Below are 72,089 nucleotides of genomic sequence, written 5' to 3' on the forward strand. Positions count from 1 at the left end.
CATCTGATCTTTCACAAACCTGACAAAAACAAGCAATGGGGAAAGGATTCCCTATTTAATAAATGGTGCTGGGAAAACTGGCTAACCATAAGTAGAAAGCTGAATCTGGATCCCTTCCTTATACCTTATACGAAAATTAATTCAAGATGGATTAGAGACTTAAATGTCAGACCTAAAACCATAAACACCCTAGAAGAAAACATAGGCAATACCATTCAGGACATAGGCATGGGCAAGGACTTCATGTCTAAAACACCAAAAAAAAGGTCAACAAAAGCCAAAATTGACAAATGGGATCTAATTAAACTAAAGAGCTTCTGCACAGCAAAAGAAACTACCATCAGAGTGAACAGGCAACCTACAGAATGGGAGAACATTTTTGCAATCTACTCATCTGACGAAGGGCTCATATCCAGAACCTACAAAGAACTCAAACAAATTTACAAGAAAAAAAAACAAATAACCCCATCAAAAAGTTGGCAAAGGATATGAACAGACACTTCTCAAAAGAAGACATTTATGCAGCCAACAGACACATGAAAAAAATGCTCATCATCACTAGCCATCAGAGAAATGCAAATCAAAACCACAATGAGATTCCATCTCACACTAGTTAGAATGGCAATCATTAAAAAGTCAGGAAACAACAGGTGCTGGAGAGGATGTGGAGAAATAGGAACACTTTTACACTGTTGGTGGGACTATAAACTAGTTCAACCATTGTGAAAAACAGTGTAGGGATTCCTCAAGGATCTAGAGCTAGAAATACTATTTGTCCCAGCCATCCCATTACTGGGTATATACCTAAAGGATTATAAATCATGCTGCTATAATGACACATGCACATGTATGTTTACTGCAGCACTATTCACAATAGCAAAGACTTGGAACCAACCCAAATGTCCATCAATGACAGACTGGATTAAGAAAATGTGGCACATATACACCATGGAATACTATGCAGCCATAAAAAAGAATGAGTTCATGTCCTTTGTACGGACATGGATGCAACTGGAAACCATCATTCTCAGCAAACTATCACAAGAACAGAAAACCAAGCACCACATGTTCTCACTCATAGGTGGGAACTGAACAATGAGATCACTTGGACACAAGAAGGGGATCACCACACACCGGGGCCTATTGTGGGGACGGGGAGGGGGAGGCATAGCATTAGGAGATATACCTAATGTAAATGATGAGTTAATGGGTGCAGCGCACCAACATGGCACATGTATACATATATAACAAACCTGCACATTGTGCACATGTACCCTAGAGCTTAAAGTATAATTTTAAAAAAATTTGCTAAACTCCCATCCTAAGATAATTATTCAGCAAGTTTGAGTCAGTGATTAGGATTACATTTAAACTAGCATGGTATGTGATTCTATGCATGTGTTTCTGGATATATCACTGCTCTAGATTTATTCATACATACTCTGAGCAAATAAAGAAATCTCATATTGAATACAAAAAAGAAAAGAAAAAAGCCTATCTTAAAAAGAATTGCATGTATGCTTATTGGCACATGGTGATGATAGACATAAAATGAATAAAGAGCTAATTTTTCAAAAAAATTGCAGGATAAAAGCAGAATTGTATAATTCATCAACCAAACCGAAGCATTTTTAGAGATAAAGGGGCATTATTCATTATACTGAGACAGTAGCCATAAACTAGAGCTTCTGGGCAAATTAGAATATATGATTATTCTAACAAGAAGAGAGTAAGTTGCCTTGAGATGTAAAATTGCCTTTTGGCACCTAGTTTTTGATAGGCAGTAGGAAGCCTGCCCCACCTTCAAGGAGTCATATATTCTCCAAAGTCATATTCAGATGTGGCCAAGAAAATTATGAAAATGGAAGTACTGCCCAGACAATGGAGACAAAGACAAGAAAATACATTTTACTGGGGAGCTAGTTCTGGGAAATAAACTAGTTTCTATTCAAGAGACATCTCCTCCCAGGATAGGAAGGTGCTCTTAATATCTGCCCAATGGGAATGCTTATACTCTTAAGAGGAATGTAAATTAGTGCAACCTCTCTGGAAAACCATATGGAGATTTCTCAAAGAACTAGAAATAAACTTCCCTTTGGTCTAGCAATCCCCCGACTGTGCATCTACCCAAACGAAATCATTTTATCAAAAAGGGATCTGCACTCATGTTTGTTGCAGCACTATTCATAATAGCAAAGTCATAGAATCAACCTAAGTGTCCATCAAGGAATGACTGGAGTAAAAATGTGGTTCATATATGTACACCATAGACTACCACTTGGCCATAAAAAATAAAAGAATGGAGTCATGTCTTTATCAGCAACATGGATAGAACCGGAGGTCATTATCCTAAGTGAAATGATTTAGAAACAAAAAGTAAAAAGCTACATGTTCTCACTTATAAGTGAGAGCTAAGCAGTGGGTACACCTGGACATAAAGATGGGATCATAGACACTGGAGACTCCAAAAGGTGGGAAGGTGGGGTGGGTGAAGAATGAGATATGACCTATTGGGTACAATGTATACTATTTGGGTGATGGGACACACTGGAAGTCCAGAACACTGCTACTATGTAATATATCCATGTAACATGCTTGTATCCCTAAATCCATAAAAAAAAAATCTGCCCAATGAGATTTTATGACTCCCCCAACCCACTTGCCATTCTTTCCTCTTCAGGATAGCCATACGGTGACCATCCTTTTTCTACCCCACTCGTTTCATGGGTACATAGGGAACAGAAGGAACAATAATTTGCTTTTTAGTTCAGAGAACCCCAGATCAAGAAAAGCTTTATCTGGACCTGATAAGATGACTGTCATGAGATGGGCTTTGGGCTCAATTCAATACCTGAATAAAACTCTTACAACATCTTCTTTGGAGGGGAGGTGAGTATATTTTGCTTAATGAAGGCAGAAAGCAAGAGGCTGGAGGTTGTGGACTGTGTTCTTGTTCCTGTTCATAGGCAGCTTTCCCTGTGAGAGGGAGATGCATCTGTTCTTACCCAGGGGCACATGAATTGTGGGCCCTCCTGGGGAGAATAGTAGTCCCGTCCCCATGGGTTTCAGGCTTGGCCACATTCAAGCAGAGCATTCAGAATCTTCATGTGGTTCTGACTTAGCTGTTCTCTCTCTGCCACAAGAACAGCATGTTCTAAATTGAGACTTCTCCTTTGGCCTAGATTTCAGAATAAAAAAAGGCACGTGGAGCACAGCCAAGCAGAGCCCAGCAAAAGCACAGCAGTTCCACAGCCAACATGTAACAGGAACAAAATACAAGACTTGACTTTGTGAGCCAGTAAGAGTATAGAGTTGTTTGTTACCACAGCACAACCCGGGAAAAGCTGACTGGTACTGAAAGTCTGGTCAATTGATTGGCCAAAGTATAGCCTAAACTCCATCATTTTAGCCCTTACTTTGGGTCTGTCAACTATGTAGGTGTGTGAGGGGGAGACAATACCATAAATGGGATAATTATTGAGGAGATCAATGACTTTTGATAGAATTGGAAACCATCCTTTTCATGAGGAATCTTTCAGGGTCTGTATCATAATTTCATTCTGTCTACTGCTTGAGGGTGATAAATGACTGAACGGTTTATTTTTTTTTCATAGTATGTATATATTTATTTTGAGACAGGGTCTTGCTCTGTCACCCAGCCTGGAATGCAGTGGTATGATCACAGCTCACTGCAGCCACAACCTCCTGGACTCAAGAGATCCTTCTACCTCAGCCTCTCAAGTAGCTGGGACTACAGGCACCCTCCACCATGCCTGGCTAATAGTTGTATTTTATGTAGAGATTAGGTTTTGCCATGTTGCTCAGGCTGGTCTGAAATTCCGGGGCTCAGAACAATCCATCTGTCTCAGCCTCCTAAAGTGCTGAGATTATAGGCATGAGCCACCACGTCCAGCCCATTTTATTTTGTTATATAGGTAAATTAAGTGTCATGGAGGTTTGGTGTATAGATTACTTTGCCACCCAGGTAATAAGCATAGTACTCTATAGGCAGTATTTCAATCCTTACCCCCCCTCCCTCCACGCTTAAATAGCCTGGTGTCCCTTGTTCCCTTCTTCGTGTCCATGTGTTCTCAATATTTAGCTCCCACTTATAAGTGAGAACATACAGTATTTGATTTTCTGTTCCTGTGGTTAGTTCACTTGGGATAATGGCCTCCACCTCCATCCACGTTGCTGCAAAGGACATGATCTCATTTTGTTTTATGGTTGCATAATATGATCCATCTTAAATTTAAATTTTGCACCTACTCTTGGAATGTACCAGCCGTTTCAGGCTCTGAGGATCAGTGATACCATAGATCTTTCTGCGTAAACCTAATTGTGGGTTGTGGGTACAGAAAACATTCTAATGTTATAAGGGCACTTTAGAAAGAGCAGAATTACAAACTGAAGAAATCTGCCGCTCATGATGAAATTTACATTACTACGAAACCCAGATTGTTGCACTTTGAGGGACAGAATTAAATTTTCTGACTCCCTTTAACCAATGTACGCTAGTGGCCACCCTCTCTTGAAACAGTGCAGAAGATGGTACACTGGAAAGTGACAGTAAGTAATTCTGGAGCCTAGCTTTCTGTGCTTCTCTATGCTTTATCCCCTAGGTCAAAGATGCTTACTGCATTTTTAAAGTGTTTTTAGGATATTAAATAGAAGTACATTATTCAGTGTCTAGTACCATTTATTCAGTGTCTAGTACCGTTTAGCAACTCACATTTTTTTTAAGTTCTCCTTTAAGCTTCATCTGACAGATGTTTTTATTTCATCTTATTTTTAGCATTATATTATCTGCATTTTTCTCATGTGGGAGCGCTAACAGTCTGAGTTCAGAAACAGCCCCAGATCTGGAAATGGATTAGGACTTGACAATGACCAGCAGTCAAAACAGCTGGGAAACACTAAAAACACAGAAGGCTCAGTGAGAAAGAAAAGGCCCGAGGTGACCAGATGTTGTTGATAAAGTCTAGTTCCAGTAGCAACAAACTGAGAAGTATCATTTAAAAAGCAATGAAAGGAAAAATAAGAGGCAGTGAGGAAGAAAAAACAGTTAATAGGAACAACTGGAACTATGGCTTGCACAAATCATAGCTGTGATTAGTAGAAATAGGGTCAGCAAAGTACATTCCACTCACTGTAGCACCAAGTGACCTCAATACATGGGGTACTCTGGGGTCCTAAAGTATAGAGACAAAAAGGAAATCAGAAACCTCAACAAATTCATGAAAGTCATGATGCACTGGCACAATAAGTGCACATATAATTAGATACCCAGCACACTTTGCTGTGCTTTAAGACGTACACCCGTTGTCTCCCTGGTGAAGAAAATGGGATTCTAACCACCAAATTTACATTATGATCACTATAAAAAGTGTCATGCTCACTAAAAGAAAACGTATTCACTTCCCTTGAGGAGTTTGCAACCCAGCAAGCATGAAACAAATCCAGCAGAGATGTAGTTCATAAAAAGACAGATGCAAGGTGCTTTAGTATTTTCCTACGTCAAATCCCACAGCCAGTGGTTCTAAGGCAGGAAAATAGGGTCTGGAGGCAGGGAACCCAAGGCTAATTCACACTTCAGCTATGACAGGAAATGTCCTGTCCATGACTTTGTAACTTTACTTCATCCTCCTCATTTACATAGGGCGTACCCCAAGTAACCAATGGGATCCTCTAGAGGGTCTTTAAACTCCCCAAAATTTTGGAATGGGGCCTTTCCGCCCCTATGCTCAGCCCACTTCCACACTGTGGAATGTACTTCCATTTTCAATAAATCCCTTCATTCCTTCCTTGCTTGGTGCATTTTCTCCAATTCTTTGTTCAAGATGCCAAGAACCTGGACACCCTCCACTGTTAACAGTTCCAAAGGAATAATTAAAGCAGTTGTCTAGAAAATGTCCTTTATAAGATTTTTAAAAACCAATTCCAATCCCTAATAACTTTACACTTCTCATTTAGAATGTTTCGTTTGTTTAATGGGCTTGAAGGCCAAGTTATAATTAAGAATTACCTTTACAAACTGAAGCAGAGTTACCCTATACTTAGACGCACAGAAAAAAAATCTAGTTTCCAATTATCTGACATCGTCCTGATCTTCTTTCCAGACTTCTACCCCTCTGGGAGAGGGAAAACTTTGATATGCCAGTTACTAGTTTTGGTTTTTGTTTTGAGGCAGGGTCTCCCTCTGTCACCCAGGCAGGAGTACAGTGGTGCAATCACAGCTCATTGCAGCCTCAGCCTCCTGGGTTCAAACAATCTTCCTGCCTCATTTTTAAAAATTTTATGTAGAGATGAGCCCAGGAATTTGAGACCATTCTGGGAAACATGGTGAGGCCTCAAGCAATCATTTTGCCTTGGCCATCCAAAGTGTGAGGATTACAGGGGTGAGCCACTGTATTTGGCCTATTTTTGTTTCTTCTAATTTAAGTAGTTTCCTTTCTGTTTATAAACATTCACTCCTTTCACTCTCTTTGGGATCACCTTTGGTATGATGAGATTTGTGTAAATGTCATATTCTACCCTTTTCATTCCCTCCTACACTTCTGCCTTAGGGTGTAGGAGGAGTTTAGGGCTCTCATTGTGGTGGAAAGAAACAGTCCTTGGGTCTATTTGGTGTACCCTGGGACTTTGGATTCACTGCTCCAAATGATGGGATTGGTTTGCTCACTGGTCTGGTGCCTGCTGCTGAGCAAATCTCCATCTCCTCTCTTGGGATCTGTGTTGCTACCATCCCTGCAGTTTGCACTCCCAGGAACTTGCCCCCTATTTAGAAATTCCTAGCTCTGTAGCCTTTTGGTCCTGACCCCAGAGCTCTGCAGTCCAGGGGTGCTCTTAGCACCTCCACATCTCATAGCCAGGGCATGTCGAGTCATCTGGTTCTCTTGCATACCAAATAGAGGCCATAGGGATCAACCATCTGTGGTTTGCTCCCACCTTCATGCCATCACCCTGGGCTTGTTGGAACTGTCTCTATGTAGAGTTTCTCCCAATGGCTGGCAGCCTCCTCTGCTCCCCGTGCCAGGAGAATTACGCCATGAACCTAAATATGCTTGGTCTCTCTCATGCCTCTCTGGGTTTTCTAAAGCCACTCCTCCACACCAGATGGTCAAGCACAGAAGCTGGAATGGACAGCGGGATGAAAGCCCCTGTATCTGACCTCCTTGTTCTCCATCTTTCCTTTGTCTTTCCCACAATTCCACCAGGCTACAAAGGGCAGTTTTCCCTCTTCTACATGAGAAGAATATCTTCTCCACCTCCAAAAAAAAAACTCTGATCCAAGTCCGCAAGGCCTAAAGCAATTTAGAAACTCCTCTTCCTTTGTATAAAGCCATGCATGCAACTTTTATCTTTTATATAAAAGATATATAGTTTTGTTTTTTTTTTTTTTTTAAGATAGAATCTCATTCTATCACCCAGGCTGGAGTGTAATGGTACAATCGTGGCTCACTACAACGTCTACCTCCCGGGTTCAGGCGAGTCTCATGCCTCAACCTCCCAAGGAGCTGGTGTTACAGGTGCACACGACCACACCTGGCTAATTTTTGTATTTTTAGTAGAGACTAGGTTTTGCCATATTGGCCAGGCTGGTCTCAAACTTCTGGCCTCAAGTAATCTGCCCACTTCAGCCTCCCAAACTGCTGGGATTACAGGTGTGAGCCACTGCTCCTGGCCACAACTTACTTTTTGTTGTTGTTGTTGCACAATCTTATTTGGGATGACAGAAATTCAGCATTAGCTTTTTCTCTTTAGATCCCAGCTGCACAGTCCTTATCCAGACCCCCCATTTTATGCAGATAGCTGTATCAGACTTGCTGGGAGGATGGTAATTTTCATAGTACAAAAAAGAAATAATATTCATTTGGAAAAAACAGAACTCCATGATCTAAATATTAAAAGTATGTTACAGAAATAAAAATTATAAAGAACTCTGAGTTTTTGATTCACTATTTAGAGCTAGGAATTGGCAATGCTTGTTTGTGTATCACTGAAAAGGAAATAATTCTTGAGTCAAAGTGCTTGAGAATCCTCCGGAGACCCCGTCTGCTCCCTTGATTTCCAGCTCTTCCCAGTGCTGTGTTGTCTCAGGGCCTCTGTCCTCTTTCCCTTTCTCTGACACAATCCCCGTAACCTTTATCTGGAGATGACTCTTTCTGACACATTCAGGCCTTTGCTAATTTTTCCCTACACATATTTTTCTGGAGATGACATTGCTGACTCCTCACTGCTGCTCCATTGCCTGGCTTTTCTCTAAATGTTAGTAATTTCTCCTTATATCTTGGCATAAGTGAATTGTGTCCACAGAAGTGAATTCTTGTATGGTTTGCCATATTTCAGTATCTTAGTATGTGCATACACACACACACACAGACATGATTCCCAAGAATGTTTCAATTCCTTGTAGGTCAACCATGATTTGTACATAAAATAATACTTCTTAAAAGAATTTTGCTTTTCTCTTATGAATTAGGTTGGGTATTTAGCCATTTTGTCCCAGTTCCCCTGAGATTACAGCCATTTTTATTAATAAAGTACAAAAAATGCATCATAAACCTTTGGGTCAAGAGTTTTGTTCACAACAGAGATGTCAGTGGTTTAGTCAAGGTCAGATTTAACCCCCCTAGGGATCCTTTTTCCTCCACACCTTCTTTTTGAGACAGGGTATCTCTGTCACCCAGGCTGGAGTGCAGTTGTACAGTCACGGCTCAGTGCAGCCCTGACCTCCCCAGCTCAAGGGATTCTCCCTCCTCGGCCTCCCAAGTAGTTGGGACTACAGGCATGTACCAGCACGTCAGGTTAATTTTTGTATTATGTGTAGAGATGGGGTTTTGCCATGTTGCCCAGACTGGTCTCCAGTTCCTTGGCTCAAGCAATCCACCCCTCTCAGCCTCCCTAAGTTCTGGAGTTACAGGCATAAGCGACTGTGCCTGAACTCCTCCCCATCTGCTTAATAGTTTCTAGAAATCTGCTGAGTACAATGGAGAGCGTACAAGCTTTGATATGAGAGTCTGGACCCAAGATAAAAATCACAGAACTACAAAACTGACATGTTGCATCTCATCTTCATTAACCTCATCATAATAAAACTGACAAACATTTATAGGTACTGACTAGTGTGTCAGGCACTGTACTAAGCACCTCACATGCATTAATCACTTAAATTCTCAATAACCCTTGAGATGGGGAAATGTATCTCTCTATTTCCCAGAGGAGGAACCAGAAACCCACAGATGTTGAGTCAGTTGTCCTCAGCCTTTAGCCAAGTTCCATCTCTGTTCCTCTTCTCACTCTTCCGGAGAGTAGCAATAACACACCCCATCCCAACCTCCAAACCCCCAAACCCACAACTGAATGGTATGAAGACAGTGTCCTGACCTCTCTAAGCATCGGTGCTCCCCTCTGAGATTTGCAGAAATCTCAGTCTGCAAATCCCCCGCCCCATCACAGTTTTCTTAGCTCTCTGAGCTTTCATTTATTTATCTGAAAAAGTGGGTGCTTAAACCCCTATGTTCCTTACCACTTCAGAAAGCAGTTGGGTGGAGTAGACAGAGTAAAGAGCCCCTTCCCCAAAGATGTCCATGTACTCATCCTCCAAGTCTGTGAATAAGTTAGATTCCAGGGCAAAGGAGAATTAGTTTCCAATCAGCTGACTAATATAGTGAGAGAGTAGCCTAGATTATCCAGGTGGAGCCAATATAATCCCAAATACACTTAAAAGTATAGAGGAAGGCTAAAGGGGAGGTTGGAGTGCCTCAAAGTAAGGACTCCACCTGCCGTTGCTGGCTTTGAAGAGGACCAGGAGCTAAGGAATGCAGGGTTCCTCTAGAAGCTGGAGAAGGCAAGAAAACAATTCCATGCTAGAGCCCCAGAGAGGAGCACAGCCCTGCCAACACTTTGGTTCCAGGCTAATGAGACCCATGTTGGACTAGGGAACTGCAGGGTAATACGTTTGTATTGTTTGAAGCCATTCAGTGTGTGATCATCTGTTACAGCAGGCGTAGAAGACAAATATGCTGGGTGACACAGGGAACATTCCTTAATCTCTCTGCAATTCCATTTTCTCATTAGAAAGTAGAGTTTGTTCTGACCCCGGTCCCTGGCCTTAAACTGAATCCTAACCATAACCTTAACTCTATTTAGATTCAAACTCTATAGCTAAGTGAGTAACAAACCAGTTAGTACAAGAAAAAACACACTCAGATTTCTTTGCTCATAAATCTTCCTTACATTATGGAGCCAATGTGAGATCCAATGGGCTAATGGAGATAAGGAGGGTAGCACATGACTCACCCTCGAAAAACTTCAGCTCCCTTCTTCCACTGGACCCTGCCATGCTGATTTCAAATCCCACCTTATTCACCTGATACAAGAACAAAAGGAGTAACAATGTTCACACCTGATGTATATCAAATATTTTTGAAGTAGAAATGCAAGCTAACTTGAAGTCATGAACAGGTAAAAGAAATGAATCTCATTTATCCGGAGTTTATTTGCTATTACAAGCTTCACTTTGCACAGGTCAGTACATGGACTTCCCCACAGGGCCTTTCGCTATTTATTCCAGAAACAAACAAGCAAAAAAGCAAGGAAAAAGCAAAATAGCTACTGGGATAATTTGAAGTTACCGAGAGAGTGGTGACAGATAAAATTAAACTTGAAAGCTGTTAATGTTGTCCAGAGGAGTCATGCTGTTAAAAATAATAAGTGGGTCATAATTAAATGTTTATCCTGTGATTTCTTGGTATATTTCATTTCTCTCCTTTGCTTTTAACCCCAACTCTTAGTTTCCAGTCCCTGCAGGAATTAACCTGTATATGAAAGACAGTTTGGAAAAAAAAAAAAATGCAACTTTCTCCCATCTGAAATAGCAGTTTGACACTTTATATGAATGCCAGCCAAATCATAAGTCAAAAAAATTCTAGATCATCTATATTATGAAGAAGTCATAGGGGTTTCTGATAGAGAGGTTGGAGGGAGGAGTTTGGCCTTAGGATCCAGATAGGACAAATGTAATGCTATAGCGGATCACGCTTTAGGCAAACTTGATACATGAAAGTCTAGATTTCCTTAATACAATTCAGGTATTATTCACTTTGCAGAAGAATTCAGGCAGTGATTCTTGAAAATGGGCCACTCTCCTAATACGTATTTAAAAATATATATATTCTTGAAAAATGCGATTAATAACTTGATTCTCTAAGCCAAGAAATAAAGCTGCACACCTGCAATCATCTGATATTCAACAAAATCAACAAAAGCAAGCAATGTGGAAAAGACTCCACATTCAATTAATGGGACAACTGGCTAACCATATGTGGAAGCTTGAAACTGGACCCCTTCCTCATACCATATACAAAAAGTCAACTTAAGATGGATTAAAGACTTAAATGTAAAACCTAAAACTATGGAAGCATATCTGTTGCATAGGACAATTTGCACTTATTCTTCCCTGGAGAGACCCTTATTTTAATTATTTATCACTAACACCCAGAGTTTTTATATATTTTCTATTACCTTGATCCTTTTCTATGTTCTCTTAATGTGTAACTCGTGAAAGCTAAGTATAAAACTAAATTTTTGCTATGTGGCTCTAAAGATACCCAGCACCTGAAATTCAATGCAATTCCATTTTCTCATTAGAAAATAGAGTTTGTTCTGACCCCGGTCAGAACAATAAATAAATAAAAGCCAATGCTCAAAGGAGCAAGGAAAATGTTCAGACCAAAGGTTTTTGGCCAGATTCTGGCCATGGCTTTGAAACAGCTCTCAACCAGATTCAATGGCTAGTTGATAATGATGAGGCAGACGCTCATAGCTTGTGGTCTAAGGTTTATTATGCTATGGATTCTCGCTTATTTAAAAAGAACAGGTGGGACTCAACTCAGTTCTAATGGTGGCTCCTAAAGCAAACATCTCCTACAGCTAAGGTCTGTTCCTAGGGGAGTAGCACTGTTGTCTGTCAGGCAGGGAAGAGATTCAAGTGAAGATCTTAAAATCTAGGGCTCTATGCCAGGCATGGTGGGCATGCCTGTAATCCCAACACTTTGGGAGGCTGTGGCACACTCCAGGCTGGGTAATAGAAGACCTGTCTTTAAAAAAAAAAAAAAAAAAAAAGGCAGAGGTGCTCTGGAAACAGACAAACCTAAGAAAAAATGGTGTCTCCACCTCTTACTGATTGGATGTATTTGAGCATATTGCTTGATCCCCGAGTTTCACTTGCTTCACAGTAAGCCTTCAATAAATGCTGATAACAATGGTAATTACCATTCTGTAATCTCACACACATGTTCTAAGGGTCTTTTAGCTACACAGCCTCTATTCACCAAAGCAGCAACAGGATGCTCCCAAGAACCATTTCAACTGTATCCCTTCAAACAGCAGTGATGAGTCAACAAGTACTTTATACTTCTGCAGTTCATGCAGCTTTGTAGACAGATCATCTTATTTGCACTTTTTGAACCTGACTCATCACTCTTCCTGGACAAGTAGGGGTGAGGAATAGAGATGGGGAAGGTTGATGCTACTACCAAGACGATAGTCTTACAGGTAGCTATGAAACCTGCTTAAACCAATTCATGGCACCTGGGGGAATTTTAAGGCATAGCGTAACTCTATCAGTGCCAAGGAGCAAAGTCCAAAGACAAATTAAAACGAGGTCCAAACAGAAAACAGAATCAATAGTCGAACCCAGCCTGGACCAAAGGGCAAGGATGATCTACTTATGAAGCAGCATCTACAAGAGCTGGGGTCCTGCCACAGAACAGACACCACACGAGTAATTTTTACTGGGACAATTTAACATCAAAGTTATTAACTACTAACGAGGGATTACCTTCTAAGAGAGGTAAAGACAACTCTTAATATACAGAAATATGCCGGGCACGGTGGCTCACGCCTGTAATCCCAGCGCTTTGGGAGACCGAGGTGGGTGGATCATCTGAGGTCAGGGGTTCGAGACCAGCCTAGCCAACATAGTGAAACCCCCGTCTCTACTAAAAATACAAACATTAGCTGGGCATGGTGGTGCATGCCTGTAATCCCAGCTACTCAGGAGGCTGAAGCGGGAGAATCGTTTGAACTGAGGAGGTGGAGGTTGCAGTGAGCTGAGATCACACCACTGCACTCCAGCCTTGGCGACAGAGTGAATGAAACTCCATCTAAAGACAAAAAAAACAAAAAACAAAAACAGAAATAGCAGCTCTAGAGTACAACCACTCCATTAAGTCACTGAAAGAGTGCCCAAGGAAGTAACAAACTTGGAAAAGGCTCCACTCCATGACTGAGACTTACCTTGTTGGAGACAATGGATCCATGGCCCACCAGATGGAGAAGTTTGCTGAGATGCCACAGGCCAGGATGGGCTGGCAGGAAATTGCCCATGGTGGGTGCTGTTGGGGCTTACCCCCTTGGTTTGCCGTATCCCTAGCCCCACTGGCAGGAAAGCTGCCTGCTTTCTTCCCTAAATAGGGACTTGTATGAATGGCCCCACGAGGGTTCAGCTGTCTCTTATTTCTGATCAGTGAAATTCCTAAACAAGGAAGCCACCTGCTGGCAGCCATGGCTATGCCGAAAGAACAAGAAAAATAAAGTACCAGCAAGGGAAAGACAAGTCCTGTCCTCTTTTAATATCTCTCCCACACTCTTATGTCTGCCAAGGACTAATTGCACTGGCCGAGGAGACATATTCCAGGGTCTATCTCCAGAAGCACAAAGCAGGACAAAGGAGTGGATTTGGAGATGAGGCACTGATAACTGGCATAGATTCGAAGTAGGTAAAATGAAGGTACAGGTTTGGAGAAATGGCCGGCGTCCATCAAGACGATTTTCAACATCATGCTCAGGACCTCCGACAAGGGAATATTAGGACTAACCAGTGGCATATTGTGGGCATAATGGCTCTCACAATTAATCTGCTTCTATGCACAAAACTGCAAATTCTCTATGTTCCCCCTACCCAGTCTATTTTTTTTTTTTTTTTTTTTTTTTTTTTGAGATAGTCTCATGCTATCGCCCAGGCTGGGGTGCAGTAGCATGATCTCCACTCACTACAAGCTCCGCCTCCTGGGTCCAAGTGATTCTCCTGCCTCAGTCTCCGGAGTAGCTGAGATTACAGGTGCTCAACACCATGCCCAGCTAATGTTTGTATTTTTAGTAGAGAAAGGGTTCCACCATGTTGGTCAGGCTGGTCTCCAACTCCTAACCTCAAGTGATCCACCTGCTTCGGCCTCCCAAAGTGTTGGGATTACAGGCATGAGCCACCACACCTGGCTCTAGTTCTTAAAAGAAGTGTAATAACCTGTGTTCCTATTTGGCTCAGCAGGTTCACCTAAGACCTAATGAGATATCTGCAGCATGCTCTGTTACAGCTCTGTGCCTGTTGCTAGAAACTTCCCAGAGCAGAAGCTGGAACTGAACAAAGGGAGACTTAAGTAAACACTGGCCACAGGAGCATATAAACCCAATTTGAATATTTTAAAATTTAATTAACCATTATTATGGATTGCATGACTGAATTCACCAACTGATTCAGTCAAAATCATCAAACTGGTTGCTATTGCAATTTGATTTTACTTCCTAATCATGCAGTCATGTAATGAATTAGTTGAGAGACGCTGGAAAATATTTTCCAGTATAATATTTAAGAATTTTATCAACCAGGGTCTCAAAGGACTTAATTTAGGTATCGTAACTTTTTTTCTCTTTCTACTGCTGAAGTATGGTGAGTCTATGTGTGACTAATTGAAGTTGCACACGGTGATTTATCCACACGACCAGGAGAGGCCTCTGAAGTAGGCTAAGTGCTAGAGGTGTCCCATTTAACTCCAGGAATGGGGCTATTCCTCCTCTCTATCCTGAAAGCTTATTTTCCTGAACTAAACTAGTGAATCTACTATGGACCCAGCTCTATGCACAGTGTGGAGAAAGGATTTTTTTTTTTTTTTTTTTTTTTTTTTTTTTTTTTTTTTTTTTTTTTTTGAGATGGAGTCTCTGTCACCAGGCTGGAGTGCAGTGGTATGATCCTGGCTCACTGCAACTTCCGCCTCCTGGGTTCAAGCTATTCTCCTGCCTCAGGCACCTGAGCAGCTTGGACTACAGGTGCACACCATCATGCCCAGCTAATTTTTGTATCTTTAGTAGAGACAGGGTTTCACCATGTTGGCCAGGATGGTCTCGATCTTTTGACCTCATGACCCGCCCACCTTGGCTTCCCAGAGTGCTGGGATTATAGGTGTCAGCCACAGCACCAACAAGAGAAAGGTTTCTATAAAATAAATAGTCTGGCTAGGACATATGATTATGAGAATGCTACAAAGAGCTAAGGAAGGGGGCCTCAATTATGTGGCACAAGCATTAGCTACAAGAGCTACTCAGAGACAGGGACCATCCATGGGTCTATGTGCACTTGAACACCTGGGCAGGGCTCATGGAGAAGGTAGCACTGACTTCGCCTAATATTTTGTGGGGTTTGTCTGTGTTTGTGTTGAGGGGAATGGTGCATTGTGTACTTGTGGCAGGCCAGGTCTCACTAACCCAGGCCTCCATAATAGCTGTTTCAGCACTGACTGACTGGTTAAGTTAAATATTAAAAACAGATAGAGCCAGTGCCCTCATACAAAGGCTAGAATGTAATAAAAACCCACCAAGAGTTTTGCCTAGGCCTTTCCAGGGCCTTGAAGTATGAAAGGATAATGAGGGAATTCTTAACAGGACTCGTTTAGAATTAAACAAGTTTTATTGGGGGTCTAAAGAAACTCCTCAGACCTCCACAAACAAGTTTGTTGGGGGTCTGAAGAAACTCCCCAGACCTCCGTGATTTAGCAGGAGACAAGATAAGGGTAATCACCCCAGCACCTGGACCCATTTAGATTAAGTAAATGTACTGAGGCGCCAGAGGAAGGTCTTCAGAACTCAGATATTAGTTATAGATTAGAAGAAATTAATCCCTTATGTCATTAGATGAATGCACACTTACACATAGACATATAGCTTAGAAGGTATATAAGCTCTGGAAAACTTCATAATTTTGACTTGGTCTGGTGATATTTTCCAGTTCCTTCTGCTTGCACACGGTTATGGAATAAACTCCCTTCTTTCCCGGCTCATCTGCATCTTGTTATTGGGTCATGAGAATAAGCAGCCCCACCCTCAGTTTGGTCCGGGAACGTACTGGCAGTGGAAAGAAATGAAGTATAATACAAATCCTGGATTCCAGTTCTAGCTCATCTACTCCATACTTTAAGCAAAGCACTCACTAAACACCAACTGGGTTATTCCTGAAGTGAGAATGATAACAGATGATTCGGCCACACAAAATGAGACTAGGCAAACCGTAAAGTTCCATCAGCCTTTATTATTATTAGGAAGGTAGACTTAACAAGACTACGTCGTTAGACAGAATATCTCTTTTCCTGGCCAAACCTGATTATGGTCACCTTGAAACTCAAGGTGTTTGAGTTTGTATGTTTGAAATTGTACTCAAATGAATTTGAAAGGCAAATTGCCTTCAGCTGCATAATTCCCCAGCATAAAGGCAATAGCAAATGAAACAACATTCCAGGTTCATACACTTATATGTGTTTGTTATTTATTTTAAAGTACAGAACGTGGTGATTCTTTTAAAGCTACAAGCAATCATGCCAAGTGGCCAGGTTTTTTCGGCATATGACAGCTGAGAGTCCAGGATGAGTTGAAGGCTCTATTTTTAGATTTTAGTCAAAGGATAAAAATCAGACCTTCCTGTGGGAATCATCCATTCTGAGTCATGCAACACCATCAGGCCAGAATAAAATAGCTCCACAAACCAAAGCATTCATCACCTGTGAAATAAGAAACAGAAGCAGTTTGCAAGATTCCTCTTTCTGCAACCTTGGAGCTTTGGTGGTATTCTGTGAGATGAGCATAGTGCCCTTCCTCGATGCAAATGGGTCAACCAGCAGACTTCACTGTTCAATGGGAAACGAGGGAGGAGCCTTTACAAATTCAGTGTGAATCAGAAATAAAAGGTTATTTAGGTCGGGTGCAGTGGCTCATGCCTGTAATCCCAGGATTATGGGAGGCTGAGTCTTGAGGATCATTTGAGGTTGGGAATTAGAGACCAGTCTGGACAACATAGTGAGACCTCATCTCTACAAAAAATAAAATAAAATAAAGAAAAAATGTAAGAAGATCATTTAAATTTAAGTCAAGGAGGAAAGTAACTGGCCATTCTAAATATTATTCAATAAATTGTTTGATAATGTCTAAGCTTTCTACCCAACTTAGACTAATAAGTCTATGTTTCTATGCTCAAGAATCAAACACATAACACTTGGTTATTCCAATAATGTACAGAATGTGATCACAGAAACAATATCCCATATAACTAGACATTAGAGACTCATATTCAGAAATTTAGATATCATCTGATTTAAACTCCTTTATTTTTAAAGTGAAGTAACTGAGACCCATGGAATTTAAACAACCTGCTCCAGAGTTAATTAACAAGTTAGTGGCAGAGCAGGATCTAGAAGACACAGAGCAGAAACATTCAAAGACTATAAATGGTTAAGGTCCTGATTTTCTAATCAGGGGAAACAGTAGACTCCAAAAACTACAGATGAATGAAATGAAGGAATCGTAGATTCACACCTGTAAGGAGCGATGAAGATCATCTTTTCTGACCCACTCATTTTTGAGGTGAAACAGGATGAGCTAGACTAAGGTGTTTGCCTAGCAGCTGGTTAATGACAGAGCACAGCTAGAACCTGGGTCTCCTGGTCTTTGCCTGGGGATCTTTTCACTTCACTGGTGTTGAGATTCTTCTCAGGCAAAATTCTAGAATAGATTATTAAACAGATGGCTTGGGAGCATTTAAAGAGAAAGCAATCATTAGCAGCCAGCATGGGTTCAGTTAGAACGAGTAAGTCATGCCAGGCTAATCTCATTTCCTTTTTGATGCAGTTACAAACAAATGTACACATCATTATAGTATGTTAAAATGAGGGATAGTCCAACAGAATTGAGGTAAGCTATATTTACCCAGCTTAAGCCCATCACCAATCTTTCTTGGTCCATATTTTTCTTCTCTTTGTTTCCCTGGCCTGTGTTCTTTTCAGAACTCTATAATCCTCTACTTCCCCACCTAGGTCTGGGGCCATGCAGTGAGAATCCACATTCCTTCTTTTATAACATGTGTACAGTTGGGATCCTTTAGCTTTTTCCAAACTGAAGATATAGAATGTATGTAACTGTAGCATTTGTTTTGATTGTGAATACTAGATTTTGAGAAGACACATAGACATAGTATCCTTAGTGGGAAGACACTGAGAGCTTTAGATTCAACCGGTGGTTTTTCTAGTGCTATTGGAGAGGTACTGTGCATCCACAAATACCAAGATTCCAAGGGAGAAAGGAAGATACCATTATCATGTGGTATGTGCAGAGATGAACAGCTCTCAATTGGCAATAAAATCAAATTATCAGGCTCTTCCACTGTTTATTATGGTATGTATTATCATGGAAGTGAGAGGTGAGTAAGCTTTAAGGAGATTTTTTAAATTATGCAATGGCAGAAGGAGTTTTAATCTATTGATATATAAATCTTTGTCAAATCTTTACCTGGAGTTGAGCTTACTTAATAACATTGCCTACTATCAGGATACCAGAGGGCAACATGAGGTCACCAAAGCTATCTAGACTAAAGAAGGTAACCCAGGGATGTTCATGGAATACATAGCATATCTTGACCTCTGTAAGACATTGCCAAAGGCTTCCATGGTCTCCTCATTGAGCATTGTGGCCAGATTTTTAGGATACAGCGTATCTTGTTTAATGGCTCTACAGTTTTCTAGAAGTTGACCACAGTGCACTGTTCTTGGCTTTTTCGTGTTCAATTGACGGCCTAAATGAATACATATGCTATTCGCTGATCAAACTAATACCCCCAAATTTAGGCTTGACTTAAATTTGTAACAGTTAATGCTCTGCAAAGATGGTGCAGTCCCAGGAGAGACTCAGTTCCCATTGCTGGACATCTTAAAAGAGGCTGAATGAGGCTTGGCAGAGACACAGTCAAGGAGACTTAATGTATCTATAAGACTATGGGGCGAAACAACCTTTTACATTTTTTTCTATTGTGTGATTCAATTATTCTAAAATATAAGACCATGAAAATCTGAACTGCAAATGTATATCACTTATTAATGGTTAAGAAAAGCAATGTTCATTTCTTTGTTTCTTATCCTTCCTTGGTTTTGCCTGTCCAAGGTGACACATGCCATATGTGTTCAATATGCTCAAAACCTGGACGAATAACTCATAGGAGACAAGCTGACATTGGGGCGAGCCTCTAGGTTAAAAAGGTGAGAATGAGTCACAAATAGATGCCAAAATTGTATTTGCATGACAATGGTTGGATTAAACAAAATAGTCCAGAGGAAAAATGACCTGTTTATTCTGATAGTTTAGAGAAAATATGACTTACAGGGGCAGACACTGGGCCTAACATATACTTCCATTTTATTTCAAAGAACTCATAATGAGATGTTTTCTGGTATTTTTTAAATGCAAATCTCCAGGGTCCTTTCAGATAAATATAGAGCAAGGAGAGCTGTCTCTCTATAGATTTTTAAAAGGGAGCCACGTGTGCGTGTCTCTGTGAAAGATGGTAAGCATACATCTGCGTGGGTTCTCAAATGGTCAGAATCTTTCCTGCCAGAATCAGTCTCAATCACTCAGAAAGTATTTAACATCTGCAATACTCTCCCCATTTTCCAGTCTGCAAAATAATGCAAGCAAACAAACATAAAAGACATTGTCCCTATAATTTAGCATCTCCCTAGTTCATGACAGAAGAAATGCATCTAAATCACAGGTTGGCATACGTCATGGCAGGCATCATGGATGAGGAGTCGGAAGAACTAGGTTCTGTCCAGCTCCATGCTTTCGTAGTTGTGCATCCTTATCGGAGCCCCACATTCTTCATGAAGTCCCATTTGTAGAGGAAGGATTCTTGAAGGCTGAGATATATGAGGTAAAGCCTGAAGGATGAGAAGGATTCAGCCATACAAAGAGGTTTTCAGGCAGACACATCAGCAGGTGCAAGGATCCTCATGGAAGACAGTTTTGGATTATGCTCAAGGAACTTAGAAAAGGCCTATGTGGCCATGGGTGAGACAAAGAGAAGGATGGGCTGGACAAGTCAGAAGGAACCAGATCAGGCAGGGCCTTCATGCCACAGTAAGGAGGTCAGATTTTCCCCAAGCTCTTTAGAAAGCAACAAAGGATTTAAGGAAGCAGAAATATGTCATGAGATATAATTTTTAAAGCTCTCTCAAGCTGTTTTATGGAGAAGAGGTTGTCATAGCATCAGGCAGTATAATAAGTAGGACAACCAGCTCAGTGGCAATTGAAGTTGTCCAAGCAAGAATAAAGATTTCAACTAGAAGGACAGAAGGGAGAAGACGAAGACTGAGGTACATAGAGGTGGAACTGAGAAGACTTGCAGCTAATGGCTGAGATGTTATTGTATGGATAATCCAAGGAAATATAAATGGGTTTGAGAAACTCAGAAAATCTCTACCAATGTGAGGCATTGCTATTAATATAGCAGAATGCATGGTTCAGGATATAAAAGGCTACTCTTTGTAGACACGTGTGCTAAACTTACTCCTGAACATAAGGTAGGAAGAGTCACATACATGTATTTACCTGCCAGGCAACTGAGGGGCTCTGATGGGTCCTGTCTGAGGGCAAGCCAGGAAATCACCAGCAATACTGACTACTCCAATTACTTCTCACTGTAGCTAGTCCACCACAGTCAGGCTAGAGTTGCTCCTTTTGAGACAGAGCTTTCCTTGTATTCCTGGGCAGCATCTTGAACTCACTAGTGCCATTCTGATTCCATGACTAGTTGCCAGGAAAAGCATTCTCATCCCCTACCCGGTAGGCTGCCTAGGACATTCTTTTTTGTTTTTTTGTTTTTTGAGATAAGAACTTGCTCTGTCACCAAGGCTGGATAGGTCACTGCAGCTTTGAAGTCCTTTGCTCCATTGATGCTCCCACCTCAGTCTCCTGAGTAGTTGGGACTGTAGGTGTGCACCACCACCACACATGGTAAATTTTGTTTTTATTTTTAGAGGTGAGGTCTCGCAATGTTGCCTGGGCTGGTCTCAAACTCCTGGACTCCAGTGATCCTCCTACCTTGCCCTCTCAAAGTGCTGGGATTACAAGTGTGAGCCACCACACCCGGCCTACTTAAAGATATTTCTGACAGCCTTCCCACTTTTACAGGGCATTGAGACTTGCAAAAGATGCATCCATAAAGCCAAAATAGCCATGCAGTTTTGGAAGCCCCAAATCAAACCATTTATGTGACATTATACAGAAAAAATTAAATGGTTCATTATCTGAATTTTTTTAATCTTTCAGCTGTAAGGATGGGTCTTATTTAGACACAGCCAAAATTACTGCTCTATAAAGAGCTTAGGGCTACCCTGACTCTGAAAGATCTATATAAAACTCAGTTCTATTTCCAAGGCTGCTATAGATCCAAAATAAATCATCAGCAGTCTGTACATTCATTTATATATACATACTGTACCTTCTCTAACTGAAAATATTTCACACAACAGATTGAATTCAATATGCTTTCCCTTAAGATGCTATTCTGAAGAGCAAAAGTGCTATTGCCTAAAATTTTAAAAGATAAGATATTAATTGCAGTGTTTTTATAGCCTCAACATTATCTCCACTGATGATTCGCTTAACCTTTCCAATTACAAAAATCATCCAAATAAGTATCCTAGTTTAATTAGAAAATATGTGGTCAAATCCTTAGATTTTTGGCAGATTGCATTCACAACTCAGAAATTAATGTCTAGGGAAAGTGTCTTTCACATATTTCAGGTATACTCTGGATCAGTAAAGATATTGATACTTTCTAGATATTGTAAAGCAGAATACAGATACTAGCATAAAACAGGCAATATAGAATGCCTTTCAAATTGAATAGGTACTTTTTTCTGTTAAATCAGGAAAGACTTTAAAATGATATTCCCTTTTAAATTTTTTAATTATATAAATAATACATTTTCAATGTAGGGAAATGGTAAGATACAGATGGGCAGTAGTCTTACCTATATCCTTCCAGACATTTCCCTCTGGAAAGACATGTATATTTTGTTACAACAATTCCTGCACCTCAAAAACAATACAAACAGTAAAAATAAGGTTGTACTAGCCTTATTAACTGTTGCACAGCTAATTTATATACAAATCTATGTGCATTCATTTCAATTTTGACTTTTAAATTTAAATTGATGCTCTCAAAATAATACTACAAGTTTCCACATTAAGCAGCAACAGTTTCAGAATAATTCAAAACTTGATTCAGGCATGCTGCTGATAAAAAAAAATGTACTTTTTATTTCATTAAAATATGTAGCTTTCTACTACTGTATCCTTCGAAGAGAAGAATATTCTACCAGTTTGGCCACAGGCTCTTCACGTATGGACAGTTACTCCCTAGTAAACTCTTCATTCATCCTGGTGTCCTTGAAAATATTCATCAAACATACAAGACTTATTTTCATGTTCCTTTGGTTATTTAAATTTTGAATCTTCTCCACATTGAATGGCAAAATCAATATGCTATAATATAATGTTCATACTTTCTTCATCTGACTGATCATGAGGTAAGAAGAGAACTATGCTGCAGTCATCAGTCCACATACAGCTTTAGTTACTTTTTTGAATGTTTTGCTTCTTAAGTCATTTGTAGAATAATCGAATAAGGAATCCATGTCTGGATCTAGAAACTCTGAGTTTCCTTTTTAGCTTTTTTACTCTGCAGCTACATTTTGATCACGATGTTAACTTGTAGAATTTCTAGAGAGAGCATGGCACTTAGGACTGCCAAGATGCCAGAAATACACTTGAATGACTCCACCATGAACTGAGAATCAACAAGAAAAACTCCATAGACTCAGAAACCCCACTGCTCGAGCTGCAGGACCAGTTGCTTCATCACAGTCAGGTGAATGTACAACTCAGTCCAAGCTGGACAATCAAAGTTAGCAAGGATATTACCAATTACTAACGGGATTGTAATTGTCCTAGTCCTTCTGAAAGCAATTAAACAATATGAATCAAAAGCAATACGAAGGTTCATACCTTTTACATATCTTTACTCTCAATTTATGAAATTATAGACTAACCAAATATTCCAAAAATATGGAAAAATTATATGCATGAAGGAGTACCTCAGATCATTATTCATAACAGCAAAATATTGGAAAATACCTACAGTGCCATCAATAGGAAAGTGAATAATGAAATTATAGAGCATCCACTCAAATATTGTCAAGCCTTTTAAAAATTATCGTTATAAAGACTGTGCAAAGGCATGAATAATGCTTATGACATGATATTAAATAGTGACTCAAGCTTTATAATTATTTGTACTAATGACTTCAATAAAACATAAAAAGAGAATGTTCGCTATTACTAAGACCGACTGTCTAAACTAGATTGCAATTTTTCATCAAGAGAGTGGCAGACAGAGTATATGTGTGATATGGTTTGTATCTGTGTCTCCACCAAATCTCCAACATTGGGGATTACAATCCCCAATGCTGGAGGTGGGGCCTGCTGGAAGGTGATTGGATCATGGGGGTTGATCCTTCGCGAATGGTTTAGCACCATCCCTTGGGTGCTGTTCTCATGATAGAGTTCTCACCAGATCTGGTTGTTTAAAAGTCTGTGGCACCTGCCTAGCCTGCCCCTCCACCTCTTCTTGCTCCTGCTCTGGCCATGTAAGACGTGCCTGCTTCCCCTTCACCTTCTGCCACGACTGTAAGTGTCCTGAGGCCTCCCAAGAAGCAGATGCTGCCATACTTCCTGTATAACCTGCAGCGCTATGAGCCAATTAAACATCTTTTCTTTATAAATTACTCTCAGGTATTTATTTATAGCAGTGCAAGAACAGATGAATACAATGTGCATAGACTGTTCCAAGACCTTGGAATGTCTTATGTAAAGGCATATTATTAGTCAGTGAAGTAGAACCACGAGAAATAATATAGATTAAAAGGTTTGTTATAGGGATTAGATTTTTATGAAACTATGTTGCTGGGGGAGAAGTCTGTGCAAGGCTGTTGTATCTGTGTCTGATGTTGAAACTTAAGTCACTATAGAATAGCCAGCCAGCAATTGGTAGGAAAGCCTGAGTAGATGAGGGCAAGGACATACTAGAAGCCAAAAGAACAAGCGAGTGCTTGAGGACAAACTTAACCCGAGTCCCTTGGCTTGGGCTTTCTGTCACTTGCAACCTAAGGAGTTATAACTGATAAAAGTAGATCAGTCTTGGCCTTGAAATAATAAGTCTGATTATCTTATAGAAACTTCACTATGGCTCCACCTAGCAATAAAACCCATGGAGCTGAGTGACTGACAACCCCTTCCAGAGACCAAATGGGCAGAATCTGGGAAAAACTGGGAAGACAAAAGGAGTTAAAGACTGAGGCATGGAGGAGAAAGCAAGAATAGGAACCTTGAAAAGTGGCAGTTTAGTAACCTTGAGGCTCTAGAGCAAAGACTCTTCATGGACATTGAGAAACTTGGCATCTGCTGAATGGAGTGTAGAAGTCACTCTCTAATCTCCACCTTCTATGCATTCTGTGTGGGTTAGAAAGTAGAATGGAAACTTAACCCTTGGTGAAAAGCTGCTTTGTGCGTTCTTCTAGACTCTATCTGTGTTTTTGGCCCATGAAGATAGGTGATGACAACCAAGGCTAAGTGTTGACTGATACAGCCATTACCTACTGCAGTGTACATGCCTCCACTTTACATTTGTTTGAAAATTCCCATATAAAGAAAATAAATAAACAGAGCACAAATCTTGATAAATTCACAGTTGTGTGTCTATACTGCCTTCATATCCAGTTGAAAAATGGTCAACACATCATAAATGATTTCATGCTGGGCACAGTAGCTCATGTCCATAATCCCAGCACTTTGGGAGGCTGAGGTGGGAAGATTACTTGAAGCCAGGTGTTTAAGATCAGCATGGGCAATAGAGGCTGATCCCTGTCTCTACAAAAAATAAAAAATTAGCTGGATGTGGTGGTGCACACCTGCAGACCCAGCTCTCAGGAGGCTGAAGCAGGAGGATCTCTAGAGCCCAGGAGTCGGAGGCTGCAATGAGCTATGATTGTGCTACTACACTGCAGCCTGGAAAACAGAGCTAGACTGTCTCTAAAAATAAAAATAAAAATGTAAAAGAAAGGAAGAAGAAGAAAAATTTTTAAAATGATGTAGCAGAATTTTCCCTGCCAAATCCACCAGTTAATAACCTATTGTTATATCCTGAAAGTTATGTTGGGATTATTTCCTTCTGAAATGGACTTCCTTCCATTCCACCTTCTATCCCTGTGTATTTTTGTTCACCAAGACTCTTATGAGAATATTCTACTACAAATATGCCATTGTTGGGGAGAGAAAAGCTTTCACCTCAGACTCTGTCTGAAACACTGGCTTATGTCTGCCCAGCCCTCTAAGAAGTAAGCATGATTTAATAAAGGCCACCCTGGGGCTCACGTGAGATCACAATTTATCTCCACAGTTTTCATGTTATGTTATTATCCTAATGTTGCCTTAAGACTCTTGAAAATAACACTTAAAAAGATCCACATTTCTCATATCTAAAGGAAGTTTGTTATTCCTTTGTTTGCACTCTACCTTGTTAGAAAAATGATTGGAGGAAACTTTCTGTGATATAAAAGATGAAGGAAAGGAAGAAAGAAAAAAAGAAAGAAAACGAGAGAGAGGGAAGGAAGGAAGGAAAGAAGGAAGGAAGGAAGGAAGGAAGGAAGGAAGGAAGGAAGGAAGGAAGGGAGGGAGGGAGGGAGGGAGGGAGGGAGGGAGGGAGGAAGGAAGGAAGGAAGGAAGGAAGGAAGGAAGGAAGGAAGGAAGGGGGAGGATCAAGTCAGAGAAAAAAACAATAGTTAAAAAAATAAGTTGTCACTAGAGTGAGAATAACATGCATAATGCATTTTTTAATGTCCTGAGAAACTGAGCTGTATATTTGTTTCATAGCTCCCCAGCTTCCACAGCAAAAATGGAGAACTGGTAATTATCACTATTTTTATTCTTTATGGTTGCTCAGAGGGAGAATTTTTAAAGGGGACATTAGTGGAATAAAGTTATCCTTCTGTCACTCACATTTGATTACTCATAGACTTTTCTATTTGAAGACACATTAAGGAAAATTTTCCTTGCAAAAAAATGTGGTCAAATGAATTGATCAATGTGTATACCTGCCAGGTGCCCGGCACCCCCACATGCCTATAGGACATTAACTCCAGTAGCCTGTGTGACCATGTAGAATAAAAATAAAGTTACTGGGAGTTCAGGGTTGATAATATCTCTGATTTGTATACTTCTGCAGAAGTCAGTCTCTTTCAAAATATGGGAACAGCGAGTTAAAATAAACTGTCTTATTGGCAGAACAGAGTGTGATCATGAGCTACCATTCAGCTTTTATGCTGATTCATCAGCTCACAGTGAAACAAGCTTGCATGAGAGCATCCCAGGATCACTGAACATTCAGAGGTATGTCCTCGCATCCTAATTTTTTAAGGTAAAATGAGATTTTCATAGAATAAGGATACAGCTGGTAAATAGCAAGACTAAAATTACGTATACACTAGCCTACATTTAAGAATAGCTTGGCTAATTACTCTTAAGTCATCGGTTTTTTGTTTGTCTTTGTTTTTTTACTATTTATTTCCTTTGCTTTACAGCTTTATTGATGCATAATTAATGTAAATAAACCATCCATATTTAAAGTGTATTACTGATGAGTTTTGACATAATATACTTCCATGAAACCATCTTCAGTCAAGGTAATGAAACTTTATATCACTGTCAGAACTTTCTCTGACCTCTTTCACACTCAATTATTGTTTTTAACCTGCCTGTTTCTATTATATAGCAAATAATTTGCTTTTTAGAATCAAGTTCATTGTGATGCAGTGAATATCATTTGCTCTTTTGAACTGCGGTTGATGATTCTGTGGCTTTTGTAGGTATCACAAAAGGGATTTACTTTTATGCAGAAAACTTAGGCTCAGCAAATGAATCTATATTTACAAATTTATGATGGTCCGAAATGGTGGGAAGAACTGGCCAGTCTCTCTAAGGACAAGAGTAGCACATTTAAAATGAAGTTGAGTTGATGGTGATGGGGGCAGGGTGGTACCACTTCAGTGTAAGAAAACTGCAGAGAAAAAAAAAAAAATCACCTGATTACTGTGGCAGGTGTCGGTTCATGATTACATCATGAAAGGGGTAAATAGTTTAGAATATGCTAGGGGCTGGTGAAAAATTAAAGAAAAAAAGACGGAAGAATGAAAGGGGGTAAGGGAAGAAGGGGAAAAGGGAAGGAACGAATAAAGAAGATATTAAGAGTAAAGGGGAAAAGACAGAGAACACTGCAGTAGGGTTTTGGGCTAAAAGACATAGAGTGACTTTTGTGGTAAAGAAACCAAAGAAGGTCGTGAAATGGGTATCCAAAAAAAAAACGGGCAGCCTGTGGCGCTGCGGCTGGATAAAGAGCATCAGGGACAGGGAGGCTGTAATAAGATTCCACCACCATCTCTGCCCATCACTAGGGCTGGAGGCAGAGAAAAACTTCCCCTACTCAAGAAAAAAGAAGCTATTTTTGTCAAGTTAAATGAGCCTGAACCTGCAGAGCTGAATTGGCAGATGAATATTGTTAATTGGTGCAGTTTCTTCGGTGCAGGAAAAAGTTTCCAATCAGACCAGCGATTCATCGGCCACATGAAGGCAATTTATTAATAAAAATGAACTGAAGTTTCAGAATCCTTGATCATGATGAGCTCATGGTCCTTTGCCTCCCTTCCCTTCCCTAGAAAGGATGCCCTACAGCAATGATGCCTCAGTGATATCTTCTCCAGCCCATTCCATATGTGGCAACATTTCAAGTGGTTTTTTTTTTTTTTCATTAGGAATTTCCACATTTAGTTGTCAAATCAAGCTGTTCTAATTGCCTAATTGTGGTTCTCCCTTCAACAACAGACTTTTTGAGGAGTTCCTGATTCAAAGTAACCAGGAAAGTCTGCTAAGTGCAGCATAATTCTGAAAAGTGAAGGGGAAAACAAAATGAAACAGACAGGAGAAACAGTCTCCCTTTTAAAAAACTAACTTTATTTTACATTTTAAGAAATTGGACAAATGTATCCTCCTATGTAACCATAACCACATTAAGACATGGAGAATTGACATCATCCCAAAGAATTCTGGTTTCCTTTGGAGTAACCATTCTCCCCACCCCTGGTCACAGACAGCCACTGGTCTCCTTTCTGTCATTGTAGATTAGTATTGCCTTTTCTAGAATTCCATACAACTGAAGTTATATGATGGTTTTTTTAAAAAGTCAGCTGAACGTTTTTTGAGATTCAATCTGTGTTGCTGTATGTTCATCATTAATCCATGCTTTTCATGGCTGAGCAGTATTCTATTATATAAACGTACTCCAATATGTGTATCCATGGGCATTTGGGTTGTATCTGAAATGGGTATAAAGTAGTATCTCATTGTTTTAATTATATTTTCCTAATGACTAGTAATGTTAAGTGTTTTTTCATGTGTTTATTGGCCATTCGTGAAGTTCTTTTGTGAAATGTTTGCTAAAATCTTATGCCCATTTTAAAAAACAGGGCCGTTTTGTAACGCCCAATGGGTTCTCCTTGCCTGCTGCCCAAGTAAAGGTGATTTATCAAGGAGTTTGTCCTTTGCGTGCCCAGGTAAAGGAATTGCAATAGAGAGGGCTTAACTCACTCAGAGCCACCTGAATGGGAGACTGGAGTTTTATTGCTCAAATCAGTCTCCCTGAAAATTTTTAGACTGGGTTTTTTTAAGGATAATTTGGCAGACAGGAGGCCAGGGAGTAGAGAGTGCTGATTGGTTAGGTCAGAGGTTAAATCATAGGGGACTGAAGTGGGTTTTTCTTTTTGTCTTCCGTTCCTGGATGGGATCGCAGAACTGGTAGAGCCAGATTGCTGGTCTGGGTGCTAGCTGATGGATCAGAATGTAGGGTATGGAAAATATCTCGAGCACCAGTCTTAGGTTTTACAATACTGATGTTATCTCTAGGAGCAATTGGGGAGGTTCAGCATCTTGTGGTTTCTGGCTGTATGGCTCCAGAACATAATTTCTAATCTTGTGGCTAATATATTACTCCTATAAAGGTAGTCTGGTCCCCAGGCAAGATGGGAGTTGGTTTTGGGAAAGGGCTGTAATCTTTGTTTCAAAGTTAAACTATAAACTAAGTTCCTTCCAAAGTTAGTTCAGCCTATGATCAGGAATGAACAAGGGCAGCTTGGAGTTTAGAAGCTAGATGGAATCAGGTTAGATTTCTTTCAGTGTCATAATTTTCTCACTATTATAATTTCTGCAAAAGTAGTTTCAATTTTTCTTATTATTGAGTTGCGAGAGTTCTTTATATATTATATATTATTTCTTTTTTTTTTTTTTTTTTTTTTTTTTGAGTCAGGGTCTTGCTCTCTCACCCAGGCTAGAGTACAGTGGTGCAATCATGGCTCATTGCAGCCTCAAACTTTGGAGCTCAAGGGATCCTCCCGCCTGAGCCTCCTGAAGTGTTAGAGTTACAGGCATGAGACATGGTGCTTGGACAATATATTCTTTGGTGTCTTTCATATAACTGAATTTTAAAATTTGATGAAGTTCAGTTTCTCCATTTTTTGTAGTTTGTCCTTTGTGTGGCCTGAAAAGTTTGCCTACTCCATAATTGTGAAGATTATTGCCTATATTTTCTTTTAGGGTTTTAGCTTTTACGCTTACACCTATACTCCATTCTGAGTAAATTTTTGCATGTGACGTGAGGAACTCATTGAGGTTCTTTTTATTTAATCCGTGTCTATTCAGTGATTTGGGAACTGTTTATTGGAAAGACCATCCTAACTGAATTACCTTGCTGCCTTTATAAACAATGAGTTGACCACATATGTGGTCTACAGGTCTATCTGTATGCAAATACTGCATTATCTTGATGACTGTTTGCATTAGTCAGTTCTAATTAGTCAGTTGGCTGCTATAAAGAAATACTTGAGACTGGCAATTTATAAAGAAAAGGGGTTTAATTGGCTCGTGACTCTTCAGGCTGTACAGGAAGCATAGCGGCTTCTGCTACTGGAGAGGCCTCAAGAAACTGAAAATCATGATGGAAGGCCGAGGGGAAGCAGGCTCATCTTACATGGCCAGAGCAGGAGCAAGAAGGGAGGAAGGGAGGTGCCACACACTTTTAAACAACCAGATCTTGTGAGAACTCACTCACTATACATTACCAAGTGGGGATGGTTTTAAACCATTCATGAGAACTTCTCCCCAAGATCCAATTACCTCCCAGTAGGCCCCACCTCCAACACTGGGGATTACAATTCTTAGATTTGGCAAGGAAACAGGTCCAAACCATATCACTGTTACCATACAGGAAGTCTTGAAATCAGACGGTAGATCTTGAATTTTTATTCTTTTTTTACCTCGAAATTACTTTGACTATTCTATGTTCTATGTTCTTTGCATTTCTGTTTAAATTTTAGAGTCAATTTGCCAATTTCTACATTAGTAGACTGTTGGGATTTTGATTAGCATATCATTCAAGCTATAGACCAATTTGAGTAGAATTGACGTCTTAACATATTGAGTTTCTTGTTTCATGAACACGGTATATATATACACTTGTTTAGGTTATCTTTAATTTCTTTCAACATGTTTTGAAGTTTTTAAAGTACAGATCTTGCAAATATTTTATTCTTAAATAGTTCATATTTTTAGATACCATGCTAAATAGTGTAGTTGATCAGATTTTATTTTCCAGTTATTATTACCAGTATATAGAAGCACAATGCAGTTCTTATATTAAATTGAGCCCTATGACTTTGCCAAAGTCATCTAGTAGATTTTTGAAGTTTTCTTATGATTTTCTATATAAATTATCATGATGTATACAAAGATATACAGTTTTATTTCTTTCTACAACCGTATGCATTTTATTTATTTTTTTTTAATTTTAAACATTTAATTTTTGTGGATACATAGTAGGTCTACATACTTGTGGACTATGTGGATATGTTGATACAGGCAAACAGTGTATAATAATCACATCAAGGTAAATGGAGTAATCATCACCTCAAGCATTTATCCTTTGTGTTACAAATAATCCAATTATACTCTTTTAGATATTTAAAATGTACAATTAAATTATTAAATTATTTTGACTATAGTCACCCATTGTTTCTAACTATTTCTTTGTATCCATTATTCATTCCCACTTCCCCCTCCCAATTTCCCAACTACTCTTCCCAGACTCAGGTAACCATCCTTTTACTCTATCTCCATGAGTTAGATTGCTTTAATTTTTAGCACCTACAAATAAGTGAGAGCATGCAAAGTTTGTCTTTCTGTGCCTGGCTTATTTTACTTAACATAATGATCTCCAGTCTTGTCTATGTTGATGAAAATGACTGGCTCTCATTTTTTCTATGGTTGAATAGTACTCTATTGTATATGTGTACATTTTCTTTATCCATCCTTCTGTTGATGAACACTTAGGTTGCTTCCAAATCTTGGCTATTGTGGATAGTGCTGCAATAACCATGAGAGTGCAGATATCTCTTTGATATACTGATTTTCTTTCTTTTGGATATATATCTAGCAGTGAGATTGCTGGATCATACGCTGGTAGCTCCATTTATAGTTTTGTGAGGAACCTCCAAATGGTTCTCCATAGTGGTTGTACTAATTTACATTACCACCAACACTGTACTGGGGTTCCCTTTTCTCCACAATTTTGTTAGCATTTGTTATTGTCCATCATTTGGATAAAAGCCATTTTAACTGGAGTGAGATGATATCTCATTGTAGTTTTGATTTGCATTTATCTGATTCTTAATGATATACAGTACCTATTCATATACTTGTTTGCTATTTGTATATCTTCTTTTGAGAAATGTCCATTCAAATCTTTTGCCCATTTTTTAATTGGATTATTAGATTTTTTTCTCCTATAGAGTCGTTTGAGCTCCTTATATGTTCTGCTTATTAGTCCCTTGTCAGGTGGGTAGTTTGCAAATATTTTCTCCCATCCTGTGTGTTATCTCTTCATTTTGTCTATTGTTTCCCTGCTGTGAGGAAGCTTTTTAAATTGATATGATCCCATTTGTCCATTTTTGCTTTGGTTGTCTGTGCTTGCAGGGTATTACTCAAGAACTCTCTGCCCACTCCAATGTTGTGTAGAATTTTCGCAATGTTGTCTTGTGGTTGTTTCATAGTTTTAGATCTTAGATTTAAGTCTTTAATCCATTTTGATTTCATGTTTGTATATGGTGAGAGATAGAGATCTAGTTTCATTCTTCTGCATATGGATATTCAATGTTTCCAGCTCCATTTATTAAAGAGACTGTTTTTCTCCCCATGTATATTTTTGACACTTTTATTGTCAATAAGTTCACTGTAGAAGTCTGGATTTGTTTCTGAGTCCTCCATTCTGTTCCATGGGCCTCTATATCTGTTTTTTTGTGAGTGCCATGCTGTTTTGGATACTATAGCTCTACAGAATCATTTGAATCAGGTAACGTGATTCCTCCAGTTTTGTTCTTTTTGCTCAGGACAGCTTTGGCTATTCTGGGTCTTTTGTGGTTTTATATAGATTTTAAGATTGATTTTTCCATTTCTGTTAAGAATGTCATTGATATTTTGATAGGGATTGCAATAAATCTGTAGAATGCTGTAGGTAGTATGGATATTTTAACAATGCTGATTCTTACAATCCATGAACATGGAATATCTTTCCATTGTGTGTGTGTCCTCTTCAACTTTTTGCATCAATGTTTTATAGTTTTCATTGTAGAGATCTTTCACTTCTTTTGTTAGTTGATTCCAGGGTACTTTATTTGTAGCTACTGTAAATGGGACTACTTTCTTGATTTTTTTTTCAGATTATTTTCTGTTGGTATATAGAAATGCTACTGTTTTTTGTATGTTGACTTTATATCCTACAATAATAAATTTGTTTATCAGTTCTAATACTTTTTTGGTGGAGTCTTTAGGTTTTTCCAAATGTAAGATCATATCATCTGCAAACAAGGAAAGAAAGATCCCTTGAATTTCTGTGCTATTGGTTTAATGTCTCTGGTTGCAATGTCTTCTTTTTCATCCCTGATTTTATTTATTTGGGTCTTCACTCTTTTTTCTTAGTTTGGCTAAAGCTTTTTCAATTTTGTTTATCTTTTCAAAAAAATACACTTTTTGTTTCATTGATCTTTATTATATTTTTAATATCAATTTCATTTGTTTCTGTTGTAATCTTTATTATTTCTGTTCTACTAATTTGGAGTTTGGTTTGCTCTTGCTTTTCAAGTTCTTTAAGATGCATCATTAGGTTGTTTATTTGAATTTTTTCTTATTTTTTGGCATAAGCACTCATAGCTACAAACTTCCCTCTTAGTACTGCTTTCACTGCATACCATAGGTTTTAGTATGTTGTTTTTCCATTATCCTTTGTTTCAAGAAATTTTTCCATTTATTTCTTACTCTCTTCATTGACTCAATAATCATTCAGGAACATACTGTTTAATTCCCATGTGCTTGTATAGATTCCAATTATTAACTCCTCTCATTAATTTATAGTTTTATTCCATTGTGATCAGAGAAGATGCTTGATATTACTTCAATTTTTTTGGAATGTTTTAAGACTTGTTTTGTGATCTAACATATGGTCTATCCTTGAGTATGATCCATATGCTGAAAAGTATTTATTCTGCAGTTGTTGGATTAAGTGTTCTGTAAATAATCTTCTAGGTCCATTTGGTTTATAGTGCAGATTAAGTCTGATGTTTCATTTTTTCTGCCTGGATGATCTGTCTAATGCTGAAAGTGGGATGCTGACTTTACTAGCTATTATTGTACTGGAGTCTATCTCTTTCTTTACCTCTAATAATAATTGCTTTATATATCTGAGTGCTACAGTGTTGGGTGAATATATATTTAAAATTGTTATATTCCCTTGCTGAATTGACATTTTTATCATTATATAATGACCTTCTTTGTCTCTTCTTATCATATTAGTCTTTAAATCTATTTTGTCTATTTTATCTGATACATGTATAGCTATTCCTGCTCTTTTTTGGTTTCCAATGGCATAAAATATATTTTTCCTGTAAGCAAGAGAACATTGTCTTATATTTTAAATCTATTTAGCCACTTTATGTCTTTTGATTGGAGAGATTTGTCTATTTACATTCAGTTTTATTATTGACAAGTAAGGATTTACCGCTGCCATTTTATTATTTGTTTTCTGTTGTTTTGTGGCCTTTTTTTTCCTTCTTTTCTTTCTTCCTGTATTCCTTTAAATATAGCTGTTTTTCTCTGCTGATATGTATTAACTTCCTTTTAAAGGCCAATAATTCTTAGGTTTGCCCCTTTTAGGCTATTTTCTAGATCTTTAGGCATGCTTCATTCTTTCATATTTTTTGTCTCCTCTGACTATGTATTTTCAAATAGCCTGTCTTCAAGTTTACTAATTATTTCTTCCGCCTGATCAGTTCTGCTGTTAAGACTGATGCATCCTTCAGTATGTGAATTGCATTTTCAATTCCAGAACTTCTGCTTCATTCTTTTTAATTATTTCAATGTCTATGTTAACTTTATCTAATAGAATGCTGAATTCCTTCTCTGTTATCTTGAATTTCTTTGAGTTTCTTCAAAACAGCTATTTTGAATTATCTGTCTGAAAGGTCACATATCTCTGTCTCTCTGGCATTGGTCCCTGGTGCCTTATTTAGTTCATTTGGTGAGGCCACGTTTCCCTGGATACTCTTAATGTTTGTGGATATTCCTCTATGTCTGGGCATTGAAGAGTTATGTATTTATTGTAGTCTTCACAGTCTGGGCTTGTTTGTGCCTGTCCTTCTTGGGAAGGCTTTCCAGGTATTTGAAGGGACTTGGGTGTTGTGATCCAAGTTTTTGGTCACTGAAGCTGTATGTGCATTAGGGAGCACTCCAAACTCAGTAATGCTGCGATTCTTACAGACTGCTAGAGGTATGATCTTGGTAATTTTGGATAAGATCCAGAAAATTTCTCTGGATTGCCAGGCAAAGTCTCTTGTATTTTTCCCTTACTTTCTCCCAAACAAACTCTCTCTCTTTCTCTCTCTCTCTCTCTCTCTCTCTCTCTCTCTCTCTCTGTGAGCTGCTCTCTGGTGAGCTGGGGGTGGGGTAACACAAGCACCACTGTGGCTACCACCACTGGGACTGTGCTGGGTCAGACCTGAAACTAGCACAGCACTGGGTCTTTCCCAAAGCCTGCTGTAACCACTACTTGGTGGTGAAGCCAGGCAGTCTTGTGTCCTTCCCTTCAGGGTGCCAAGTTCCAACCCAACCCCCCACCACCAGGCCTCAGGCAAGTCCAGAGATGCCAGCCAGGAACCACTGAAACTTCAGAAATCTACCTGGTGCTCTATTTTACGGTGACTAGGCTGGCACCAAAATCACAGGATAAAGTCCTTCCCACTCTTCCCTTCCCTTTCCCCAGACAGAGTCATCTCTCCCCATGTCTACCACCACAAGTTCATGGGGATTTCTGCCAGAAATGTTCACTTTATGTTCTACCACGAATGTTCACTTAAGGTCTGAGGGCTCTTCAGTCAGCTTGTGGTGAATGCTGCCAGGCCTGAGACTCACCTTTCAGGGAAGTGGGCTCCCCTCTGGCCCAGAGTAGGTCTGGAAATGCCATCCAAGAGCCAAGGCCTGGAGTTGGGAACCCCAAAGTCTAGTTGGTGTTCTTTTTCACTGTGTCCAAGCTGGTACCTAAACTGCAAGGCAAAGTCCCCTTTATTCTTCCCTCTGCTTTTTCTCAAGCAGAAGGAGTCTCTCCTCATAGCCACCACAACTGTGAATATGCTGAGTCACACCTGAAACCAGCACATCTCAGAGTCTCACTCAAGGCCCATGGCATGTACTACCTGGTTACCACTGCTGATTTTTCAGGGCCCAAGGGCTCTTTAGTCGGCAGATGATGAATCCTTCCAGAGCCAGGTCCTTCCCTTCAAGGCAGCAATTTACCTTCTGGCTGAGTGTGTGTCTAGAAATATTGTCCAGGAGGTAGGACCTGGGTGGGAGGCTTTACGACTCTGCCCAGTGACCTATCCTACCGTGGCTGATCTGTTATCTAAGATGCAAGACAAAGTCTTCTTTACTCTTCCTTGTCCTCTCTTCAAGTGGAAGGACAGGATCTCTTTTGGAGCTGTGAGCTGTGCTGCCTGGGGTTGGGGGATGGGTGGTGTAAGCGCTCCCTGGCCACCCTGGCTGGTGTCTTGCTAAATCACCTGCCCCCAACGTCCACTGGCTACAAACCCAGCTCAGCCTTAAGACTTGCCTAGGAGTTGCAGTCCTTGTGGACTAGCCTGCCTTTCAAGTTTATGTAGAACCCCAGAGTGCTTAAACCCAGAGTGGCAAGGCTTGTGGTATCTCAAATTACAACTGCTGGAATGGGCAATTCCCCTCTGGCTAGGGCTGGTCTAAATGTTCCCTCCATGTTCATTGGCTGAGTTCTGCCTGGTGTTGGCAGCACTAAGTTCCAATGCCAATTCCCACAGTCACTACACTCTCCTCCCCAAAGCACACAGTTTTGTCTCTATGCCATGTGGCTGCTGCCAGGAGATGAGGGAGGGTTGGTGTTGGCAATACAAGACTGTCTCTCCTACCCTCTTTAGTGCCTCTTTCAGTAAAATGAAGTTAAAATCAGCTACTGTTTGCTTGCCTGATTTTTGGTTCTTATGAGGGTGTTTTTCTGTGTAGATTGTTGTTAAATTTGGTGTTTCTCTGGGGAGGACAATCAGCGAAGGTTTCTATTTAGCCATCTTGCTCTGCTTCCTCTCACATTTTATTTAGTTTGATCCTATTGCATTGACTATGATTTTTGTAAAGTGTTGAAGTGGTGACAATGATATCTTTGTTTTCTTCCTCATCTTGATTTTTCACCATTAAGTATGATAATGACTATGGGATTTTATCATTATCCTTTACCATATTATGAAAGTTACCTTCTCTTCTTAGTTTTCTGAAAGTTCTTAGAGAATTTTGTCAGATAGTTTTCTGCATATATTAAGATAATCTTGTGTAATTTTTTTCTCCTTTATTTTGTTAATATGGTAACTACATTGGTTTCCAAACACTAAATTGACCTCTCATTCCTGGAATAAAACCCACTTGATTATAACATGTTATTTTTCTATATACCACTGGATTCAATTTGCTAAATATTTTGTTAAGAAATGTTACATGCATGTTAATGAGGGATATTGGTCTGTAATTTAGTTTTCTTGCACAATGTTTGCCTATTTTTGGAAATGTCGACCTTGTGAATCAAGCTGGGACAATTCTTTTCTTCTACTTTACAAAACGTCTTATAAAATATTGGTATTATTACTTTCTTAAATATTTGATAGAATTTACCAACGATCCCATCCAGGTCTGACATTTTCTTTGTGGGAATGTTTTCAATTCAAATTTAATTTATTTAATGTGTAAGGGCTATTAACTTTTTCTATTTCTTTTTATGTAAATTTTGATAATTTTTAAAGGAATTTTTATTTAATTGAAGATGTCAACCTTATTGGCATAAAATCATTAATAATTCATGTAACATAAAGAAGATCTGTAGTGATGTCTTCTCTGTCATTTATTATATTGCTAATTCATATAATTTCATTTTTAATTTTCTGTCTAGAAATGTATTTATTAATATTTTACAGAATTTTCTTTTTCTTTCTCTTTCGTTTATTTTCTCTGTTCGTGTTTTGTTTCATTGATTTTTCTGTTCTTACTTTTGCTTTTCCTTTCCTTGTATATACTTTGGGTTTAGTTTGTTCTTTTATTCTATATTCCTAAAGTATGAGGTTAAATCACGAGACTGCTCTTTTTTTCTAACATAGTATTTAAAAGTTACAAATTTCCTTCTACATTCTGCTTTACCTGCATCCTACAAATTTTGATGCATTAAGTTTTCTATTATTTTTCAATTTAAAATTTATTTTCCGATTTTCCCTTGTTATTTCTTGTTTGACTCATGAACTATTCAAATGTGTGTTGTTTAATTTCAAAATTTGGGAGATCTGAAAGATATGTTTCTGCTTCCAATTTCTAGTTAATTGCATTGTGATCAAAGAATATTTTCTATAAGACTTCAATCCTTTTATATATGCTAAGATTTATTTTACAGCTCAACAGTTTATCCTGGTCAATATTCTACATTAACTTTGAGAAATATACATTCTACTTTTGTTAGGCTAAGTTGACTGACAATTTTGCTCTAGACTTTTAAGTATTTATTGATTTTCTTTGTCAACCTGCTCAATGAATAACATAAAGAGATTTGTTGAAATTTACAATTATCTATGTATATTTATTTCTCCTTTTAGTTCTGTTTAATTCTTTCCATGTATTTTGAAGCTTTATTTTTAGGCAAGGTGCACACACATTTAGAAATATGATATTTTATTCAAGCATGAACTCCTTTATCAGTATAAAATATCTCCTTTATGTCTGGCAGTATTTCTTGACCCAAAGTCTACTTTGACTAATATTAATATAGCCACCCCCACTTTCTTATCACTCATATGTGCATGGTAAATATTTTCCATCCTTTTACTTTTAGCCTGTCTGTGTCTTTTTAAGTTAAAGTATGTTTCTTGTAGATAGTTTATAGTTGGGTCTTGCCTTTTTATCCAGACTGACAATCTGTGCTTTTAACAGGAATATTTAGACCATGTATATTTAGTGAAGGTCTCAATATGGTGAATGTATCGTCTTACCATTTGTTTTCTATTTGTAGCATCTGTATTTCCTTCCTTCTTTTCTCATGTGCTGCCTTCTTTTGGATTAATTATATTTCTTTAGTATTCCATTTTATCCATGTATTAGTTTATTAGGTTTACTCTTTTGATATTTTTTAAATGGCTGCCTTAGGGTTTCTCATATGCATCTTTAACTTATTAGAGTCTACTTTCAATGATAATTCAATTCTCCCTGGCCATTGTGTTGTTATACATATTATTTCTACATATGTTATAAACCTAATAATAACTACAGTGTTAATATTTTTGCCTTAAATATTTGATATTTTTAAAAATATAAAAAGAAATAAAAATGTACTACATATTTATTATTTCTTACACTCTTCACTTTTCAATATTTTCATCTGGTATCATTTTCCTCTGCCTGAAGAAACTCTTAGAGGGCAGATATTCTGCTAATAAATTATCTGAGCATCTTATTTATCTGAAAAAAATCCTTTATTTTGTCTTCATTTTTGAAAGATATTTTTGCACATACAAAATTCTTGGTTGATGGTTTTTATTTGTTTTAACATTTAAAGAAATGTTCCACTGTCTTCTAGCCTGATTGTAAATAGCCACAGCCTTATTTTTTATCTTTGTTCCCCTGTACACTACGCCTATACCCCAGCAATTGGCTGCTCTTCAGGTTTCTCTTACTCAGTATTTTTAAACGATTTGTGGCGTGCCGTGGTTTAGTTTTCTATGGGTGTTTATTCTGCTGGGAATTTGTTGAGCTTCTTAGATCTGTGGCTTTGTGGTTGTAATCAAATTTATACTTTTTTGGCTGTAACTTAAAAAGATGTTTTCTGTACAGCTCGATTTTATGGGGCTGAAGTTGCACATGTTTCACTGCTTGATACTATCCCATGAGTAACTGAGATAGTTGTTTTACTTCTTTTTATCCTCTCTTATTTCCATTTGAATAGTTTCTAAAGCTATGTATTCAACTTCACTGCTTTTTTATTATTTTGTTGTTGTTATTATTATTATTGTTATTATTTTGAGATGGAGTCTCACTCTGTTGCCAGGCTGGAATGCAATGGTGCGATCTCAGCTCACTACAACTTCCGCCTCCTGGGTTCAAGTGATTCCCCTGCCTCAGTCTCCCGAGTAGCTGGGACTACAGGTGCACGCCACCACACCCGGTTAATTTTTTTTTTTTTTTTTTTAGTAGATATGGGGTTTCACCATATTGGCCGGGATGGTCTCCATCACCTGACCTTGTGATCCACCTGCCTTGGCCTCTTAAAGTGCTGGGATTACAGGCGTTGGCCACAGCGCCTCGCCTGCTTTTTTTTAGTGTTCAATCTGCTGTTTATTGCATCCAGTAAAAATTTCATTTGAAATACTGTGTTTTTCAGCTCTATAAATTTTATTAGTTTCTTTAAAACTATATTTCCCATATATTACCTCATGATATTTATATTTTCCTTTAAGTCTTTTAATGTATTTACAATAAATATTTTAAGGTCCTCGTCTGTTAATATCATCATTGTCTTTTCTGGATCAGTGACATATTTTCTGCAAATTATGAATACATTTTATTGCTCCTTCATGTGCCTAGTAAACTTTTATTGGAAGCTAAGCTTAGTGACTGGTATGATGTTGAGTGCTAGATTTTGTTGTCTTTAAAGAGTGTTGGACTTTTTCTCAAATGCACTAAAATTACTTGAGGATATGCTGAATTATTTTGAGGCTTGTTTCAAAACTATATTGGGGCAGATATAATGTTGCCTTTACCTTAGGTATCATTTCACTCTACTTCTAAACCATTTCTTCTCAAGGGACTCTACTGAATGTTCCGGTTGTTCACTTCACTCTGACTGGTTGAAAGATGAACATCTCCTCCCACCCTGTGTGAGCTGTGGGAATTATTTAGCATACACATCCCATCCCATTCTTTTCTCAGTCTCATGGAATGTTACCCTTTGCATGTGCCATTGAGTACTCCACAATACTAAGGTGACCTCCCTACCTGTATATGGAACCCTTTCTCTGCATACCCTTTTCCTGTCTGGTTCTTCACACTGCGTATTCCAGTCACCTCAACCCCTGCAGACTCTGATCGCTATTTTCTCAACTCGAAAAGACCATGTTCTCCTTAAGTTTCTCCTGCCTGGATGACTGCCCAGAAAGAGCCTCCAGGCAGAAAGCCAGGGTAATGGTCAGGTTCATTTTCTCGTTTCTCTTCTTTCAAGGATATCCATCTTATACTGCTTTTGGTCCAATGTCTGAAAACAGCTTTTAGTTGTTTATGGTAGGATATTAAATCTGGTACCAGTTACTCCATCATGGCTCTAGCAAAACATTTGTTTTCAAAAAGATAAAATGTAAAGCGTAACATAATTAAGGATGTGGAAAATACAGTCAAATAGTAATTGCTTGTGCTTTTTTCCAACTGTACAATAGAACTAAAGTAGGTTTTATCCTACAATTGTATATAATCCCAAATAGAACTCCATTACTTCCACTAAAAATTCCCCATAATGTACAGGGAACCAGGTCTAGACACTTTAATAAGAGTTAAAAATACATACTTCTATTGTATATTTGCATTTAGAGTATCTTTTTTTACTTTGTTAAGCAATTTTATTTTGTCATAAAGTAAGTCTCCCGCCAAGGACAGATTTTATTGTTCTACTTTATAATGGACAGGGGAATGTCTAATTCCTACTCCACATATAAAGAAGAGTTTTTCTTCTCTGTCTTTGCCTTTTTGCTTTCCATTGGATTAATCTTCAATAAATATTTCAAGGTCCAACTCAAGTCTCTTTCTCCAGGGAGTCTTACCCAACTGTTTTATCCCTGTATTAGTTATGATAAAGCTAAACAGTTGCCAAAAAAAAAAAAAAGAAAGAAAGAAAGAAGGAAAGAAAAAGAGAGAGAGACCATAAAACACAGCACCTTGAAGTATATGGAAATTTCTCTGTCAGCTATCAGTTTGAAGGTTAGCAGTGCATGGTAAGCAGAGCAGCTCTTTCTAAACCTCCTCTCAAGCCATCAGGTCATAACCCCTTAGATACAACCCCTACATGATCAAAGTTGGATTGCTGCCACTTTTCTTAGTAGTAGTTATGTAGTTTCTTTTTCTCTTTTCTTATTATTTTAAGTTCCGGGGTACAAATGCAGTTTGTGCAGGTTTGTTACATAGGTAAACGTGTACCATGGTAGTTTGCTGCTCCTATCAACCTATCACCTAGGTATTAAGCCCAGCATGCATTTGCTATTTTTCCGAATACTCTCCTTCTCCCCTCATCCCTGACAGGCCCCACTGTGTGTTGTTCCCCTCCCTGTGTCCATGTGTTCTCATTGTTCACTTCCCACATAGAAGTGAGAACATGCAGTGTTTGGTTTTCTGTTCTTGTGTTAGTTTGCTGAGGAAAATGGCTTCCAGCTCCATCTATGTCCCTGCAAAGCACATGATTTCATTCTTTTTTTATGACTGCATAGAATTCCATGGTATACATGTACCACATTTGCTTTATCCAGACTATCATTGATGGGCATTTGGGTTGATTCCATGTCTTCGCTATTGTGAATAGTGCTGCAATGAACATACCCGTGCATGTATCTTTATAATAGAATGATTTCTTTTGTGTACATACCCAGTAATGGGATTGCCGGGTCAAATGGTATTTCTGGTCCTAAATCTTTGGGGAATGGCCACACTGTCTTCCACAATGATTGAACTAATTTATGCTCCCACCAGCAGTATAAAAACATTCCTATTTCTCTGCAACCTTGTCAGCAGCTGTTGTTTCTTGACTTTTTAATAATTGCCATTCTGACTAGTATGAGATGGTATCTCATTGTGATTTTAATTTGCATTTCTCTAATCACTGAAGTTGAGCCTTTTTTCATATATTTGTTGTTCTGCCACTTTTTCTTTCTCTTCCAGAACAGCCAGTTGTAAGGGGTAAAATAAACTGGAGAAGAGAACATCCACATGGATTAAGTCCCAAGCTCACCCTTTGTTAGTGAAAATGTAGTCACGTGGTCATCCCTACTACAAGGTAGACTAGAACATATAATCGAACTGGATAGCCATGATATTGCTGCATTAACATATAAGAAGGGGAGATGAATTTTGGAGGATAGCTAGCGTTCTCCTCATTTAACTCTCCCTTCTCAGAACTCAACTTTGTGTTCAGATGTAGCACAGCAGTCAGCTATGCTAATCAGACAAGTAAGAGGGGATGCTTAAAGGGGAAGGATCCATTTAATAAACTTTGTGTCCAAATAGACACGTTATTTAAATAAAAATAAACAAATTATTGGCTGGGCATGGTGGCTCACGCCTGTAATCCCAACACTTTGGGAGGCCGAGGTGGGTGGATCATGAGGTCAGGAGATCGAGACCATCCTGGCTAACATGTGAAACCCGGTCTCTACTAACAATACAAAAAAAATTATCTGGGCATGGTGGCAGGTGCCTGTAGTCCCAGCTACTTGGGAGGCTGAGGCAGAAGAATGGCATGAACCCAGGAGGTGGAGCTTGCAGTGAGCTGAGATCGTGTCACTGCACTGCAGCCTGGGCAATTGAGCAAGACTCTGTCTCAAAAAAAAAAAAAAGGTTATTGTTATTTGTCTTTGTTTAAATAAGTTATTATGTGTACAAATAAAGAGGCAGTAAATCTGATTCTTGCTTGGTGGTTTTCATTATTCCTTTATGTAAAGTTGCATGTTCAATAGGTCTATTAATGAGACTTTCTCAAGTACAATTTCCATTTAGTACTCATTTCAGGTAGGCAATAGAGGCATGCAATGTAATTCATTCATTATTACTGTAAGTTTGGGGCATAGACAGACCAGATTTAAATCTTGGTTTTGTCATTTTCAAGCTTTGTGGCTTTGGTGAATTACTTAACTTCTCTGAGCCTCAGGTTTTTGTAACCATACAGTATCTATCTTTCAGAGTATGGCAAAGATTAAATGAGATAACATTTGTAAATACCTAGTACAGTGCCTGAGCACAGAGTTGGAGCCCAAAAAATTGGGGAAATACACACACACACACACACACACACACACACTCATCTTGCTCTCCCGTTCTCTCACTGTTCTCCTTTCTTTGGAATATTGAGTAGTTCACTGTACACCTACAAGGTACAAGTACACCTTTTATTCTGTTCTGCCACAAAAGTGTAGCTTTTCTTCTGAAGTAGATTTTCTCGAAGTACACGTCCAAGAATAATAATCATTAACTGAGCTTAGAAAAAAAATTCAGATAGCATGAAAGTCAGAAGAGAGATTCCTTTTTCCTTTTTTCTTTTTTGAGAAATGAAAGAATCTTTTTGGGGATCCAAAGACTAATACTATGTAGTGGTAATAGCTCCTGTCTGAGAATCTTGATATGACTCTGAATTCCACAACTAGCTATGTGGGCTTGAAAAAATCACTTAGTCTGCCTGGGTCCTAAAGAGAATAGAGTCCTAAAGAGAATAGTAATCATGTCCATTTATGAGAATGACTGCGCTAGTAATGTTTTTATTTAGTTTATTTTTTATTTAGTTGTGCAGTCAAGGCTAAGAGAACTTAATTACCTTGTCTAAGGTTTCTGAGCAGTGAACCAGTGGTTTTCATTCAAATCTACTTTATCCAAAAGTTTTGCTGTTAACCAAATGGGGATATCAGACAAGCTTACCTTCAGGTTGAATTCAGTGACTCTAAAATTCAATGACTATAAATTCGGGTCAAGGAAAGATCAAAACAGAACACAGTTGCCCAGAAGACACCACAGTGAAAGCAATATTTTTTGACTAAGACAAATACATTTGGAGCTCAGCTGTGCCAGTTAGCATGTTAAGATATACAAGGTCTAAATCAACATACTCAGAAGGCTATTCTCTTTTTCTTATACTCATGGGTCAAAACAGTTGAAAGCAAGAAAGAATTCCATGAAAGGTCCATGATTTTGAAATTCCCCTAACCAAACTTACCCATTAATTACCTCCCCACCTTCTAGTGTGGAACCGCTTACATTTATTCTTTATTGCATCCAAGTTTTTGTTTGTCCATCATCTTTCTTCTCTTATTAGACTTCTTCCTCCTTGGAGAAAGGTCTATGCTTTAAAAAATTTTCTCCAAGCCCAGAGCTGCTGATTTCCCTTGCAGGCTTGTGTTTTTAACCATTCTTCTACATTATGGTCCACTTCAGACATCCTTGCTGTCCCTTGACTATCTGGCATTGTCACTGATTTCCAAGTTGTAGCCTTTAGCTTTACTTTAATATGCAATTAATTTAGTAGATATTTCACCATAGAAATTTCCAGTAGAACTCAAAAATGGTACCCACACTCGAAATCCGCTGGTTTCACAAATAACAAACTGAATATCAGTTTGTGCTCAGCTAAGACAGCGTACTATGCTATAATTTATTTCACCTTCACATTATGTACCAGAAAGTATTCTATGTGCTTTGTACTATTTATCTTATTTAATCCTCATAAAAACTATACGTAGTGAACATTATCTGATCTTTGGGATATTTTGCCTCCTTCATCCCCGTTATGGATCTACTTGCTGTTTTTAAATACCTATTTCTAAGCTACCAAGTTTTAAAACTTCATTTGGCTTGTAAACATTTGATTTATTAGAGTGTTGTAAACTGTGTTGGTATAAACCTCAATTAGTTTAAATCTCATAGTAGCGGCAAAAAGGAAAACAGCATAAAAAAGGCAACAAACTGAAGCTGTCATCCAGTTAAAATCCAAAAAAGAATAAAATAAAATAAAACGAAGAGGGTTTAACATGGAACTCTGACTCTAAAGCGATTCATTTGTTTATTTAATCATGCAATATATCTAATCCGGCCCTAGAGACATGACAACAGATGGGGTGTGTGTTGGGATGAATACCCAAGCGAATATGTTCTGTTTGAGAGCTGTCATGCAGGAGTTAGTGGAGAGGATTTTAAAAATCTTAAAATTAATATGTCTCTCTCTTGACACCCCCCAAACTTAGTATGTATCCTTTGTGACATTACCAACAGATAAACTCTAAGGAAAGGGGGCAGTTAGTGCACTATGAAAGCCACCATTTGGAGGACATCCTCCCCAGAGAAACTTCAGTTCAAAGTTGAGTCTCAGGAAGATGTACGCCAAGGTCATGAAACATTACACACAGACAGGGAACAGCTCTGCTATTGCTCGTATCACCAGGCTTGAAATTTGAGTTCTGGCCGGGCGCGGTGGCTCAAGCCTGTAATCCCAGCACTTTGGGGGGCCGAGACGGGCGGATCACGAGGTCAGGAGATCGAGACCATCCTGGCTAACACAGTGAAATCCCATCTCTACTAAAAAATACAAAAAACTAGCCGGGCGAGGTGGTGGGCGCCTGTAGTCCCAGCTACTCGGGAGGCTGAGGCAGGAGAATGGCGTGAACCCAGGAGGCGGAGCTTGCAGTGAGCTGAGATCCGGCCACTGCACTCCAGCCTGGGCAAGAGAGCCAGACTCCGCCTCAAAAAAAAAAAAAAAAAAAAGAAAGAAAGAAATTTGAGTTCAATGATGGTGAGCACTGCTGCAAATGCCCCTGGTGAAAAACAAACAAAAAAAATGTGCACAGTGCCTTCTCATTTGTGAAATATTTTCACATTTTTTACCTAAGAATGGGAGCTCTTGCTCATGGTCATCACTAAACCCAAGATTAAAACAATGCAGCAGTCGTTTATTTCACTCGACAGTGAAATAAATGCATGTAAATAAAGTCAACAGGCAGAGAAATACTGCAATGAAGAACAGTGTAGCATTATACGTGTCTAAATATGTACAGCTTGAAGGAAAAAATAAAAGGAACAAACGCTAAGGGGAAGTAATTCATTTTCCTTAATTAAAAAAAAAGTAGTGTCTCCATCTTTCTACCTATCTACCTACCTAATTTCACAAAAGATTTGAGGCAATATTACACAATATTCATAGTTATATATATATCATAAAAACAAGTCAGAGTTAGAGAAACTGTCAACAAAGAGAAAGATAGGGTCAGGTTGATGATTGAGACAAGGACAAGCCTATGCCAATAATTTCAACACCTTGGGAGGCTGAAGTGGGAGGATAGCTTTAGTCCAGAGGCTCAAAACATCCTGGGTAACAAAGCAAGACTCTATCTCTACAAAAAAAAAAAAATTAAAAATTAGCCGAGTATGGTGGCTTATGCCTGTAGTCCCAGCTACTAGGGAGGTTGAGGTAGGAGGGTAGCTTGAGCCCAGGAGTTCAAGGCTGCAGCGAGCTATGCTCACAACACTGTACTGCTGTCTGGGTGACAGAGCAAGACCCTGTCTCCAAAAAAAATAAACAAATAAATAATCAATAATCAATATATAAATAAAAACAAAGATTGGAACAGATCTCCAGATGTCTTAGCGCATCTGTAGAAAAGTTATGCCAGTTTATCAACAAAAGGAACATCTTTTCCTTACACTTAAGCTTGAAATAAATTTCTTACATGAAACTTAAAATAGAGAGAGCACTGAGTGACACGGTAGATGGCATTCTTAACCACTTATTTCCATAAGCGCAGCAACAAAGTGTGTAGAGCTTTTTATTCTAGTGTCCCTGAAAGTCAGCTGAGACCTGTTGCCAAACTACAAATGTGTAGGATGTTAAAACAATGTCGTTTCACTCTGCAAGTCTCTTAGCTCCAGTTTTATCCAGGGGTAAATTCTAGTATTTCTGGCTGAAACATATTTTTCAATTTTACATAAATGTCAGATCTTTCTTTGGAGACTTTTGATGAAAATCTGAGCTGCTGACAGGCCAAGATTACTTTCCTTGGGAACGTAGGTGTGGGTGAGAAATATGTGAAAGTATAGCCTTTAAAGGTGATGACATCTGATAACAGGACTTTTCGTAAAAATGGAGGCACCTAACCAGGACTTTCAACAGGAAGGACCAGCATCCTATCTCTCTCCCAAGCCTTGCTCTTAGAACATAAACAAATAGGCATCTGGTCTCTGGTGAAAGGCCTGAAACAAATTTGATGTGTTCCCCTGACATCTGAAAGTGAGAAGGCCTCTAATGGCCTAACTGTAAGTTCCTCTTCCTACTCTGAACCCATAAATAAGATCCTCCATCCAAACAACACTCCTTATAGAGAGGACCAGGATCAGGGATACATTCTTTCTTATCCCTGAGTAGCAGGTTCCCCTTTTCTGCCAGTTAATGGAATTATTCACAAGCAGATCACATCCTCATGCAAGAATCAAGGGCACCCCACCCTCTTAGTACTACAAAGTCAGCCTCCCAAGATCCCTGGTTGTTCCCACTGTTTCCAAGTGCAACCTCCATGTGACCCTGCATGGTGATCAAGACATGGCCCTAAAGTGGCACCCTCAAGGACACTGAAACAGCCTGGCCACTTGCTTTAGCCATCAAAAAGCATCACACTACCAGGGGTAGTATCGAATGTCTGTCCTCATTCACTCCTGTGATTCCAACTGAAGAAAAGAGGCAGAAAATAAGAACCTTATTCCTCTCCCTGAAGTTACTGTTTTCCTCAGTCTTTGTTTTATTCTCTTTCCTTCAATTTTTTTTTTCTTTTTTCCAGAGACAGAGTCTTGCTCTGTTGCCCAGGCTGGAGTGCAGTGGTACAGTCAGAGCTCACTGTAGCCTCAAATTCCTGATCTCAAGGGATCCTCCCACCTCAGCCTCCCAAGTACCTAGGACTATACTGCCACCACACCCGGTTATTTATTTCCTCCAATTTTTGTACTCCATCTCTGTGCTGTTCTAGGTAACTAATATTTTCCATGATTAAAAACTGTATCTGGCCAGGCACAGTGGCTCACGTCTGTAACCGCGGCACTTTGGGAGGCTGAGGCGGGCGGATCACTTGAGGTCAGGAGTTCGAGACCAGCCTGGCCAACATGGTGAAACCACGTCTCTACTAAAAATACAAACATTAGCCAGGCATAGTGGTGTGCACCTGTAATCCCAGCACTTTGGAAGGCCAAAGCAGGAGGATCTCTTGAGGTCAGGAGTTCGAGACCAGCCTGGTCAACATGGTGAAACCCCAACGCTACTAAAAATATAAAAATTAGCTGGGCGTGGTGGTATGCACCTGTAATCCCAGCTACTTGGAAGACTGAGGCAGGAGAATTGCTTGAACCCAGAAGGCGGAAGCTGCAGTGATCTGAGATCATGCCCCTGCACTCCAGCCTGGGTGACAGAGCGAGACTCTGTCTCAAAAATAAAAGTAAAAAAAGTAAAATAAAAATTATATCTTCTGTTCAAATTGTATCCATTCTAGTGATAAACGACTCTTTTCTCTACCAGTGTTTCACAATGTTTAGTGATCAGTCCACCTGCGTTGGGATCCCCTGGAATCCTTGTAACATACTGATTCCATTGATCAGAATTTCTGAAAGTGAGTCCTAAGGGTTTGTATTCTTAACATGCTTTTGTGGTAATGCTGTGGCAATTTAGAGCCACTGACCGAGATATTTGGTTACATGGCAGCAGCTACATCAGTGAATGTATCTCACCCCTGCACCCAGCCCTGACATACCTTCAGGTGAGACCCAAACAGAGAGCCTGGCTGAGTTGGGAGCCCTGGGACAACAATTTTGTGCTTTAATTGCTGCCCCGGTTTTAATGGGGCACTTTGCCTTTACGCACTGCTAAGCGATTCTGCTGCCGTGTACACTCCCACCTGACACATATAGCGGGAGAGACTAAAAATAGACCCCACCTGCACAGAACATCCCAGAACAGGGCTGCTTCCTTCCTTCTGTTTCTGTGATCCAGGGACATTGCTCGAGAAGCATTTGTTCTCAATTACTCTTGCTAAGAAATGACACGTGCGTTCAGACAGCAGTGTGACCTCTTTTATGTTAAAAGAACTTGAATGGGAAAAAAAACCAAAACTGCAATTATGGTCATACCTATTGACTATATATATATATATATATATATATATATATATATATAAACTAAATGAATATATCAAACACTGCATATACTTTTGGCATATTTGGTTTTCTCTTTCATGGAACATAGGGACTAATCTGTATTCAGTTTAATAATTATACATTATTGTGGTCTTACATAAAATTTGACCCAGAAACAAGAAATCAAGAATGTTCTTTATATATGTTCTATTTTATTTTATTTTATTTTCAATTTTTGTTTATTTTTATTTTATTTTATTTTATTTATTTTTGAAAGAGAATCTCGCTCTGTCACCCCGGCTGCAGCAGTGTCACGACCTCGTCTCACTACAACCTCCACTTCCTGGGTTCAAGCTATTCTCCCACTTTAGCCTCCTGAGTAGCTGGGATTACAGGTGCACACTACCTTGCCGGGCGAATTTTTATATTTTTGTAGTGATGGGGTCTCTCCATGTTGCCTAGGCTGGTCTCAAACTCTTGAACTCAAGCGATCCACCTGCCTTGGCCTCCCAAAGTTCTAGGATTACAGGTGTGAGCCACCGCACCTGGCCTATGTATCAGTTTTAAGGTGTTCAGAATACAGTGTAAATCAGTGGTTTTAAACCTAATGTGCACATAAGAATAATCTAAAGAACTCATTTATCTAAGGGTGTTTTGAACCCGTTCTGCTAGTGTATTAGTCGGGGTTTTCCAAAATAACAGAACCAATAGGCCTTACCCACACATCTATTTATCTCTGTGTGCATGCATGTGTGTATATTAGGTTGGTGCAAAAGTAATTGCGATTTTTGCCTTTACTTTCAATGGCAAAAACTGCAATTAGGTTTAATAAAGAAAGAGATTTATGAGGAGGAATCAGCTTGCATGATTATGGAGTCCGAGAAGCCCATGATCCGCTGTCTGCAAGCTGTAGATCCAGGAGAGTCAGTGGTCTAATTAAGTCCCAGTTCAAAGTGCCAGGGGGGCCACTGGTGCTAAGCCCAGACTAAGGGCAGGGAAGGTGGAATGAGATGTCTCAGCTCAAATACTGGGGCAGACAAAAAGGGGGGCAAGTTCTTCCTTCCTCTGCCTTTTGTGCTCTTCGGGCCTTCAGTGGACTGGATGGTGCCACCTGCATTGGGCAGGGCCATCTGCTTTACTGAGTCTACTGATGCTGATGTTAATCTCATCTGGAGCACCTCCACAGACACACCCAGAAATAAGGCTTAATCTGGGCACTGCATGACCTGGTTAAGTTGATACTATAATTAACTTCACAGCCAGTTCTCAGCATGTAGCCTTGGACAAGTTACTTAACCTCTCTCCCTCGATTTCTCCATTTGTGAAACTGGCATAATAACAGTATATATCTCATAGTGTTGATCTAAACATTAAATTAGTTAATACAAGGCTGGGCATGGTGGCTTATGCCTGTAATCCCAGCACTTTGGGAGGCCAAAGCAGGCAAATCACTTGAGCCCAGGACTTCAAGATCAGCCTGGGCAACATGGTGAAACCCCATCTCTACAATAACAACAACAAAAATACAAAAATTAGCCAGGTATGGTGGTATGCGCCTGTAGTTCCAGCTACTCAGAAGGGTGGGGCCGGAGAATTACTTGAGCCCTGGAGGTTGAGGCTACAGTAAGCACTGATAGTGCCACTGCACTCCAGCCTGGGCAACCCTGTCTCCACAAAAGAAAAAAAATAGTTAATATACATAATGCTTTAGAAAAGTGTTTGTCAAACAACATATATTGATATGTATTATCATTAAATGACAATTACTCATTGGATTGCTCATTAAAAGACTTGAAAACATGCATCCAGAGTAGATCCTGGAAATCTACATTTAAAATAATTATTGCTAATAATTCTGATGCCAGTGGCTCATGGACCATCGTTTGAGAGCTGGTAATCTAATAGGACCATTCATTTGAGTTTAGGAAAAAATGTTGGCATTCTACTTCTATTAGCTCTCTTTATCAGAAAATAGAAAATTTATTTTAATAGTACTTAAAATAGTAGCTGATGCTGGGGCCTTCATTATTCTATGATTTAGATATCTTATAGGGGTCTCCAGGAATTTCCTATAAAGTAGGAAAGGGAATCTCACAAGATAGGAGCTGATGGTGGTCCCTGCACCAGTGATCTTTCAGTGCACGATGATGCATTGCAATTTGCATTCATGCTGAATGAAATGAATTTATAGATTATATTTATCTAATTATAGATCATTACAAAAGAAACAATTGACTTGAAAAGATTTTTGCTAAAAGTGTATACATCCATGACAATGCTAACAATTTCAACAAAAGTTAAGAAGAAAATGACATTACCATTTGTCTTGGTTTTTGCACGATCCCTCTGCCAACCATATCTTCAATAAAAGCAATCTTCATATAATCAATCTGATAAAAAAGAGGCCCCCAAAAGTGCATTTATCAAGAATACTGTTTGAAATGTTAATGGTTTCATTAATAATTATTTCATCCCAAGTATACATTATGCTGTGATCTGTTAAAGAATTTCTCTAGTGCATTAAGACAGTTTGGAGAGTGGCTGGCACAGTGGTTCACGCCTATAATCCAGCACTTTGGGAGGCCGAGACAGGAGAATTGCTTGAGCCCAGGAGTTCAAGACCAGCCTGGGCAACATAGAGAGACCCCACCTCTATTAAAAATAAAAATGAAAACCTGGCCAGAAATGGTGGTGCGTGCCTTTGGTCTTAGCTACTTGGGAGACTTAGGTGGGAGAATAGCTTGAGCCCAGGAGTTCAAGGCTGCAGACAGCTATGATCATGTCACTGCACAAGACCCTGTCTCAAACAAATAAATAAAAGTTTGGAAAGCATTAGAGTAAATTTTGAGATTCAAAATTATCTTTGTTAACTAGTCAGTTCGTCTGTACAGAGATCAATAACAAAAGTAAAACGTTGTCTTTTTAATTTGAGAAAAAATGATCATCTCACTAGAAGTAAATTAAAGTGTACTACACAATCTAAAAGATCTCATGTTTTTTAAATGAAGTTTTTTCCTTGGAGCATAAAATAAAATTAAAACCAATTACTCAATCTGAGCCCAGTTGCAACTGACTTCTCCTTTCTGTTTGTCCTTAAGATGCTTGTATAACAAAGCAAATTCATGAGATATCTGAGTATAATTTCCCTGGGCGGTAGTTGATTTCCACTCAGCCTTGGGAGGTGACTCAACAAAAGAAAATTTGTGGGATAAAGAAGACTTAAATAGACAACAGATAAAAATTGATGGGATTGATGTCTCACTGTAAGCCAAATAGAATTTCTGCAGACCAAATGGTTTTGAAAGGCATTTACCGTATTGTGTGTAACTCTCTGTGATTATATCTGGGAGTCATCATTTCACTTTCACACTCATTGTCAAATGAACATCAGCCTCCAGTTTAACACTGTGTGGGGGAGGGGTCAGAGCGAATAACTCTTCGGTTTTTTATGGTAGGGAAATTATCATGTATCCACATTACTCAGACCTTTACAGAACATGTAGGTTACTTTGGACCTGAGCTTTGATATTTGTACTTTATGACATTTACTAATGACTCAAAAACATGCAGAGTACTCCTGAACTTTTAAATCACGGATATGTCTTCTGTTCTGTAGTACTACACTAACTACAGTAACCACCTGCCTACGAAAATTAAATATTGGTTCATGGTTATAATTACAGGCACAAGCTTAAGGCAGTGAAACTTAAAATTAAGTTGAATCATATGAAATGCCATTTTTTTGGAAGCTGGAAATGGTAAAAATCGTCAACTCTGGAGCCAAGCAATCCTAAACTCCGGTTGGTCCTGCCAGTGCTGGTGAATGGCTCCACTCCAATCTAGGGGTGCCCGGCTCCAAAGACAGCTCCTAAACTCTGAATGTTGTACCTGCATTTAACAGTCTCATAAAAAACAGTCTCATAACTGTAGTTAGTGTAGAGGGCTAAAATCCTCATGTACCGCATTTAATTACGTGAGAGACTTTCTTCAAAGAGAAGTTGGACTCTAACTTATAAAGTCTTTCAAATCCTGCATGTAGTGTTCATTTCCCCAAAGATATCTATGCTCATCAAGGTCCAGAAATTTGTAAATTTAGAGAAATAAAATTGACATATGAGTATACAGACCACAACTTAACCAAACAAATGAATTTTTCCTTCAAGATAGACTCTGTGGGAGCCTGTACATTTATTCTCAAGATGAGGTTATTATTTGAAATATAGTTGGTGCCCCTGTTGGCATTACTCTAAGAGAGAGTTTATAAAAAGCCTCCTCATTATCTTATAGTCACAGCTCATAAATCTGTTCACCTTGGGGTGATCAAATGAGAGGCTGGCAGGATATCAGTCTGTGTTTTCAATACTGGATATTTGAATAGCAATGAGAACACCAAGAGGAATGACCACTTTGTCAGAATTGAAATGAAGCCTTCCTAGAGCTAAAAACCCTGGGCTGAATGTCAAGAAGGCTTATGGATTGGTTTAGTAGGATAATTACGTGACTATTCACTGGTAAGTGAAAAGAGGAGAGAAATAAGCATGAAAAAGTCATACTAAATGGGATCGTATTTTGGTGTTTGGTGTCTGTCCCATCGATTTTCTAAGAAATTCCTAAATTCTGCTATATGATTTTATAAAAATTCTCTAATGTTTGAATGAAACAGCATAAGTGCCTTTGACTCTGTCGGATCAGTCCCCTCCAAACCTTCCGTGCTTGAAGGACTTTTCCTGCCCGCGATCCCCAGGAGGTACCCTTCCACAGGGACTCACACAGCAGCATATCTGTATACTCTATCCAGCTGTTCCTGTTAATAAGAGATAAAATTGAGACATAGAAGGTGAACACCTTTTATTTCCTTTCCCTTCTGGAAATTGCAGCACCCAGTGTGCCCTGAGTGTCAGTGTTCTATGCTTAGCGAGTCACTAAAAGCACAATTCACAGCCTCCCGTCAACAGCAGCTCTTGTCCCGGCTTCTCGGATGATTCCCATGAACTTGACATTCAACCTAAGGGTACAGAGTCATAAACCGGAGTTGGCTCTTTTTTTTTTTTTTTTTTTTTTTTTTTTTTTGGAGTGTTTCTTTTGTTTGATTTTTGTTTGAGAGAGTCTCACCCTGTCACCCAGGCTGGAGTGCAGTGAGCAGGGCTCACTGCAGCCTCAACCTCTTGGGCTCAACTTCCCACGTGGCTGGGATTCCCAAGTAGCTGGGACCACAGGCACACACTACCATGCCCAGCTAATTTTTTTTCTTTTTTTTTAATTTTTAGTAGAGTTGAGATCTCCTTATGTTGTCCAAGCTGGTCTTGAACTCCTGGGCCCAAACCATCTGCCTGCCTCGGCCTTCCAAAGTGCTGGGATTACAGGCACAAACCACCGTGCCTGGCCTGGGGTGTTTCTTTTGTACCATCATCTATTTGAGTGAATCTCCATGCAAACGACAAGACCCATGATTCTGTCTCACAGAGACTTTCAAATTAAGCCCAACCCAATTAGATTTTAATGTCAGTTTTTATTGACCTGTAGTAGAGAGGCTGATAAATTTTCCCAGTAAAACCTTGCTCCCAAACACTGTTTCATATTCCTGATCTTCTACACCAGCTGTTCTTAAATGGTTTCTCTCTCCACACCACAGAGTAATCTGACAAGAAAGATGGAATTAGAGCAACTCAGGACAAGAAAGATGGAATTAGAGCAACTCAGGACATCTCACCTCTTTTAGTTGTGTAACTGCCAACACTGTGGCCACATTACTGATGAAGGTGCCTTGCATGGAAGTGTCATCTGTTAGGTGTGTTAAAGAGAAAAGAGGCTAAGAATAATTGACATCAAAACCCACTGAGTTTAAAGGATGTGAGATGACACCCAGATGCCTGGGAGGGGTGGTAAACACAGGCACTATATTCTAAGAGCAGTCCTGGATTGCAGGACGGCCACTCATCACTTCTGCCAGGTCCAACTTATCTTCAGGATTGCTTGACTCCAGAGCTGGTTTTTGACCAGTTCTGGCCAACCAAACTGAGAGTTTCACAAGGTTCAGCTTCATGAAGCTCTGTTGCCTGAAGTTTGTCTTTTGTGTCCACTTGGTGCTCCAGGTATTTTCTGGTCTTACACCAACCTTCTCCAAATACTGCCAGTTGTTGAGTGGCCTCTTGCTGGGTCCTATAGTTTGCATTGTCCTTTAACTCTCTTCCTTTTACTGCATTCAAATCCACAGCTCTCCAGTTAGGGATCATGCTTCGGTGTTGCTGCAGCTTCTTGCATTACTTAGCTTCCCCTCTTAGAGCAAAATGGAACCCAAAGGAATCCACAGTAAGAGAATTTTTTAGAGTAAGGAAAGCAGAGAGGATAGCTTTGCATAGATCTGGAGTGATAGGACACCATTCTTGGCCCTCAATTCTAATCTAGCCAAGTGGCTGCCTACCTCATCTAGACATATGACTGTCTTTTCCTAAGGCCTTCTTGTGGTGACTTGGAAATTGGAAAACATATTACATTGTTCTCCAGGCCACACTCAAGATGTGTCTATTTTTGTTACTCATTTTGCAATGGCTTTAAATAGCATACCTTGGGAGGCATTTTGAGATCAAGGAGTTTACCTTTGAGATAATGTCTCTTCTTTGTCAGCACTGGGGCCACAAGATATGTGCTGTTACCATATTGCAATCCACTGGGATAAAAATAACTCATGATGTCAGACCTTCATCCCAGGAGTCCTGTCCTCTTGAGATCATCTTCCAGGAGGGGAGGTAGGGTGGGCCAGGCCCGGAGCCTCCACAGAGACAGAAATAAAGTGCTAATGGCCTTCCGCGACACGGACAAGAGTGGGAAGTGGACAGATATATTTATCAAGAGAAACGGCTCCAAGCATCTGCTACGTCCCCATTCTCCTCTTTTTCCCAGGTCTATTTCTGGCATCTCTTTCCACAGCACAGGCAGCTCCGCAGAATAAAAAGCATTTCTCCCACCTGCCCTGGCCTCTGACCTGGCTCTGAAAGAGGCAGGTTGTAGATGATGGTTGTCAGTGTCTGGAGTTTTCACTGAAAAACAGTCACCTGAAATGGAAAGACACACAGAGGGGAGTGATTTCATCACCATTGATTTCTCCCAGCTTTCGGTTTTGTATCTCCAGGGTGGAACTCAGTACAGCAGCATCCCTCAGTGGTTCCAGCCCAGAAGTGCAGGGGGAAGCCGGCTGTCTGTTCATGAATTGTGTAGCTCAAAAAGCAGAGGCCGAGAAAGCAAAACTTCAAACCTTTGTCAAAAGGGTGAGACCCTGCTCAGCACGATAGCTGAGGACAGCTCCCTCCTTCAGTGCTGATCTCTCTAGACTGACAGTTGACAGCTGATGAGCCCACATTCTCAGTCATGGGAACGACCTCACCTGGGCACCAGTTTGTAACGGATGGTTAAGAGGAAAGTAAGGGAATTAAATGCTGCACAGGAATTTGGCACCTCTGTACAGAAATAGAAAAACCGAATGAAACTTATAGTACCTTCCACTCAACGAAGATTCTTGTGAAGCAAAGTATATTTGGGAAAATATAGTAATATGATTTATAAACATATATGTATGTTTATATATATAAACATATGATATAATATGACTTATAAACACTTTTTAATCATTATAATCAATCTCTTTAAAGATCTTAGAGGGAACTTATTAATCAAAATGTAAGCCTTCTTAAAAGAAAACATTTCCTATATACTAATTTTGCACAGAAGCAAAAGATTAGATTGGGATTCTGCCTGTTGAGGAGAGACAAAGACAAGCGTGCCCCAGATGTCTGTGTTTGTGTGTTTACTTCGTACTTTCAATGCATCCGCAAGAATAGACTTGTGTTTCTCTTCTTAATCCACAACTGTTAGAGCTCACAGAATGTAAGTAAGGAATTTCATGAATGACGCGATAAGCCAAGGAACCTCCCAGCTACTGGGAGGCTGAGGTGGGAGGACCCAGCTACTGGGGTCAATTGCTTGACCCCAGTGGGTGGAGATTGCAGTGAGCAGAGAACATACCACTGTCACTCCAGCCTGGGTGACTGAGTGGGACCTTGTCTCAAAAAGCAAACAAAAAGCCGGGTGCAGCAGCTCATGCCTGTAATCCCAGCACTTTGGGAGGCTGATGCGGGAGGATCACTTGAGGCCAGAAGTTCGAGACCAGCCTGGCCAACATGGTGAAACCCTGTCTCTACTGAAAATAGAAAAAATTAGCCAGGTGTTGTGGCACATGCCTGTAATCCCAGCTACTCGGGAGGCTGAGGCACCAGGATCACTTGAACTGAGAAGGCAAAGGTTGCAAACAAACAAATAAACAAAAACACACAAGCCAAGAAACTTGACCCCAGTGTTTGGGTCTACCTCTAAAAATTCTGACTGAATAAGTTGCCCACTTCTCCGAATAGGTGCCCAAGCTCATTTTATGCTGCTCTAACAGAATACTGAGACTGGGTAATTTATTACAAAGAGAAATTTATTGGCTCACAGTTCTGGGGGCTGGGAAGTTCAAGACCAAGGTGCCAGTATCTGGTGCAAGCGTCTGCTGCTTCCTCACATGGTGGAAGGCAAGAAGGCAAGATGGGGTGGAACTTGCCCTTTTATAAGACACCAGTTCAACCCATGAGAGTAGAGCCCTATGGCCTAACCACCTCTTAAGGATCCTACCTCTTTATACCTCTTTATACTCCTACAATAAGAATTAAATTTCAACATGAGCTGTGGAAGCGACAAACATTAAAATGATAGCAATAAGGGAGAGGACCCCTCTCATGGAGAAGAGGGAAACATTTACTACTCATGTTTTCAACTCTGCCTGGCCAGGAGATTCAAGCACTGCAGCTTCTGGTGACTACAGAGTAATCCAATAGAGAAACTACCAAGGAAAGCCAAGTGGTTTCCAAACAAGTTCTCTCAAGGTGACACCTAATGTGGTTCTAAAACCTCTCAGCTTTTGCAGGTTTTAAAACATGACTTGTCAGTTTCCCAGGCGTGGTCTGATGCTTGGGGCCAGAGTTGCATTGATGGCACTTGAGAGACTAATCTATAATCCAGAGCTCCAAATGTACACTGTGAAATAAAACTGCCAAAGTGAGCTAGAAATGTTCTTTCTGCCTTCTCTCTTTGTAGAAAAACTATTGAGAAGAGGATTTATAGTTGGAAGCTGTTTGGTGATCATGGAATCAAAGTGTGGGTGTGGAGGAGATAAAATGACCTGAAAAGCTGGTATCACTGAGCTATAGTAACCTGGCTCACCTGTCTTGACTGGGATATGCCTACCAGCACATGGACTCTGAGACAAGGATTCACGTGAAAGTGATTTTTCAGAATGTGCTACCAGGAAAAACTGGTAGGTGAGCAGGGATGTGGAACAGGAATGGGAAGTGAGGTAAGCAAGGCTGAGTTACCAGGCAAAGTCCCCAGGAAGGTGAGTTTGCTTCAACCTCACAGGAGAGCTCTGAAGGTAGAGAAGTTACCACATCAAACTGTCCCAATTAGGGGGAAGAGAACTGGAGTACTTATACTCCAGCACCCAGAGTCATTGGATAAGGTCACCCATGTGTGCAGAAAGCAGACTCTGCAAGCTTCACAGAAGTCAGCACTGGCCCAGGGGCAGGACTCAAAGAGGTGCAGGTGCTGGCTGTTGGAAGTGAAAGCATACTAGAAAACCAAGTGCACACAATGGCATGAATCCACAGGATGTGCACTGCCCTGTGGGGATGCACCTTGATGTGGTTGGCTGCCTCCCTGCTGGAAGGCCCATGTATCCTCCCCAGACTGTCGTAGAATGCCCTGTCACAAGCCTTGTCTCAACCAACCTCCCATCTTGAGCACCCCCTAAAGGTCATTCCCTTCCTTAGCTTTATTCTGGTCTCTGAACTTGGGCATTCATAGTCTATATCCACCCTTTTGTCAAATATAACTTAGGATGACTTTGTTTACACATGGTTGAGCTTGACTTTTGCATGCCGCATACCCTTATTTTGTACTCCCAGTAAAACCTTAATATTACCCCAGGTACATATAGCTTACATTGCATAAAGAAAGAAGAAAGGAAGAAAGGAAGTCAGGAATTACATAGTTAACAAACGCTGGGAAAAAACCCACAATTTCCATAGAAGAAAATCATTTCAAGTTATTTTGGGACCAAGGACAAAAAGGGTTCAGACAGGGGAATTATGGAGAGATGAGCAAGAGACAAGGCTTGTGACAGGGCATCCTACAACAAGGCCCATGTGGGGCCTGAATTAGGTAATTGAGGGTGATCAGTCATTTAAATTAAGAAGCTACAATGTTTCATGTAGCTTTCTTGTGGAACAGCTACAGACTCTAAATATTTCATTTTTGACGTTGATAGACTAGGAGAGGAAATTATCCCCAGGAAAAATGCCGTACATGACCGAGGTTAATGATATGGAACACACCCCACAAAGATGCTTTGCCTTTGGGTACCAGGACTTAAAATCCTGCACAATGAAGGTAGACAAATTTCTTCTTCCATCAGTCCCAGATGGAGAGCCCAACTTTATGGATAATATTTTATCCCCCTCCTTTCTCTCTCCTAACATAACATTTCCACCCTGTAGCCCACCCCACCCTACTCTATCTCACTCTTTAATCCCTTTTCTATGTAGGATTTTGTTATTTGCATTCCAGAGAATTTTTTTTCCTAACAAGTAAAAAGTGAAGAAAAAGTTCTTTATGATGAAAGGATACAAATCCTTCTCAACCTAGATGTTTCTAATACTCTTCAGTGAGGGTCTAAAGTGGAAAATTATTTAAATTAGTCATTAGTGAATTTCTCCCCAGCTTTCTCAACCCAAGGACAAAGCAGCAACTTAGCTGGTTCTCACAAGATCCAACGTTTGTTTTTTCAGATCGAAAATGAAACCAAGAGAGAAAAGAAACAGTGCAGTTAGTAAAAAAGAGCAGGGGGAATTCTTAATCTTGAGGGTGCATGAAAATACTGTCAGAAGAGGAGGCATTTCGATCTGCAGCCCTGCCAAGCTGGGTTTCTGAGCTCTGCTGCTGTCTTTCTCCAGGTAACAGGAGACTTGAAGGCATCACCCAGAAGGTACAGCTTCAAATCCTGTTCAAAGGCCCAGGAGCGGAGGTATGGACCCCACTCCTGAGTTAATTTGCTGTATAACATATGGCATTTAAAAACTTTCACTAAAATCTTGTTCCTATGCTTTGTGGTCAATGTCCGGGCTAATTTGGGAATTGGGACCAGCCCAATGGATCCCATTGGTGAACAGAGAAACTCAAGAGTTCAAGGCAAGGCCTCAAGTCCAGCGAAGTGTTAACACCCTTGAAACCCCAAATCCTGGTGAGCACTAATGCTTCCCACTCAAGGGTCTAGATGCCAACTTTTGCATGGATATACACTGTTGAGGATCGTTCTGCCTGGAATGCCTTCCCCCTGCTCCTCACAGCCCATTTTGTTCCCCACACATCATTTCTGAGTCTACAATTCCTATAAAATTTTAATATCCAGCTTAAATGTTCATCTCTCCATAATTCCCCTGTCTGAACCCTTTTTGTCCTTGGTCCCAAAAATAACTTGAAATGATTTTCTTCTGTGGAAATTGTGGAGTTTTTTCCCATTATGTAAGTGCCTTGACTCAATGTGATTTATTACTTCAGGATCTATGTGGTAGCTTTCTATGCTGTGTGTTCTTCTTCTGTAAAAGGGGGATGATAACAACAGTACCTGCCTCAGTGAGTTGCTGTGATGTTTAAATGAGTTAACACCATAAATGGCAACAGAACTAGATACATAGTAAATGTCCAAAAAATCCCACCTCGGGCTAAACAGAAGACCCAAACAAAGGGAACTCTTCTCAGAAGGAAAGAAAATTGTCGTTAGTTTTATCGCTGTGGTTTCTGCTGCTGTGAATGTTTTTAAAATTATCTAATTTTCAGAGCCTGGGAAATGACAAAGAGCACTGCTGCCCAATTATAACACTGGTTGTGTAAACCCAAGAGACTTGGAGCCTCTTAAAATTTGTGTAAAGAAGGGCTGATCATAATCACAATACATCACCACCAATGTGTTTTGTTTGTGTGATATCGTTTGGTTCTGGTGATTTTTTCCTGCGTTATTCTAGGTGGCATGCTATCTCTCCATCAAAACAAGGAAGTAAAGTCTTGGAGGGAATACAGTAATCTGCATTTCCCTTGTATCCATTCTTTCATAGGACTTCACGGGCCACTGGATCTCATGCTTTGGTGAGAGCATCACATGAGGACTTTGCTATCAAAGCAGATTTTAGAACACATCTGCAGGCGTTCAGACTCAGTGTCTCTGCCCCGAAATAGGCATTTTAAACAAGATCCTTAGGTTTTTCTAAGGCAGGCATCTTCTGGTCCTCGTATTTCAAAACATTGCTTTTTATGGACACATAGGAATACACAGATGCATACATGCTGTTTAACTGGAAAAATACTAAGTTTTACTGTTATTTATACATTCATTACAACATATTTCATTCACCAAATATTTACTGAACACTTAGGATGTGCAATAAAGATTCAGAGTGAAAAAAAAGTCCCTGCCATCATGGAGCTTAAATTCTTACTGGGTAGAAACAATTCATCAACAAATAAATGCAAATCCACTTATACATGTGCGTCTATATTTCTTTATTATATATGTAATATGACATCATATACACTATAGGTTATATATGTGTAGTATGGCATTCTATGTAGTATATACTATATAGACAATATACACATATACTATAAAGTATATATTATATAGATAATATATACATATATTATATAGTATATGCTATATACTGTATATTACATATAGTATATATACTATATTAATACTATAACATAACAAATATAATACTATGTTATATAGTATTATATTTATATATTATGTATAGTATATTATAGGTACCAGTATAGTACATTAGTATGATGTATAGTATATTATGTTAATATCATATGTTATATATAATATATATAGAATACTATACTATATAGAATACTATATATGCTATATAGAATATTATAATATAATACTATATATTATAATGTAGTATACTATATATTATACTATATGTAATATTATATATACTACTATATATACTATATACAGTATATATGTTGTATGCATACTATATATAGCATATATAACATAGTATATATTATAGCGTGTATATATACAGCATATATAATATGTATATATAGTATATATGTTGTTTATACTATATATAGTTATTTTTCTTATATATAATACATTATATTATGCTTTACATAATGTCTATATGTGTGTCTATATACATGTATAAGTCCATATATAGGCATTATATAAATATAGTATGACATTATATATTCCATATGTGAAGTATGACAGGTGATGATATTTCTTTAAAGAAAAAAAAGTAAATCATAGAAGATAGAGTGACCATTTATGTTGAGTGACAAGGAGACCTTTCTGAAAAGAGGCATTTGAGGAGAGATCTAAAAGAATCAGTGAACAAACACCAGAGCTGTTGAGAACAGAGCCCTGCAGGCAGTGGTAAAGCAAGTATTATGCCCTGAGGGGGCACTTTCTTCAAGTGATGATGGAAATCAAGGAGGCCAGCCTGGTTGTGGTGGCAGAAGCAGGTGGGAAAGGAATGGAGGTGAGTCAGAGAGGGTACAGGGACCAGCTCATGACGGGCCTTGCAGATGACAGAAAGGACTTGGCATTACTCAGAGCAAGATGGGAAGCCACAGGCAGCTCTGAGCAAGGAAAACTGTGACAAGACGTGTTGGAAAGGATCACTCAGGCTGCTGTGAGGACAGCACAGACGAATGCCAAGAAGCTGATGGCAAGGCCCCAGTGCTCAGGAAAAGCCAAGCAAAAGCTACAAGGTATCCTGGTCTCATCAGAAACAAGTCAAGGAGAGAAAAAGGAAACCCCGGGAAATGAGCTTCAGAAACACACATCAGAGGCTACTGAGTGAGAATTCATGACATCAAGAGCAATTTTTAAAATTCGGTGTAGTTTTTTTTAATCCAAAAAATATATCTCAACACTCCCCCATGCCAACCCTCCCTTTGAGTGAGGCAGATTCCTCAGGATTCAAGTGACAGTCACACATGAGCACATGAATGGACAGAGAGAAGCCACCAGCTGGCTCTGCCTGACATTCAGCTTCTTCTGCATGAGGCTGGCTTTGTTTTGGCCAACAAGTGTCCAATGGGACATAAAATCTGAGCAGAAATGTGTCCCAGTATCTTCTGTATTTCCTTCTCCTCTGCCTTTGTCTTGCTTTCTTCTTTTCCCCTCTCCTTATGCCTCTCTTTCTTCTCCTTCTCCTCAGAAACTCATTGTTTTTGGGCGGGGGGAAAGGGGGCACACTTTTTTGAAGAATCTAAGTAATGCAAAAGTACAAAAAAAGAAAGTTTTTTTTTAAGAAAGCTGCCTCATAGAATTAATCATCAATAGCATTGAGCAAACTGATAGAAGATTGCAAAAAGTTTGTGGCTGAAAACAAAACAAATGCATTACCTCGTGGTTCTGTAGGCCACAAGTCTGATGTGGGTCTCTTTGGGTTAAAATCTAGGTGTCTTCAGGGCTATCTTCCTTTCTGGAGATTCTAGAGGCAAATGGATTTCTTTGCATTTTCTAGCTTCTGGAAGCCTCCTTTATTCCTTGGGTTGTAGCCTCTTCTCAAAGCCAGGAATTGGAGCATCTCTCTGACCTACTTCCAAAGGTCTGTTTCTCTGAGCATACCCAAGGAAAGGTTCCCCACTTAAGATGACTCCTTTGATTACATTGAGCACACATAGGTAATCCAGGATCATCTTCCCATCCCAAGGTTCTTAACTTTAATCACCTCCACAAGCCCCATTTGCCACATAAAATAACATATGCACAGGTTCTGGGGATTAGGGTATGGACATCTTTGGGGAGGTCATTATTCTGCCTACCAGATATGTAGAACAAATGCTTTTACAAAAATGCAATATACTATTCTTGTTATTTTAAAAAAAGTATTCAGTTTTACCTAAATCAACAGATTTCAGAAATAATTATTGCAGACACATCCTTCAGGCCTGCTGTGTGTGTTAAATGGCAGATGTAATTACAGAAAGTTAAGAAGCTTAGACCAAGGGTGAAAAATCTGCATAACAACCTAACAAGATATTATGCAAAACCTATGTAGTGTTAAAATAAGCATAATGGGATGTCCTTTTGTGAAATGTCACTAACTAATTTCTTTAAATAGATACTTCCTTTTTCTCTGGGCCCCCTCATCTCCCCAACCACCACCACCAAAAAGAAAAAGGTGTAAGCTAACCTAGTTTTAGCTTTAACCTTCTGAGTTTCCAAAGTTTAGGCCCAATGGGAATGGAAAGGAGTCAAGACATATACAACATTGAGCAACAGTCAACTCCTCCTGCCCTTTAAGCTTCTCACTCCTTGCTGCCATGATGAGAGGAAGCCCTAGCAGTCACGCGGCAAGATCCACTAGAAGAGAATCAAAGGCCTTATCAGTCAAGCCCCAGTTGAGTTCCCAACCAGCATTTATCCAGGCTAGTGAGGACACTTGGAAACTTCCAGACATCCCAATGCTCCAGCTAACATCACATGAAACAGAAGAGCTATGTGGTGGACCTACAAAATCAGAAGAAGAGATGTATCACTAATGATTCATGCCATTGGGTTTGGGTGTAGTTTTTTAAGGCAGCAAATAAATAAATAAAACCGTGTGAAGATGCTCGTGAAAACCAAGCCTTTAATGAATGCAGAGGAACAACTTAGGAGCTCAGGTCCAGCTTGATAAATGATGGAGACTGCCTCACGTCTGCTCACACCATGATAACTGTGCAGGTCATCCAGGGGGGTAACTACAAAACCAACATGGATTTTGTGGGGACACAAAAGACAGTAACTGTCAAATTCAGCCTACAGACCTTCAAAAGGAAGCAGTAGATTGGGGGCACCATTGCCTCCAAGGTTGTGTGCATTGGCACCAAAGACAGTTCCCTCTCTGACTGGCTCACCTTTTAAAACGACCTCTGATTGTTATGCGTAAGCTTTTTGGTAATGCCATCATAGGTAGTACCTGGAACCCGCTGGATGTGACATTTTGGCCTTCTCTCCTGATGGCTCTGTAGCCTTTCTTAGACTTCTCCAGGGATGAGCTTGAAGATCCCCCAGAGGGATGAGAAAGTCACATTTTTAAGTTCACTTATATTAACAGTTCAGTCACAGTTAGCTACTGAAGTTCAAATTTCTGTGACCACTTTGGAGAAAAACAAGATCCTAAGAGGATGGCAGAGAGAAGAACCGATGCCTCTATCAAAGTAGCAAGGATGGCCAACCGGGCAAGTACAGAGGACATCACAAAGAATCTTGGAACAACAGGTTGTCTCGCAAATGGCAGAAGGTCAAGGAAGAATTAAGCCCATCTGCACCGCCCAGATGGTCTCTGAGTTCTCCACACACCTGTACCAGCCCCTCCCACCGCGTGGAGTCCACGCAGGCTGTGAGTTCTCCTCTCAAACAATTGGCTCTAACATCCTGTAAGTGAAGTGGCACCAACTCCCTCAGGCCCCCAGCCTCTCGCAGGACCTCCAGCACTGCCTGTCCCTGTGAGTCCCTTAATCTCTTGGTGCAGAATGTGGCCTTTCAGCCCATGATACAAATTCTTGACAAGAGCAATACTTGAGGTGGCTTTTAATTTTCCTCACTCAGGAATTTAACTCTTTTTTGAATGTAATCTTAGACAAAGTCATTTACTGCTGAGAGCCACAGGACACAATGGGACCAGGTGTAGGAATCGTGACTTTCCACAGGGCTCCTTGAGGAAGCACCTGCCAGCTCAGATGATCAGAGGCAGCTTCTGCTTTATCTCTGAAGGATGATGGGGTTAAGGCTCTCAGCATTAACCTTCCAACAGAGCCACACTGTGCCTGACAGGTGTGGATCTATCTTCTAAGGAGAGAGCTCCAAGGGCCACTGTGGTTTTCAGGGAGGAAAGCTACAAGATTTGTGGCTTGTGTGCTAACATGCAGAACCTGACTTCCCAGAGCATCCTTGTCTGATCTTAGCCTTAACATCCTTGGACTCTTTCCACTGCAATCCTGGACTAGATCCTGGGAATACTCCCGGGACGATGTAGCTCCGTACTGGATCTCAGCCTGCTTCCAGAGAGTTCTGGGGGTTGAGGGGGTTGTGGAGTGAGTAAAGTCAGGTCCCCTCAGCATTTTGCTCACCAGCACAGCTCAGCTTTTGGGAAGAGACATGGTCCTGTCCCTGAACAAGGCATAGCTGTAACCATTGGGTGAATGACCACATGTAGATGGAAACTATTAAGGTTTTATGCAGTTAAAAATCTGACCCAGGACCTGTGTAAAAAGGAAAAACTGTTTCAACACTGGCTTTTTTTTTTTCTGCTAGAGTTTACTGCCTTGTAAAATGGCATTTCCCATGGCTAACAGTTGAATTGGAGTCACTTGTAGGAAATTTAAATTCTAATTATGATAATTAGGTTGTAAAATAAGCATAGTGACATTAACTTATCCATTATATTTTGTTTTCAATTTTTAAATGGTTACAAAATTAGCCTTAAAAACTGTTATTTTCGATTCTGGGAGTACATGTGCCGGTTTGTTATCTGGGTATATTGCATGTTGCTGAGGTTTAGGGTGTGGGTGATCCTGTCACATAGGAAGTGAGCATAATACTCAATACCTTTTTTTTTTTTTTTTTTTAACAGAGTCTTGCTCTTGTCGCCCAGGCTGGAGTGCGGTGGCACAATCTCGGCTCACTGCAACCTCCACCTCCTGGGTTCAAGCTAGTCTCCTGCCAAAGCCTCCCAAGTAGCTTGGATTACAGGCGCCTGCCACCAAGCCCAGCTAATTTTCGTATTTTTAGTAGAGACAGCGTTTTACCATGTTGGCCAGGGTGGTCTCGAAGTCCTGACTTCAGGTGATCCACTCGCCTTGGCCTCCCAAAGTTCTGGGATTACAGGCGTGAGCCACCACGCCTGGCCAGTAGTTTTACAATGCTTGCCTCCCTCCTTCCTTAGCCTATTTTGGAGTCCCCAGTGTCTATTGTTGTCGTCTTTATGTTCATGTGTATCCAATGTTTAGCTCCCACTTAAAAGTGAGAACATGCAGTATTTGGGTTCTGTTCCTGCATTAATTGGCTTAGGATAATGGCCGCCTCTGCATCCACATTGTGGCAAAGGACATGATTTTGTTCTTTTTATGGCTGTGTAGTAGTCCATAGTGTATTTGAACCACACTTTCTTTATCCAGTCTGCTGCTGATGGGCACCTGGGTTCATTCCATGTCTTTGTAAAAATAGACTTTTTTTTTTTTTCTAAAAAGAGGCAAAGTTCTCACCACCATGTGAAATTGTGAAATGAATGGACACTGTACTGACACTGACCAAAAGTAAAATCTAGTGATGGGATGTGCTAAATGAGGGAGTCCTGGGGGAAGACACAAGGGCCCGAGGACAAGAGGAGAGTGGAGTGGTGTGCAGTGAATTCTCTTGTGCTGGAGGACAGGGAGCAACCCTCTTGCCGACCTGACCTGGAAGCCTTGGGAATTTTCCATCCCCAGGTCCCCAGGCAATACCAGGAGGCCTGTGAAAGCTTCCAGGTTGGAGCAGAGGGCAGGGCCAGTCACACCTGGGGTGGGTTACGAGAAGAGAGAGAAAGGGGGAAAGGTGAGCACAGCCATCGTAATGATGCAGGTGCCTCCAGCCAGATCCCGGTTCTCACGGGCCACCAGTCTCAGCCTAGCTGACGTCGACCCAGGGAGTCCAGACTCCCACACTCTCGGCTTCCTCCCAGCCACTGTTAGGCACGAACAGGACACCTCAAAGTTCTGCACGTCTCTGAAAAGAACCCCGTTCCCTGACCCCAGCCCTGAAGCTTCGCAAGCACTGACTGTCTTGAAGCCATCGGAGGCATCTGCTTGTGCCCTTTCTCCCGTGTGACTCCATATCCACAGGAAGACCTAGACTCCATGTCACCCCAACATGTGAGGCCCCTCTGCCACCCTGACCCCACCTTCCATCACCCTCGACTTTTGAAACGCTGCCAACACACCCTGCCAACACACCCTTTGGGATCACAGTCAGTTTTAGGTAAAATCCCTGTATCCTCAGCCACCCCTCTGATGGGTCCCTTTAGTGTTTTGCTGCTCTGAGGCCACTGCTTCTTATGGCCCCTCGAAGGGGCAGCTGTTTCCTCTCCACATCCCACATTGGTTTTGGGTGTGCTCCTCCTAGTGACTAAAGACCATGTTTCCTCTCCCCTCTACAGTCCTCACATTCTCAGACTACCACCCACCACCCCTCCTTGCCACGTCCCTTTATGCATCACTGAGTTGAGCTCCTCTCATGTCTCAATAAGGTTAGCACCTCTTCCTTGACACACTCTGTTCAGTGCTATCCTCATGAGGCTCCTTGGTGAGTCAGTGACCACAAATGCCCTCTCCAATCCCCTGGCCTCCCTTCCCCACCTTCCTCTCCTCCAGTAATCAGTTCTTCACCTGCTGCAGCCTCTCCTTCTATCACGCCCTGCCCTGTGTCTACGGCACCACCCCCTCCATGATCCCGACTGCAAACTCTCTACCCTTTCACCGTCTCTTCCTTTGTTCCAACACTCTTCGTTGACTATCCCAGATTCAAGACGACTTTGACGCTCTTTTGAGTTTTTGTTTTCCACTTGGCTTCAAGGGCCCTGCACCCTTGGGTAGAATTTGGACAGATCTAGAAACCTGGGGAAAATTTTAAAATTGTGTGTGTGGAAAGGTCTGTGGGGAAGTGGGAGTGGTTGGAGAGAGTGAAGATGGAGCAAAGAGCTCACAGAAAGGGCCAGAGAAACATGTGCTCAGTTTGCCATGAGATTGAGGTCAGCCTGCCTGAAATTAAGGGAAAACAATCTGATAAGCTTGAAAAAGTTCAGTGTAATCAGATTAAATGTAGGGACCTGTGCAAGATCCAATTCAACAATAAAGCGTTCCCTGACTATTCTAGTATCTGGGGCATTTTTTATCCACTCGACCTCTTTCATTTATTAATCATCTAATGTGTTTCAGATGCTGTGCTGGGGCCTGAGCAAAGCCAGGCAAGATGTGGTTCCTGCTATCAAGCTGACTGACATCTATCAGAAAGAACAGATCACGGTAATTTACATGATCTTAGAGTTGTATGTGGGGTTGTGAAATAAAAGTGATCATCTAAATCAGACGGGGAGGTCAGGAATGTGTCCTGAAGAGATGCTGTGGCTAAGTTCTGGGGGAAAATAGGAGTGTAGTGGACAGACCAGACTCAGAATTCTGGCCATTGTCACCCCTCCCTCTAAGGCAAGCTTCCTCTCACCCATGGCCCTGCTGGCATGAAGATTGCATGGCAGCACCCAAGCCCCCAGCCCATCTCCAATTCGTAGCAGCCACAGGAGGACAACACCCATCACCAAAGCCTTGTTCTGAAAATAGACAAGCTGACTGCATGGTGGTTCCAAAGAGTTTAAATAAATCAACAGAGAGAGATTGAGCAACCATCACTAAAGCCTGGTTCAGAAAATGAACAAGACTACTGTATGGTGGTACCAAAGAGTTTAAATAAATCAACAGAGAGAGATTGAGTCAATGGAGGGGTCAGAAGCTCGGAAGTGCTATGAGATAGAGGCTGGGCAGTAGTGAGCCATGACTCTGAAGAGCTACCCTGGTGATGAAACAGAAGTGCAACAGCGAACGGAGCCAGGAGGAAGACAGAAGGGAATGGAGAGGCCATACAGAGAGAATCAGGGATGCCACCAGGGAGGTCCTGGGCCCAGGGCAGACATGGAAGGGAGGAGGACCTGGTGTGGTCCCTACACCTTTTAATGCCAGCTTCATTCCCCAAGTGTCATCTCTCTCTCTCGCTCTCTGTCACACACAGACACACACACACACACTCACACACATTTTTCTAAGTCATAAAATGACCCAGAAAATATACTTCCAAGTATATAACCAAAGAAAAATTTCGCATATGTGTACAAGGAAACAAGTACAATGATGTTCATTGGAAAAAATGTAAATATTCAGAGGAGAAATCAATAATTAATTGTGATATATGTATGTGTCAGGCTACAATTTAGAAGTAGAGTGAACCAGTATTCTAGATACATGGATAGACAGACATATAAATATGTGACATATATACACACAAACACATCATATATATATTTTGTATACACATATACATGGACAAGGATAAATCTTAAATTAAAATGATAAAATTTAAAACAACATTGAATATATACATAATACCATTTATATACATTGAAAACAATAGTATGTGTTGCTTGTTCCAGATACAAAAAATACAGACATGTAACTGTTACAAAAATTAATTTAAAGTTTACAATATAGCAGTTGCTTCAAAAGATAATGGAATAACTTTGGCGAGACAAATTAGTTGTTTACTTCAAAAAGTTTAATTTATGTTTTAATAGGAATTAAATAAAATGTGACCAACAAAATTGTGAATTCTTGTATATTTAATGCTTTTCTCTTTTGTTTTTATTTTTTTATAGACATGGTATCCTGCTATGTTGACGAGGCTGGTCTCAAACTCCTGGACTCATGAGACTCTCCTGCCTTGGCCTCCCAAAGTGCTGGGATTACAGAGATGAGCCACTGTGCCTGGCCACTGTTTTTTAAATATTAAGAAAAAAATGAATAGAGAGAAGGTGAGCAAACAGAAAGGAGGCAAGAAGAAAGCGCAGTTGTCTGGATAACAAAATCAGAAACAAAAGCACAGATGTGGAGAGGGAGGGATGAAACATAAATGATAACAAAAAGAGAATCAATATGTGTTGGTGAATGTCTAAGGGTGGGACTCAGTGAGAAGGAGACGCACACTTTGGCTCTGGGCTTTCTGGCTGGTACTGATCTTGATAACAGAATAGAGAACAGGGAGCGGGTTAGGGGAGGCAGGTGATGAATCTGACTTTGGAAGTGCTGAGTGTGAAGGTCCCATGTTTCATCCAAGTGGGTGATATGTCATGGGTACATCAATGCTAAGGACAGAACTAGGAACCATTTGCATCAAAGTTGCAGTTGAAGCCATATAACATTGGGAGACCCAGGGAAAGTACCTAGAATGACAAGGACAGATAGTAAAGGATGGAGCCTTGTGCTGTGAATGGACTGAAGATTGCCAGAAAACGAGCTTGTGAGGTGGGTGGTAAGAACGAGTGCTGGTGCCATAAGACAATGGTATTACAGAGACCCAGGAAAGCAAGTGCCTTAAGGCATAA

At 40.0% G+C, this 72,089-nt stretch overlaps 1 pseudogene; it reads right to left on the reverse strand.

Annotated features, from left to right (window-relative positions):
* Positions 1-22,527: 22,527 nt before the first annotated feature.
* Positions 22,528-56,045, reverse strand: LOC119618771 (GPN-loop GTPase 3-like; annotated as a pseudogene).
* Positions 56,046-72,089: the final 16,044 nt, after the last annotated feature.

This window comes from Chlorocebus sabaeus, chromosome 9, assembly GCF_047675955.1.
Source record: "Chlorocebus sabaeus isolate Y175 chromosome 9, mChlSab1.0.hap1, whole genome shotgun sequence".
Taxonomy (NCBI): domain Eukaryota; kingdom Metazoa; phylum Chordata; class Mammalia; order Primates; family Cercopithecidae; genus Chlorocebus; species Chlorocebus sabaeus.